Here is a 60948-nt window from a genome sequence, read left to right as displayed (position 1 = left end):
GGGGCTCGGATACTAGGGGGCAGTTAGCCCCTTCGACCAACTTCTTTGCCCCTCTAAGAGCTGGTAGATAGCCACTATAGTCGAAGGGTTAAGGCTATGCTCACTCGGTTCGAGGTTGTTGAAGCACTTAGAGGCTTATGGTACACGTGGTGGTTGCTTGGAGCTAGTGTGGACCACGAGGAGTTAGTTTATGGTGCTCATTATAGCTCTTTTGTCTCAACTTCGACTTGCAGCTAGTCAAAGGCCTTTCTTTTAGAGTGTCGAGTGCTTGGGCAGTCTTCACCCTTGTCTATTGACCACCTTTCTAGGTCTTAAATGGTAGCACCTTCAAATCCCACAACCATCAAGGTTATCCTTTCTCCAGCAGACAAACAACAGGTGTAGCATGCAGTCCAATCACGTCAGGACAAGGCAGTTGTGGGAAGAATAGTGGGCCTCACTCCCATAAGGAGACAAGATCTAGGTGAGCTTGACATTAGAAAGAGACCACATCCAGGAGGTCACCATCTACGAAAGAGACATCTTCTTCATCCAGCTGAGCTCTCTTGCTACCGCCTTGACACTTGTGGAGCAGAGCCCCATCCTCCTTGGCTTGCATCTGGTGTACCTTTTCCCTTGGTACCACGGCTTCACAGTGGAGGACATGGACGCAACACACCATGTTCCTAGATTCTTGATGACGCTCGTGGAAGCTTCCAAAGGAACATAAAGCCATCCTTCCCTCCATTGGTAGAGCATTTGGCACGGTGCTGGAGTCCTAGCCAAATTCGATAGCTTCAGTGGTAGCAGACAATGGGGTCCCCAAGATCATATTAGTGGTTGAGAGCCCAGAGTCCCTCCTAGAGTTGATCCTCCTCGAGACCCTCGAGGGGGGTACACTTCGCCATAGAGTGGAGATTTCCAGTTTACTAGGAAAGTGTCTTCGTTGTTGCAGACAGATGGGCCATCTAGCCTGAAACTACCCTCATAGTCAGGGACGGCGGACTCTTGCCTCCTCAGCCTCAAACTGTCTATATTCCTATTCAAAGAGCATGTGTATGTAATCCTTAAAATCAAGATGCCTATGTACAATAAGAGAGAGAGTATTGTACCTTGTTCAATGTTTCACCAAGCTATATCCACTACTATAAATGGTGTTCCCATATGTTATACTTCCACAATGACCCTAAGGGTCCCCTCATCATTAGTGATCGCATTCCAACAATACCATGTGTATGAATGATAAATACCTTGGTATGGGGTGAGAGTTATTTGTGTATGAGATATTATAAGGTTTTTAGAAAACAAGACGAGTGAGTCATATAAAGAGGTGGGTTCATGTCCATGTGTTCCAATAATATAAGAGAGGCCACATGCCAAGCATGTGGAAGGCATGTGGAGGAGTGTGGAGTCAAGAGGAATCCTTCTAGAATTCCTATGTGGAATAAGCAGGATGTGGACATATGGAAAAGAGAGGGTCCCTATGGGCTCCATGTGGGGAGACTCTTGACTTTCTCAATATTTTAAGAGTCTTGAGCATCTTTTGATGACACATGGCAAAAGTAGCCAAAAAGGACATGGATGGTGACATATGGGCTCATTTGATTGATGGGAAAGGAATCTACAGGCAACAATTGTAAATGGGTGAAGGAGGGTGACAAAATCTCTATTTGACTTACTCATGACTAAGAAGCTCTACTAGCATTGACTATATACTATGTAGTGTCAATATACTCATCGTTTTGAGATGGTTTTCAAAATTTGAGGGATGGGAGTTGGAGGGCCAATCTATTCTATGCCAAATCTTCTCATTGATGTTCCAATCTTCTCATTAATGATCCCATTCCTCGATAGTGTCAAGTCTTCCAAATATGCGCTCTCAATTCAAAAGATTTCAAAAATGTATAGGGAAGGGGTTCTTGAGTGGTGGTAAAGGACAAGGGGGTAAAAGAGTAGAAAAATGAGACACCTTAAAGAAGGTGCCGCCTCCCCTCTTACTTATGAGGGAAGAATTTCAAACCGCTTTACTATGATTTATTCACGCCTCATGTAGCCCATATAGCCTAATGGTGATTACGAGTGCGTAAAAGTTATCTCGACTTCAATTCGCCTTTTTGCATGAAAAATTGAAACCTTTGACCTCATGTGTCCTAGTGGAAAGACATTATGAGTCGGTAAAATTGTCTCTAGTTTAAATCCCCTCCTAGCACAAATCACCACCAAAATAAAACCCAATTGACAAAGGAAGATAAAAACTTGAACCCTTTAACCTTGGCTTAAATTGACTATCACCTAAGAAACTATTTGATGTCACTTAGGTCAAGTAATATGTATGGAATTTGTTGACATTAGTGTCCTTTGCAATAGGTAGATGGGAATGTAACTGATGAGGAATTATGTGAGAGCCATTAGGGGGTATTATGATAAAAGAGTGAGTTTGGAGAAATTTTAAATACCCAAGGCTAAATAAAGCTAGATGCAATTGGAATTAGATTCCTATTGACTTTTTTCCTCTCAAAAAATGCATTCATGTAAATTTTTATGATCATAATTAACTTGTCAATTTTGTTACATGTTCCCAATTCTCATATAATTATAATTATATCTCATTCCTCACAAAATGCCTACATGTAAATTTTTATAATCATCATTAACTTGTCAATTTTGTTACTTATTCCCAATTCTCATATGCCTTGGTAGACAGTCACACAAATTGGAATGGGAAGCCTTGAGATTAGATGTTCCATATAATACCTACGATTGGGGCAATTTAACACAAAGCTAGTATCTACTTTATGACAACAAACTAGGTGAGAAAATTGGCAACTACTCATATGACACTAAACAATAGTGCAATACGCCTTCTTATTTAACTTATATATCTCATTTCTCATCACATGTGCTTTGCCCTATACCTTGGTAATTAGAGAGTGAATACCTATAGCTAAGACTTTCTACCAAAAACTTGCATTGTACATTAGGAAATATTGATCTCGAGAGCTCATTTTACAAACTCATGTAGTCTGCTTTTCTTCTTAAGTTAACTCTTCTTAATGTTAACTTATAAATGATTGGATGTATTATTCAATACACCCATGCATGTCGAAGGGTACCTTTGAAATTGGCTAGTTTCGTATTCTTGATGACTAGGGTGCATGGTAAACTACTTGCTCAACTGATGCTTATGATTTATACTATTTCTCAATTTCCCATGACAAATATAGTGTGGGACAAGGTCACATTGTTTTAGCTCTCCAATTAATGTTATTCTCATCTATGCATTCCTGCGCCCGTGCCCCCCCCTCTCCCACCCCGCATCCCTCCCTCTCATGTATGCATTTCAAAATCATCAAGTCCATTGAGTTGCAAGTATTTTAGTGGTACATTCTATAGGATTCATTCTCAAGTTATTGGCCCCTTGAATCTACAAGAACTCATTACTACCTGTGAATTTCCATAAGTTCTATTTCAAATTGCCATTCATCTTACAAAAATCGCATTTTGATAGCCCGACTCTCTTTAAAATATTGTTTGCTTTCTCTTTTGCATCCAGCTCTTGCTTTACCACGAGGCAATGTCCACTATCCATGCGCACTTGTGCACTCTTGTTTTAACTCTTTGGGGTTCCAAAATATGTTTCAACAATGAAGGTTGGTTGACCATTTAAAATTTTAGAATGAAGTGATCTCGCTATTGTTTATGGCCAAAGGGTGTCCCAAGAGTGTGGGTGCCCAAAAAAGTCATGGGCAGTCACCCAGGAGTGGTTTTGTAATTTGGAACACACAAGCGATTGGCAGATTTGAAGGGTGTCCATGGGGGGGGGAGTCAAGCTTGGTTGCAGACGGAAGGGCTTTCCAAGGGCAAGACATGGAGTCCATGAAAGAATGGAAAGGTATTTGATCATGGGCGGGGTGTGTGCAACGAGGTGGCCGCCCATTGCTTGCCGATCGTGTAAGATGGCCTCCCGGCGTCGCAGCTAAGGCTGGGGAGGCCACTCACATAGGAGGCTACTCATCAAGCTCACCCTGTTTCGGCTGGCTGACCTTGCTACACGAATTCCCCTGGCTGTACCTGTGGAACCTGCTTTGCAGGTCTCCACCATTCCTCCAATGAAGGCACTACACCTTCCGTCATCGGCAGTTTCAGCAATCATGCTTATTTCTATATGTTGAACCAGTCCAGCCAGCAGCGAAATGCTGGGTTGGAATTGGAGAAATCCAAGCACCCAGCTAGCGGGAAAAAGTCCATCCTTCAGCATTTGGCAACCATGGGGCTGCAAAAACATGCTGCTACTGCTAGTGAGGCTCCCCGCCCCCACTGGCTGGCGTGGGGAGGTGCTCTAAACAGCCTAAGATTTGAGAAAGCTGCAAGCTCCACACATCTAAAATGCTGGTGGTTCCTATGCACGTTGCCTCTGAAGTTACGTAATTCTATGGAGACAAGAATGCAATACAACAGCAGGGAACGTAGTTTTACCATAACCCACTTGGTGAAAACAGTCAGAGGCTTCTTTCTGTAGTCCTAAGACTGCTTCCAACCTTCTATCCGACGCTATGCTCTGCTATGAAGCCACATGTGACCCAACATTGCTAGATCGACTCTAGCTTTCTGGATTGGCGTGTTATGATTGATAGAGCTCTAGGCTGATGCGAGTAGACCATCGTCATCTCAGATTCTGCAGTGCATTACTTGGCCGAGCACTTCTGCTTGAGTTCATTTATTACGGACTATTTTGCCGAATGTTATGTGCATCGTTGCCTTAGCCAGCCCTCTTTGTGTGCGTGCTGAGTTAAGGGACGTCTTAACTTTTCCTTTCTGCTCTGAACTTGTGCGTTGACCCCAGCACTTGCACTTCGGTATATGCTTTGAAACAACATCAATATTGTTTAATACGTACTGATGCACGAGAGAACGTACCAAAACGAGCATAGCATGGACTTATACTGACACCTAGAAAGGAGATTAAAAAGGGGGCATCTCGACTTGACAGCAGAGAAACGGCTGCTATTGCGTACTTGGGAGTACTTTTTTATCGACCATGGATACAAATTTTATCTTTATTGAGTATGCATGTAGCAAGGTTGTGCCAATGTATGTGTGAGAACAACAATGGGGACATGGTCAAGTGAAGGACTCACAAATGCTTATGGTACATGCACAGGTTCAAGTCAACTTGTGTAACACAGTTTATGCAAAAGAGGGGAATTATGGACTTTGCACCAGTCTAAGCTTTTGGCAGGATATGAAAACGACAGGTGAATCCTATGTAAAAATCACTAAGGTTTACTTCTTTTACATGTAAATAATCTAGAGTCATTACCAAAAGTGTCTGAACTGTGATACTTTGATGAATGTACATAATATGACAGTTTATGATTTGTTACAAACTCCCAACGCTTGTTTGTTTGGGAATAAAATTAATTGCAGCAGTGGTTTGGTCAGATCAAGAAATCAAGAGCGGCTGAATTTTGCACAGGGACAGAGGCTCAGAAGAAATCCTGACCGTCTTGGACTCTCCTGAAGTTGCTTAATCTGATGAGGAATGGCCACATTACAAAAACAACCTTTGGTGAGTGTTCTCCAGGATTGAAACATTTGATTGTTTCTTTCCTTTTGCTTTGCTTTTTTAAAACTTATATGTATCAATAAAAACACACAAGATATCACAATCAAAACCTTACTTACCTTTTCATGTCCTCGTTCTGTATCTTTCCAGCACAAGAGCCCCCCTGACCTGGACTCCAACTTCCTGCAATGGAATAGTGAGATTGTTAAGGATGTGAAGCTGTTCTTATTGATGATGCCAAGATAATTTTTCTTATACACATATAAGGGAATACTCTTTCCAAAAAGCGTGTGTTCATATTGAATGTCTCATCGAAGTTTTAATATTTCATCATAATTGAGGTCTTTATACTTACAAATTTTCTTCTTCGATATCTGCAGCCATTGCTGAATGTCCTTCCTGAGCAGCTGGAAATACAAGCTCAGGGTCTCTGTGTCTAAGATGCTTTTGTTTTGTTCTCTCATTTACACGATCAAATATCAAATCCTCGCTATATCCTTCAGCACTTTCCTTAGCCTCCTGCATTACAAAGTCAAGGCTTACTCTTCTCTGTCCAGTACCATGCAATTTGGAGCCTTCATGCTCGAGATGTTTGTGTATTTTGTAAGAACTTGTAAAGTCAGGATGACCAAGCTTTTCTTCATAAAAACAATTGTTACTGCTGGTTGGCAGACTGCCAGCAATCTCAGTCTCAAGTGCAACTATTTGGATCTTTCTATTCACACTTTCAGGTTTTATTGTTTGCGTAAGGACCGTATGAGATACCTCGTGAGGCTGAGGTATTCCTTGATGCATGCCTCTCCGTCTCATACCTCTATGCTCATGCTCAGCAGGTGCATCTTTATCTGTGTGGTTTAAATGAGTTTTTTTATTGCCAGAAACCAATGCAGTTTGCCAAATATTATTATTGGAGCTACTTGGGTGTCCTCCAGAGATTGTGTGTCTTGTTGGCTGTTCCTCTGCTTTTGATGCAATGTGCACCTTTATTTCTACATGATAACCAAGTGTCACTTGAAATGCATGTGCTATGCTTGCTCTTGATCGTGTAGCTCTTGTTGCATGTTCCAGCTGACGGAATTCCAATAGAGCTATTGCAAAACCTGGAGATTGAACGAAACACCTCTTTGAGCACAAGATCAGAAGAAGACTTCTTGTTTAGAAAAAGAAAAGATGATGTCACCTTCATGACTTTGGCAGATGAATTCCACGAAGTAATTATGTATTACTGTTCAAGCTAATGCAAAGACATTTTCCAATATATTTTTTTCATGACAAAAGTCTTATCTGCCTACTTCGACCAGAGTAACAAAGAAAGCAGATCACAGGGTTCTGAACAAGTGATAAATCTACGTTTCTTTCTGAACATCTTCAAAAAACGTCATTTCCTCAATGCAAGGAATGTGTTAAATGAAGCAGCATTGTTAGCAGACCAGATCTCTTAGTCAATACAAAATTGATTGCACTTGAGAATTAATGTATTTCAAGAACAATGGCTACCGAAGTTCATAAACAAAGAAGCATGACAATTGAGCAAATAACTACATATTGACAGAAAGCAAGGCAACAATAAAACTATTATAACACCATAAAACATTATGCAAGATGAGCATTTTGGTAGCTTGCTCTCATTCCAAGCAGCTTTTGGACAGGGACCATCTCAGCTAAAAGGCCAAAACGAATGCTGCTGTGAGTAAATGTCAAAGCATTAAGACCAGATTTTCCCACTTTTCACTTCAGCTCAGTTTTGAAAACGAAGTCCACATTTAAGACTCAAGTTCATTTTCCATGCTTTTTGTAAGAAAATATAGCTTTAAAAAACCACCACAGCAAACCATCCTCACCTTTACGAAGTGAAAGAGAGAGCAGTTTTCCACTGGTTTGTAAAAATGTTCTTAGGCTGGTAGAATGGACTGCTTCCAAAACTCTTTGCCACACCTCCTCCAGTTCAGTATCGTTTCCAAGACTTGTTTGTCTAGTATTTGTTTCATCTTTGGTTAATGAGACTGCTGTACTGCGACCATTTCCAGACGTGACTCCTGAATCCATTGACCTCTGGTTTTTTTGTGGTGACGGAGAAGAGGTGAAAGGGCACAGTCTTGGTCCTGAAACAGACATTACATTTGACATCTTGGTGGCCGTGCCTTCATTTGCAGTGACAGGTTCAGTTTCTGAGTACCTGACACACTGTTGTCCAGGCTTACACTGCTTCTGAGAGGAAGAATTCAAGTCTGGTGTGTCACTTCTCAAGTCATGTACTCCTTTGGGGCTCTGAGTTACACTTGTATCAGCAGAACAGCTTGGGATAAGATAAGATTGATCTGGAGCAAACTGCAAAAGTGCAGCAGTTAACCAGGTCATCCTATCAGATGAACCTCTCAGTTGCTTTTCTGTGTCAGAAAGAGTCTTCAATGCTTGCCGTAATCTTTCCATGTCTTCTTTTGCCACTGCAGTCACAAATTAGAGAATTCAGATCTTTCAATGTGCAGCAAAAATGTGCAAGCTTGGAATTACTTTCACATGAGTTTTGTAGTGAGTTATTTGATGACCATTGCAAACTTCCAAGCCTTATCCAAGTAGTAAGGGTCATATTCTTAGATCACCAGAGGATAGCGGAAAGACATCTAACTTAGCCTCGCTGTGTTTTTCTTGCATTGATTTCCTGCTTGTACAGTAATACAGCAAAGATGCTTGCCGAGAGTCGGCAAGCTGATGTGAAAGCCAAGGAAGCTCTGATACCAATTTAAGGAAGAGGGGAAATAGAAAGGAAAAGGAAAGAGGGAGTACCTGAAGGGGGGGGGGGGGGGGGAGAGAGAGAGGTTGAGACTGGAAGAGCGAGATGTAGATTGAGGATGAACAGTCAAATCAATGCATACCTGGAAATGAGTGCACGTGGGGCTTTCTTTACAGTCCCTTAAATCTGCCTAATCAGAGCCCTCTAGCTAATTTTCTCCCTAGTGCTAATCCTACTAACCTAGCATGATTTGCCCCTTCATTACAGCCATCACTTCTCATTAAAAATTGCCCTCAAAGTTGCATGTGCTGGCTGTCCAAAAATAGCATCTATGATCAATGAATGTCCAAAACAAATCATGGTGTGGAGATGAAGGAACTAACGTGCCCCCTGCTGCTCCCTCCTGCAAGCACCCTCCCCCCCTCTGTTTCTGCTTGCTCACCCATCAAAGTTACATGTGCTGGCTGTCCAAAAATAGCATCTATGATCAATGAATGTCCAAAACAAAACATGCTGTGGGGATGAAGGAACTAGCATGCTCCCTACTGCTAGCACGCTCCCCTCCCTCTGTTTCTGCTTGCCCCCCCCCCCAATTTTGCTCCCTCAGTGACCACTCCCTGCCAGCACTCTGCTTCCCCCCTGCCCGTCGTGTGTCTGAGCGTGCCTCCACCCTGCCCCTTGTTTCTCACAGTTCTATTGGTCTGGAGACAATGGCTCTCATTGCACCTCCCTCGATTCCCACAGCCATTCGGGTTACTCTTTCCCAAGTGGAAACAAACACCAAGTGAAGATTGCAGTTCTGAATTTCAAGGATCTGCTGCCTATGTTCTGCTGTTCATACTCAGCAAGGAGACACGACTGAATTACATTTACTGATGCATTTATGAAGTGTGAATTTTCTATTTTTAAGCTACTGTCGAGCATGTATCTAGTATAGCTCCATGTCTTCCAATTCCATTCCTGAAGTTATGCTTCTGAAGGCTGAAATCAGCATTCTTTCTTGATAGTCTGAGGTCTCCTTTGTGCCTTTTTTTTTTTGAGTAAACATTGTAAGGGATTTAGACACTGGCTGTAATAACAGCTAAGACCTTCCCACCAATGGATAGCATAAAAATCTCCTCGTTCATCGAGAAATTCTCAGGGAGCAATTTCCCAACTTGGCAGATGAAACTCTGCGGCTTCTTCTTATGCGAGAAGGCATATGGAATATCACCAATGGCAAGGAGCCAAAACCCAAAAGTGATGATGCTAGAATCAGTTGGTGGGAGAACCAAAATGATAAAGCAATGGCTATCATTGGCCTAGCTTTAGCTGACAACCTTATCCACCATGTGGATTTTGATAAGACTACAAATGACGTTTGGGAAAAATTAGACAATTTGTTTGAAAATAAGATCAATAATTCCAAAGTCTTTCTCAAACAAAAACTCTTCAAGCTCAAGATGAAGGAAACTGAAACCCTCAATGAACACTTGAGCAATCTTGGGTCAATTCTTCAACAATTATCTGCCATCCGAGCCATTGTTGAAGATGATGATCAAGTTGTTGTACTTCTCTCAAGTATTGAAGACATTTCCAAGTACAGTGAAATCCTTGCTGTCCTAAGAGTCAGCCACAATATGAGCTTTAAGGATATGGTAGCTCATCTCATTGATGAGGACCGTAGGCTTATAGAGAAAGCAGAATCTTCCTTTGAACCTGACAAAGCATTCTTTCTCAAGAATAAGCCCAAGAAGAAAGGAAAACCTCTTAAATGTAATTACTGTCAGAAGCTTGGCCATACAGAGAATCGTTGCTTCAAGAAGATGACAAAGGTACAAGCCAAAGAACATGCCAATCTGGTTGCAGAGCAGAGCGAGGACGAAGACGATGAAGCTACACCTTCTGGACCTAAGGAACAAGCCTGCACTGTTGCTGTTTCTGGTCTATCCCTCCATGAGGTGATAGATGAAGAGTGGGCTTTCTAGAGTCGTGTGTGTGTTAGGTACTCTGCCTTGGGTAGTCCCCCTAAAATGATGAAATAATTTGTCATTTTGTGTGCCTTGTCCTATAAAAGGCTCCACTTATTTCCATGTACCCAGTTAGGAGACAGGGGGGTTGTTATGTCTTTCCTTTATCAGGCCTGGCCGAGTTCCAGGATGTTGGTGTACTCCCTAGACCTATGAGTTGGTCATGCATCCATGCTTAGATTTGAGTCTTTGATCACGTTGACACCTAAGCCATGAGAGTGCTTGGTTCAACCTCTGAATTATGCTCAGCTATTAGCCTCTGAGATTGCCTGGGATGCACAGTCTGGATGATGTCATAGTTTCTCACCCTAGCTCCGAAGGGGGGTTTGTTGGAACTATCGGAGTCCTAGTGTGTGTGGTCCTAGAGTCCTAGGAGTGTCCTACAGTTGTGTGAGTGTGAAGAAGTCTTGAGGCCACTTGTGCCACCTCATGTGGTAGGTGTGATTCCTCCCCTAGATTATATGATCTAGATTCTCTTGTGTGTGACCTCATCTATGAGTTGTCAGTGTGGGAAGATAAGGCTTGCCCAGCCTATAAATGAGGCCATGTACTTGCTATGATTTAACCATCTATCAACATCAGCTATTGTGCCTCAGCTCTTGTCTCCAATCATGTGATGAGTGTCTCTCACCCTCTCCCCATTTTCAACAACACCTAGTGAGGGCTTGCCCTCGGGACTGTAGATTAGGCCCCACCCAACTGCAGCCTCGCTCGGGTCAACAACATGAGAATTGAGAGGATAGATGGGGCAAGTATTGATAGAAATTGGAGTTTAGTCTTAGTGCCTAGAGACGGATTGCTATGACAGTTAGGCCTAGATATAGATTGCTATGGCCAGATGTTGGACTGTTCTGGCAAACGGAAGAAGATGGTACGGTGACTTTGTCCAGATTTCATGGCATGGAATGGCTGAATGCGTTCGCTTTCTAGAGTGCATGCCTTGTGCACCATACAAACAATCAAGACTGCAAGAAGCCACTAGTATGCCTTTACTTAAGTGGCAATCAAGTGCTTCTGTGCACGAACAACTATCATAAAGTAAGATCTACAGTTGCATATGAGTTGTAGTGGTTGCATGCAAGTGTGCATGTTGGAGTGCTAGTGTGCATGTGTTCATGCAAGGCTGCATGTATGTGCAGGCATGCACAAGTACACCCACTAGTGCTAGTACCTTTGTCCTTCTTTCGTAATAGCTGACCTTTGTCCCCAAAGTTCTTGTTGTGAATCCGCACAAATGCAACTTAGACTCGTGGCTTGCAAGCCAAGCTATGCATGCATGGGCCAGTGGTAATTAGCCACACATGCGACCTATGCATGCACACTGCTTTTGCCCTCACTTCATCAACTTCTGAAACTATTGACCACCCATTCCTCAATGTGCTCGCCCACTCTGCCAGCTCTTGGTCTATTCTCTTTGTGTTGCACACACATGGAATCGGATTACTTTACTTTCTGATTCATGATTTTTTCTTTCTAATTCTCTTTGGGCTTCATGCATAAAGCTATTACTATCTCTATCTTGGAGTTTCTCTGTTTATGATTGTGAATTCATACATATATTCTTTCGAAATTGTGTCTTTTAAGTAATATTCATAAAATATCATTATGAATCCAAATTCAAGTCAGGGAGCTCAGCCCTTTGTTGCTCCTAGACACCTATTGTGCAAATTGTCAATATCAGCGCTTAGGTGCTGCAAAATTTATCCGCGCAACAAGTTCTCATGTTGCAGTGTCTTCACAATGCGACGCCTTCCTTTTCTCCCAAGTGTATTCAGGGTGATTATGTGCACTCTTGGCTTAGTAGATGAGAGGTAATTCTGCCATCACCAACTATCTTGACAATATTCTAGCTACTCTTATTGAGATGCATCTCTGAGGAAAGCCTTTTCATCGTGTGGCGAGATCTTGGGATGAATTCTGTGAGGCTTTCATGAAAGAGTTCCTTCTAGAGCTAGATGAAATCGACAATTTTTGGAAGTTGCAAATCCTTAATAAGGGTGGGAAGCCCTTGGATTCCTTTTTCAAGAGTTCACCGAAGATAACGGCTAAATTCCTAGTGTTTAGCCAACAGACTCTTTGCCTTTTCTTTGTTAGTATCCTTCAAAAGACTACCAAAACATGATAGGAGAAACAAACTTGAGAGCTTGATAAGGCGATTCATTTTGCAAAGGTCTATGATAGTACTTTGGCACACAAATAACCTTCAATGTCAAGTAAAACTAAGAACAAAACCAAATGTAAGAATTGCTGAGCTCGAAATACAAAATCTAAAAGGCCAATTCAATAATGCAAACTTCACGGCCTCTTGCGAATTGATTCTTAAATGTAGGCTGCTGCTCAAGCAAAAGGACTTGCCTGGTCATTTGTCAAATGCGTGCCCTTTAAACCGTGGTAAGGGCAAAGCAACTTTCACTTAGTAGAGTCTAGCATGGTAATCCTCTTCACATTGCTAGAAGTTAATGTCTTTCTTCTGGTATTAGTCATAAGCATTGCCGTTTCAATAAATATGTTTGGAACCAATGACTTGATCCGCATGGTGGGTTGATTTAATAGTCACTCTAGTTATGTTTTATTGATAATGATAGTACTTATAATTTTATTTATGCTTCTCTTGCGCAGAGACTATGGAATTTTGTGGTTCCCAACAGCCACTGCTATGTTGTCAATCTCACACATGGTGCTTCAGAGTCTTGCGAGGAGATGGTTCCGAGTCTTTACATGGAGATTGTTGGGCAAACTGATGTATTAGGGGTGAATGCTAAGAGCCTATGATTGCTTAGATGCAAGTAGGATGTGTGTGACTTAGTTTGATGAGTAGGGTTGTATGGAAGGAGGGAGCAGAAATGAGAAGCAAGCAAGCAAGAACTGAAGTGTATTGCTACAAAAGTGAAGTAGCAGTGAAAGTATAGGCTTCATAAGGCTAGCCCTAAACCTTACCTTGGTCAACTCATGGGGCAACTTTATGGTCTAACAGTTGACTTTTATTAATATTAACTAATAGTACTTGAACACTAACTCGCACTAGTCTACAAGGCCATACCAAGGGCTAAACTAACAAACCACTCTCCATGGTATGGGTGAAGTATTCAAGGAACATCTTTAGAAATACCTGGAACTAATGCCATGGTTGCCAATGTTCATCCGAAAGGATATAGCAACCTATGGAAGTATAGGAATGGGAGAATCACATAACAAATGGAATCAAGTGTAAAGCTTGCCAAAAAGCCTCAAACTTAGGTGGAGGAAGCGCCTTGGTGAAAATATTTGCCAAATTGCCTTGTGTCAAAACATAAGATAAGTGAATATTCCTTGTTGATAGTCTCTCTTACATAGTGATAATGAGCCTCAATGTGCTTAGGACGTGCATGAAACACTGGATTTTGCACAATGGCTAAAGCACTCTGCCTATCAAAGTAGATAGTGGTGAGAGATGTCAGACCAACAACTAGATCTACGAGTCGTCTCTGTAGCTAGATACATTCGATCGTGGTTGTAAAAGATGCCCTGTGCTTTGCTTCACAACAATATTAAAATAAGTATGCATGTGTAAGAATATTCCTCAAGGTTTGTGATGGCAATACCTATGGAGGCCACGATGTGTCTAAATGCTTGCTCTTGCTCTTGGAATCCTTGCCGAGTGACCTCCAGAGGGCGAGGCTAAGCTAGTAGAAGTGTCATAATTCCAAAACTGAAGCCGAGAACTCCACTGCCTAAGAATCTAGGTTGGCTCACTACTTAAAGGCGAACAAACATTAGGAGAAAGAATTGGACTCGCAGGTCAAGAGTCCCAAGCTAATGAAGCACAGAGAGCAAGAAGGGATCCTAGAGAAGGATCAAGAGGTGGAAAAGAATAAGGAAACCAGGGGAGGAAAAGGTGAGGAAGCCATGAGAAGGGAAGCAATAGGATGGGGTGGGTTTAAGACTGTACAGCAAGGGAGCAAATAAATGTGGACGAACCGTTTGAGGATAAAAAATAGGAGGGGGATAAGGAGGGGGAGATCGGACCACTAGGGCAAGACGATCTATAAACAGTGGACTAGGCACAAAATAGCAAAAGGAGAAGGGCAGAGTTAGGTGCATTGGCTGGAAGGAGGGGCTAGGGCTTTTGAGTTGAAGATGATGGAGATGAGGAGGACATGTCCATGGGAGAGGCCTCAAGGTGTAGGCTTGTAGGACCCAAAGACTCCAATATTTCCTTGCCCTGAATTGGTTTGCCTTATAGGCTTGTGTTTGGCCTTGCAACATCCATTCCTGTTTGTGTACTTCCCCTTAATTCATTTTTGTAACTTGTGTCCATCCTAAATCGTGCCCAAACTCATCATCAGACTCATCGACAAGAAGGGAATCAGAGCTGGACTGTAGGTTGGAAGGAGGGGCTGGGGCTTTTGAGTTGGAGATGAGGACATGTCCATGGGAGAGGCCTCAAGGTGTAGGCTTGTAGGACCCAAAGACTCCAATATTTCCTTGCCCTGATTTGGTTTGCCTTATAGGCCTGTGTTTGGCCTCGCAACATGCATTCTTGTTTGTGTACTTCCCCTTATTCATTTTTGTAACTTGTGTCCATCCTGAATCGTGCCCAATGTCGTCATCGGACTCATCGACAAGAAGGGAGTCAGAGTTGGGGACTGGTTGCCTACTATCCCTATCCTTAAAACTTGGATACAAGGGCTTTCCTGGTAAGCCAGCCAGCTCCCTCTTCTAGCAGAGCCCTCACCCGAATGGTTTCCAATATGAGCTCAAACAGGAGAGGGAGTCAAAGCTGGACTGGTCTCCCTATTCCCATCCATGTGAAGCGGGGGGAAAACTCAAAATCAGAGACAATCATTTTCTTGGTAAGCTAACCACCTCCCCCTTTTGGCAGTCAAATCCCTCCCCAACAAAGGGTTTCCAAGCTGAACTAAAGGGGATGAGGGTCATAAATCCTCATCTGGGAGGGGGGGGGATAAAGTGAAGCTGCAAAGAGAGCTAGGCACAAGCCCAGTGTGAGAGGGGAGGACTTGCAGGAGAGCAGCATGGGGGAAAAGGAGGGCAGAGATGGCTCATGCAGAGGGGCCACGAGGGCAGAACTGAGGAGAAAGTCAAAGAGCTTTATTCATCTAATATCGTTTAAGTAAATGACTCGCTTATACCTAGATGAATCCAGGAACATTCCCAAACTCGTCCTCTAAAAAACACAACATAGTGCATTTTCAATCTCATGATAGTCTCTCATAAGATTGAAAACCTTAAACTCCATCACGCATAGTAGGGACTAGCTACTATGACATCCCCACTAACATATGAGCGCCCAACAGTGGGTGTTGACCATAGTATAAAAGTATGCTCTCACACATACAAATCCACACATCCACACATGCTTGAGCATCCTTTTATACAAAGTCTTCGTACTGAGCTTCTGTTGGCACTCCAGAGGCGAAGGGCAGACTCAGCCATGACAAAGGCTAGCACTAAAGGAGAAGGCTAATAAAAAAGTAGTTCAAAATCTCTTCATTCAAGCTACAACTGCTTGTGAAGTCTAGTCTCTCCCAAACGAGCATCTAAATCTAGCTGATAGGGCAACACACCATTTAAGATAGAAAGAATTATCACAATACCAGCAGGCTGCAACTTGGACGAAACTTCACAAGGTGAAATTTGCATGTCTGCTAATACGGTAGAAGCATATACCTAGATGAATCCAGGAACATTCCCAAACTCATCCTCTAAAAACACAACATGACTCGCTTATGTGTACTCTGCCTTAGATTGTTTGTGATGTCATGTCTAGATCTCTTTATTTTTGTGAAAGTGTCCTAGTAGCTAAAGGGTTGAAAGTAATGGGATACGAGGAACTGTACCCAGTACATCGTTGAAAGTGATGGTGCAATTGTACCCACTACACGGTTGAAATTAATGGGTGTACTAGGCAACTGTATCCACATCTAAAGAGAGCCCTGCCCACTGTGTGTGAGACTGTTCTTAATTAATTAAATCTTATCAGAAGAATACACATAATCAGAACTAAGGTTGGTGCACAGCTGATAAGCTCACAGGAAATTATTCACATTTGCTCCACTATTACACTTTTTAACAAGAGATGTTAAGGTATAATGCTTGCTCCCAACACTAGATAGATATAGATCCTGAAACACATATCCATACTTCCAATCCTACTTGAAACAACCTAAATGAATCCACGGGCACAAGGGATTCCATACAATGGATATGTTTAAAAGGAATAGGTGTTCGTATGACAATGCATATATGAAGAAAATTAATGATTTAAGGAATTTATATGTCCGTATTAACTATTTACTGACGTTTCAATGAAAAGTTAAAAGAAAACATAAAAATACTTACACTCCTTTTTCTGGAAGAATTTCCTCTTCAGTCTCTCTTTGGGGGCTTGATAGCCACCTCCAAGTATACTTGTAATCAAGGAAGCCAATTGTGACATGAGATTGATTGGCTCAACTCCAGACTCAACTAGCTCCCTCAAGCTTCGGACAGTATTTACAGTATCAGCAGACAAGGCAAAATCCAATAATTCTACCAGTTTGTCGTTGGAAATAAGCCCCATCTGCAAGATCGCATGCTGATCAGTTAAAATTTCTCTATAGTAGAACTGGAAAAGGTGAAATAGAACATACACCATAGTTGTATCTAATAAACAAAAGTGCACAACTTGTTTCTTCTAAGCTGCACATGCTTGCATCTTTCATCTTCCAGCTTCCATTTGTATTTTCTATTCACTTTGCAAAAAATAGATCCTACATCCTAGCTTGGGTTACTATTATGCAACACATGCCATAGATACCACATGAACTGTTCATATAACTCTTAGGTGTTGACCTTAGCACCAAAACCGTGGACAATATCAATGTGGTATTTGCATCAATAATTTTCAAATGGCGAGCTTAGCCAGTGGATTACATTCTATGATAGTCGAGTCGTGCATTGGCACTTGCAGTACATCCAAATCTCGTAAAGATTTGTCTATCCTAAGCATTCAGACGTTCAATATTCAGATATAAAACATCATCTAGACTCTTGTATCATCTTTGGTGGTGAACATACATTCTTCTGTGACAACAGTTGGCAATCGAGAGGAAAGACACTAATGCAATCCTTACAATTCGCATAATAAACATATTACATAGACAAACGTTTGCGACTTTCACTTTTGAGAGTCCATCACAAAGCTACAAACCAAGGATTATGCCATGCATACTATGAATCACATGCTAACCCATGTCCTGAGCAGGAAAATTAGAAACAGCTGAAAGGCACCTATATATTACGTTTAATATGTAAACACATTATTCAATTCAAACATGCATAGCACCACAGAGTGTAGCCAATTCAATACAATCGTTAAAACCTATTCAACCCTAGCCAATCTGTTAAGCTGAAACTTCATCCTTGAATCGTTATCACAAAGCTTAAGTTTAGAGTAAGGCCATGGTTGAAAGCAAATGCAATCTTGAGAATACAAAAAAGCAACTAACCCAACTTAGACACAAGACCCAAGATGTGTTTCCTCAAAAGATCTAATCCTTAAAATATTGACCACCATAAAATATATAGTATCATTCACAAGGTTGCACTACAAAATTTGAAAACATAAGTAGACAATGTGCTAACATAATCAAAACGTAGCAAATCGTGCCGGGAAACGTTGATGGGAATGTTAGGTTGTGATTTTGAATAAAATAAAGTCACATTATAATTGTGCTATATATAAAGTTATGAGTGATCAATTACGCAAGGAGCATCTTCTGGGTTCAAGCATGGTAAAGATGTTCAAGAGAATATGGCCTGAATTCTCCTTCCACCTTTTGTATTTCTTGAGCCACTCCGTTTGGCCTTTCAATGGATCTTTGACTCTAAGCTTATGCTTCCATCTCTTTCCAGAAGGTGGACATGCCTTGGACAAATGAAACACCCATCATCTCTCAAAAAGAAGTACTAGGACTCGGCAACGAAGTCCACCAGTCATACCACTAAATAGGCTGCAAGAACATGCTGTCTTTTCTTATTGCATCCTTGTAATTGTATTACCACTTTCGTGAAAAGGTTTGCATAGCGGTTGATCGACTTATTAGGCCCTAAGTAATCAATCTCGAACAAGAGCCCATGTATTGTGGTATCTCTCGAGTTGCATAATAGTGATCGATGTGCCACTTGTGCCATCATTTGACTGCACAAGTGCATGGAAGGTTGATTGCACCTTGAAAATTAGTTCTTGGCCGACCCACCCGTCGGCTGGTTGGCTGGGCTGGTCGGGCTGTTTGCCCAGCCCTACGGGCCGACAAGGAGGGGGTTGAGGCTGCCTATAAAAGGCGCCTCCCCCAGCCCACTTTTTATGCCCTTTTGAGGCCCAAATCGTGCCAAATCTGCTTAGGGAGCTGCGATTGGCTGACAAGGGAGCCAGTTGTCACTGCCACCTGGGCTTGACCCTGGTGCATGTGACAGTAACCTATCAAGCCATTCACGATGCATTCACTTTTCTCAAGCTATGTAGGACCTTCCTAAGCTCTATGTACTCTTCCACTTTTTAGTATTCCATTCAAAGTTAACTAATAGAACGATATCCTTAGAGAGTAATATTGATCGCAAGCTGATCCCCCACCTTCTAGCCACCCTACGTCCAAGGATATCGTTGAATGCTGCCTAGTGTCATAAGGAGTGTTGAGTGCGGGGGTTCCAATCCCCTGTCTCCTAGCCACCCTACCTCTATAGACTCGCAAAAAATCTCGGGAGGGAGATCTCTGGAGGGTCTTCAAGGTTCTATATAGTCAAGGGTGTCCCCAAAGCAAACGTGCTTACGGGTGTCAAAAGCGTGCGGCCATTTGGACCAATACCGCATACACGAGGGGTGAAGGGCACCAGCTCCAACAGCCCCCTGTGGACGAACACCAAAGCACCAATGACACGCACTGACCAAATCAAAAGCCAGCACAACAACCAAGGTAACATGAGACAAACCGAACAGGGGTCAACAAACCAAAGTCGCCCCTAAAGTCCTCGCCAACCAATCGCAGACAGCCATCTCCTGGTGCAACAGCCGCTGCCCCCTAGTAAAGTTGCACTTAATGCCACTGTGAATCACAACACCTCCTGCAGCACACACAAGTCATGTCCGGAAGCAGCTGCCGCCATGTGTTGGCCATGCAACAGCCGCCTAAAGCAGGCTCTGATACCACTATAGGTTTAGCCACCCATCTAGAACTAAGTCACATTCATGATCCCTCACAGGTCTCCCAGTTAAGCCTCCTAGAAAGTCTAGCGTGGCATTTATCTGCCCTGCAACGTAGTAGACTAGCTGACTACCCAATCTAACTTTTCTTGCTATCTATAAAAACTCAACGATTGGAAAGAAGAATAAATTCTGATAACAGCAGGCTACAAAATGAAAGAATCTAACAAAGCATCATAATGCCAACCAGTTAAAGAATCTAACAAAGCAGCATAATGACAACCAGTGAAAAGTTAGCTTAGAAGACTCACCATATCCTGAACCACAGAAGATGTAATTTTCTGCCCCAGAAGACTTAGTTGATCCAGCATCATTTCAGCATCCCGAAGTGATCCATCACATGCCGATGCAACGAGTTTTAAAGCCTCTGCATCGGCATCCAGACCCTCGTGTTCTGCAATAGTTTCTAATCTGTTTATGACCTCGTTTTCTTTGATCTTGGAAAAAACGAACTTCTGACACCTTGAAACAACTGTGTGAGGCAGCTGTCCTAAGCTGCTTGTAGTAAGGATGAACACAACATTTTTGGGAACTTCTTCCATGACTTTCAGGAAAGCATTCCAAGCCTGATGTGAGAGAGCATGGCATTCATCAAGAATGTACACCTTATAGTGAGAGGAGGATGGCAATAAAATACCATGCATTAGTGCCTTGATGTCTCTTGCTCCAACATTCCCTCCGGCGTGAATCTCCTTAATGTTCGAAGTCTTCCCAAAGCTGTGCACTAAACATTCGCTGCAAGAACCACACGGCCTCTGTTCCCCTGAAGAAAGGCAGTTCAAAGCTGCTGCGAATATTTTTGCACATGATGTTTTCCCTGTTCCTTGAGGACCATAAAAAATGTACATAGGTGCAACTCTCCCTCTTGATAACGCATTAGAGAGAACTTGGGTAACCAGATGCTGTCCTGCAAGGTCAGCAAAAGATTTTGGCATATGTTTCTGACTTAAGCTACGATGCCTATCCTCACTGCATGCTAATATTATTCCCTTTGAAAACTCTCTCTCTCTGTCTAAAGAATATATCCCAGAAGATTTTATTTCATGTTGCCCATGTTCTTCTGCTAAGCCCCTTTCCCATTTACTAGCATTGTTCATTGAGGGGCTGGGATCAAGCAAGGGAAGACTTTCTGAATCTGTGTTGAAGGAAGTGTCAGAGAATTCTGACTTTGCAGCAAGTGTGGCATCTCCAGAAATACTTCCACATCCTCGGGATTTTTTGCCAGTATTAGGACCTGAAGCTCCACATGAGATACTCTTACCTGCCATGTCCAAAATATTCCTTCCTCTGCTATGAATTCTGGACCAATTCCAAGGAATCCCACATCTGTTGTGTGGGAGATCTGAGATTCCAAGCTCGTCATTCCCGCCAGATGCAATCACACCTACTCTGTCCACAGTTGCTAGGGGTGGTTTCCAATTTTGACCAGTAGTGTATAGAAGTTCTTCCATTTTATTTGTGTGGATGTGAGATGCTTTCAGGTCAGATGTTCTATTCCTCTGTTTCTTCCTCTTCTTATGTGCACCAATTTTTCTGCTTGATTTATACGTGGAGTCTGAACCAAAGGGTGCCATATTTCCCTTGCTGTCAAGAGCTTCCCCTCCGGCCCCCTCATCTTTGCTATGGATGGCCTCCTCTCTTGGTTTCCTATGACTGCCAGACAGCTCCTGACTGCGCCTTCTCTGGCTCTCAGGACCCTCCGTCCTGGATGCATGTAGCTTTTTTGATGGCCCTGCTACTTTGTCATTGGTGTACAAAGCATCCCCTTTTACTGTCGATGCAATCTGTGTATCCAGGTCTCTTAACTTGTTTTGGATTGCATGATCCCGCATATTGTAGCGAGACCCCTCCCTCAAGGGGTAGTTGTTCCTACCAATCATCTTCTTTTTCTTGTTACCTCCACGCCTGATTTCCCTTTTACGCAGAACACCTCCCTTCTGATCTGCACTAGCATTACTTTTGCTCTGTCTGGCTGCATTTCTGGTAAGGATGCCTGCTTTTGACGTCACTTTTAAAGCTTTAGATTCATTCTTTCCAACTAGAAATGTAGGCTCAACCTTCCCAGTTTCTGTGTTAGACTTCCTCAATACACAAGGAGACTTCTGTGGAGGGCTGGTGGAGGGATCTCTTAAAGAAGGACTTTTCTGGAGAGCAGATAGCTCCTTAATTATATAAAACTCACGAGGACGTCCAAATTCGACCCTCATTTTAGTCTTCTGCTTATGGAGGTGATGCTTCAAATGTATGCAATTAGTCAAATGAACGTGCTTTCTCAAGTGAGCCTGAGCAATGCTCTCCCTTCTGTTCCGAAACTGAGGAGCCTTTCCAGTTTTCCTTATCATGACCATAGAAACAAGATAAACGGCATTTGTGGAGGCAGCAATGTGAAATACTAGGTGAACAGTAACAAGATCTGACAAGACAACAAAGGAGATTGACATGTAGCAGATGTAGGCAAAGGAGATAAATACAGTGCCATAGTGCTGCATTGGTTAACTTGAAAAGGATCGACCCCTCCAAATGTAGAAACCTGATCCGAAGCTGAAAGCATACACAAGGATGAAACTGAGTGTGGCGCAATTGACAACAATCCCACACACACGCTTTATTTGATTCCAGACCCATACGCACCTGGTCTGCGAAATGATAACCCAGTTGAAATGCACATCTATTCTTCTTGTATTGTAAGTGAAACTTAAACATATGTCTGCTGCAGCTACAAACAGAGATTGTACAACAACTGAAATCTTCCACCGAGTACAACTTGTGCCTGTATTATTTATGGATCAAAAGCTTTGCCTTTGCAACTCTGCGATAAGGCAACGGCATCTCTTCCAGTACCTATATCAGGCACCTATATTCACCTAGGTGCAGATTGATGTACACGCAACTACAATCCTGCAGGTCTTTCGACGTGCAGCTTCACCTTCAGAAGGTTCTGCAACGCACCGCATGCTTTTTTATTACAGTCAGCAGACGAAAGTGGATATCTCGCACGACTTGGGAAAAGCACTCAAAAGAATTCGCTCGTCTTCACTTCTCTAGCAAAGCAAGATGCGTGCTGCGGTAGTAACCAATCTTTCATATAAGTAAGAAGTCTCCCTTTGATCAAAGTGTTTCGCAAAGCCATAACGCTTTCATCTATACGGTTAAAACCAAGTTGTCTTTCACGTAACCAAACGTCAGACTGGCAACCGATGCATTGCGTTGCAGCACATGTCTACACTCGCCAATCAGGGATCATTGAGATAACGGCAGATGTTTGGATGGCCTTCAATGAGAGGAAGAAGTAAGCTTGCATCAAATGAGAACGGCAGTAGTATAGCATGCTCTGAGGAACTCTCAAAAAATATCATTGGAGCGGGGATTGGGAAGCATTGAACAATCCGAACTGTCGGGCCACCCAGCGACCTTTGAGTGACATCCCTTTCCTGTCGGCGACAGTCCAAACACTTGCGCACCCAGAATTTTCAAGTAAGGAGCTGACGATGAGAGAGAGGCAAGGAGACAAAAGGAGAAACGAGGCCAATCGTGGGCGGGACGTGCAAGAATCAGGAAAAGCGCAGCCAGTGAGAGAGAGGACGGGATTGAAGCGCAGCTGAGAGAGGTGCATAAAGGCATATGAGATGGCTCTTCCTTCGTTTTAGCCACCTTTTGCGGAGCAAAATTTGCGTCACAAAGCTAGGCAAGACCCAATTGTGGAAACCTTACGTTCAGGAATCCATCTCCGTCCATTCTACAGTACTCGGCTTTCCTCGTAACGTACTATGATGCCGAATCTGCCGAGGGCTTTTACGACCCCTGGATGCTTCTGCTATTATAACTGCGCAGTGCCCACATCGCAACGGCTTGCCAAGTTGCCATCTTCATTATGATTTCGGGCAAATGATTTGAAAACTGTGTTGTGGGTTTCGCGACTTTTGGATGAACAAGCGCCAGGAGCAATCTAGACACAGAATCTACGACACCTGCCACAATCAAGGCTGGCATTTAAAATTCATTTACTTATCCCCGCTGCTGCCAGGAGCAATCGCCCCGCCCCCCCCCAATTTTATTTTAACGTAAGAAATGGCAATTGGACAAGTTGTCTGTAGGCCAAATCTCCTCTTTCTCCTTCTTCTTCTTCTTCATCCATATTATTCCAATCTCTGGGACTGTGACTAGCCTATAGTACTATACCTTTGGATTCCTAAATTGGCATCCAACACGGAAGCCTCGACATTTATGTCAGAAACCGTCTGAAAACGGCCACACACAGCTCGGGCCTTTTGCCCTGGGATAGCGAGCCTCGTGCGCCGGAATTCACGCCGTTCGACTTTGCGGATCCCGGACCCTGTGGAGTTCGACGCTTGGGGCACCGGGAAAGTGTGATCCCGAGTCTCCTAGAGCTTTTAGCTACCAATCCGCGGGCTGCAGGAATGTCCAGTCGACACGGCACGCGGGACGCGCACGGAAGCGTCATTCGCCGCTAAAGCTAGCGGTGATGACGTGGATTCCCTAGTTTGGCAGGCTGGAATTCTGATGGGCCGCTAAGTTAGCGGTGATGACGTGGATTTCTTAGATTGGAAATTTGACGAAGAGTTGTTGAGGTACGTGGACCGATATTGGTTCTTAGGATACGTCCACGTGCACAGGGCATCCAAGTAGGACTGCAAATCGGGATGACGTGGCGCGGGAGAGTACGTGGACCCCACTCGTTTCTCTTAGGATACGTCCACGTGCAGAGGGGATCTGGTCGTCCGCGTCAGCGCTAGCTGTGTTGTGTTGAGTGCGGGCGCCTCGTAAAAGGGCATTCTGGGAACTCACACACAAATGAAAGCCGTTGTAGGTGCGCCAGGTGGCAGGCTACGTGGAGGGGAGCTACTCGCGAGGAAAACGTGGCGGAAAGCAAGGAGTCCACGTAGGAAAAGCAAGGGGCGGGGGAGCACTTTCTGCCAGGGGAAGGAGGCCCGCGTGAGAAGGACGACACGTCAGGCGAGGCATCATCAACATAAGACAGTTGATCCACCGTCCGGGGTTCTCAGGAAGGCTTTATTTGTTTAGTCGTGTTTGTCCTGCTGTATCGTGTTTACACACAATACAGAGACAGTCACGTCTTAGCCGTGCTGCCGTAAAAGGCCCATTTGCGTAAATGGCCTCGGGCACCCCCCCAAATCCCGTTTCCTCTTCCCCCTCGTTCCCCACACGAAAGTTCCATCATCCCCCCCACTTTTTGCCTCGCTCCCTTTCATTTTGTTAACGCTTTTTCCATCTAAAGCTGTGCCCATTCCTCTCTAATCACACCGCTAACCAACCCTCTAATTGACACTTGTCACTTGTGCGTTTGGGTTGTTTTCGTTTTGTTTTGAGAGCCTTCTTTTGGGTTGCATCTCTTTCCTCCCTAAAAGTAATCCATATAGTCTTAGGACATCACCAAACGCTTCATACACAAGTGCGTTTACATTACTTTTTTGCCTTTTCCCCTTTCTTCTTAAGATAGAAAAGCATTTCTTTCCTCTCCAAATAGCTTCCCAAGTAATCTCAGTTTTTTCAGTATTATGACACAACAAAGCACTTCATAAACAAGGGCACACGTGGTGCTCGAATCCCTGCCCTTTTCCCTTTTCTCTTTTCCTTTGAAGAGAGAGAGAAGCATTTCTTTCCTCTCCAAATAGCTTCCCAAGTAATCCGGTTTTTTAGTATCAGGACGTAACAAAGCGCTTCATAAACAAGGGCACATGTGGCACTCGAAGCCTTGCTCTTTTCCCTTTTCCCCCGAAGAGAAAAGAGAAGCTAGCTAGGCACATAATAAAAAAAAGTAGAGGCGTGCATTGCAACATATAAAGCAATCACCAAAAGTACCCATGTCAGATTAGAAATACTCAAAACTTTTCCATTACAACTAGGGAAGATAAAGGTGCTCACCTAAACATTCATGAAAAGGTCGGATTAGTGCCAAATGTGTATTTTTCCAACTTCACATTAGTTTAAGCTATTTAGACTTTTCCAAGTCACCCTTGCTAGTGCATGAAGCATAACTTTCGAAATTTTCATTCAATTCGTAGATTCCCCCATCTCAATCTTACTATCGCTTTTCCTTTATTCGAAGCACTCTTTGCAATGTGTCAATACCTGCATTTGAATGCTTTAAAGTCTTGTTATTTTATTGAAAAGGTCCCATTTTTTGCATTGTTCACTCACTCCCTTCATTACGTTTTCATTCTCATTTATTTTGTGGCACATTGGATATTGAAATTTATGATTAAACATCATCCAGCTTTAAAGTCTCTACGTTCATTTCGATGTGTAAAGGGACTATTTTAGTGAAATTGTTCTTTATTACTCACCCACTCCCTTTATACGGTTATACTTTTCATTTTGTTTATGGTAGATTGGATATTGAAATTTACGATAAACATTTACTCAAACTTCAATAGCATACCCACACACATTAAAGCAAGATGCTTTTGCATTGTGACCATTAAATGTGAATTGTTCAATCATATCAAGCACACATCTCTTCATACAAAAAATGCATAGCTTTTCGAGTTACCAACAAATGTCTTTGTGGGTGGCCTATATGCAAATAACCAAGCAAGGAGTAGGAAGATTAAATAGAAGAAGATAGAAATTGTGAGAAATATACAAGATATAAATATAGCTTTGGGAGGAATTCATTTATACTTGTAATTTGAGACGTCACTATTGGTCAATGATTTGTATAGTCATCCTTGACATCACAAGTCTATGCTTGCTTCTTAAGGTGATAATGGAGTGGTGTGCAATGGAAATACAAAGGGGGAGTAGTAGCAAGGAATTTAGAGTGATAAAGTGGTATATATAGTCATATAAGACATTACATATGATGATGGTTTTGCATCGTTAACCTTGACAACACAAGTCTATGCTTGTGGAGTGGTGTGCAATGGGAAATACAAAGGGGGATTTGTAACAAGGAATAAGAGTGATAAAGTGGTTTATATAGTGATGATTGCCTACATATGATGATGGCTTTGCAGCCATCAGAAGTCTATGCTTACTTCTTAAGGATATAAAGAGTGGTGTGCAATGGGAGAGACAGATGGGGATTTGTAGCAAGGAATTAAGACTGATAAATTGGTTTATAAAGTGAAGATATCCTATTCTCACAGACCTTAGAAGACACAAAGGTAGTAGGTAAAATCCATGGCATGGCCATAGTTAAATAGACATACACATCTCATACAACGAAAGATCCTTGCAAGAGTGAAACCTTGTAGTAGCTTGCTATAGCCTCTACCAAGCTTATGGTGGCCAACGTCTAGTATATAGTTACTAATTAGTGTGCCATGTCCCGTATCTACATGCTATTATATATCCTCATGGTCGGCTAAAGAGATGTGAAATTAGTTGTCTTTTATGATATTCTATTATGAATTTCAATATGCAAACAGCCATTAATTTATGGGAAATGTGAGTGTAATGAAGGGAGTGGGTATCCACTAAAGAATGAAGAACATGGCATCAAATCAATAACATGATGAGAAAGAGAAGGAAGGTAATCAAGAAGACAAATGAAATACATTAACAAACCACTACAAAAGCCATTAGCCCAAATTGCCAAACATGCCACCAAAATTCCAGTACCATTCCCTCCATTCAGCGCCACAATTAGTTACCACTTAGATCAACGATCATTGAAATTGGCACCACCACTTTTCATTCAAGATCACCATACATGTGTTTGGTGGCCCACGTCCCTAAACCTCGATAGTCAAGTAAGTGATCAATGGCACTTTCTTGATCGAGAAGCAATGAAAAAAGGAGCTTGCATATACTAGCCACTTACTGGATTCGCATCACTTCCCTCTCAAGAAACTGGCCCAAAGCAATTGCCCTCCTAGAGCACTTTTTCCCCATCCATAATTGCAAGGTTCGAGTAAAAGGGGTCACGTAATTTTAAAAATTCAATATCTTCATGACCGATTCAAAATGACATGCAATCTTTGGAATGAGCATTCTAATTTTGCCCTCTGATCATTCTGCTACTTCAAGTTTAGATTCAATAAAAAATTAAAGAGACATTTGCAAAAATCATTTAAAAAAAAGGAGTCTTTTATTCTAGCATAAGCTATTCCATATTTATGAGCATATAGCATCTCGACCAGAGGCCCTTCAAAATATCATCACTTTCGGCTACAACCAAAGATTTCATTAAAAACATCATTCGCTTTTCACGCAATATGTATCCCATTCTTGTATTTTTGTCACCAAGGGAAGACAGTCAGGTACTGCCACATTGTTGCTACTCGTGTCGGAACCATCTGCTTCTACAACAGGCTCTTTACTTGGATGGTGCATCAAAGGTGCAGTTGCATCACTCTCAGCATTCAAGGGATTTCCTAGCACAGTAGCAGGTCCTCAAAAGCATTATCAATCGGACCACCTGTCCCCACATCAATCAAGCCATCAGTTCGAGTAGTTAGCATTAGAGAACAAGGAGGTTCGAAGTTGAAATATTTGGGAGCCTGCACGTCGAGCACTCCCTTGATGTGTTTGTCAAATTGAGGCTGCACTGATCAGGACTTGTAGGAGAAGATGATGGTACCAATATCTGGAGAGATCATTGCCTTCCACAATGACTACGCTTTGTTTGCTTTCATTCCTTTACTTGCATACGAAATCACCCAGGTGGCAGCGAGGTAATACTGACCGGTTCATAGCATTTTTAGCAAAGAACCTGCTAAATGTCATGTCGATTCTGTGTACTTCCAAAACATAAACAAATGGTCAAAGATATTTGTGCTACTCAAACATACTTGATTTTTATCTCGTCAGCACCATACCTTACATACAGCTCAATACCAACTTTCAAGTCATCAGAGTTGATGTTCTTGGACATGCTTTTGAAGTGAGGCTGCCCATAGTCCTTCAAGCAGTAGCCCAACATACCGTGAAATGTGTGCATGTTGTGCTATTTCAACCCACGGCACATGATGATGGCTCCTACCAGTTTACTAACATCCCAACCAATATATTTCTTTATCACTCTATTCACTGAGATTATGTTGTGAGTGTAGATATGAATAACCATCCAAAGATGCAAATGGGACAAGGCCCCTCCTCTTCCACAGTGCAGAAGCCCCAGACCCATGCTTCTTTAAACAAAAGCCTCGACTTTCGTCAATACACCTAGATCGATATCGCTACCTCCCACACCCACCATGATGCTCAGCTCAAACAGTCTAGGACTGGATGGCTTTCCCTTCACCTTCGGAGGCCTTCCTCTCCCACACTTTATCCTAAAACATGCATGCAAATGTTTACTCTTCACCTTCACAACCCTTTCTCTCTCGTGCTATGCACACAACAAAACAAGGAGACACTTATGGAGGCATGTCGTCAACAATCTCCTGCACGTCATCTTGTAGATCATCGTTAGTGTCAGCCTCGCACTCCTCTGCTCCACCACATACCTAGCCATCCTTTTGCCTTTCATGCATAACCTCCACATCAAGCTCCTCTGCAACATGTGCTTTAAACTCCACCTCGCAGCCAGCGAAATCATGGGAGGTTGTAGAAATCATCAGGAGGGAGGTCGATCAAATGATCACCTCTTTTACTGGCTCATCCTCTTTAGTTAGGGAGGAAGCCTCCAAAAACCTTGTGGCCAGTCATGTAAATTGGTTAGCATGTGTCAACAGGCCATGCAAACTATTAAAACCCTATGCCACCCCAAACACCACGCACCCCCCAAACTAATCGAAATTTCTACTAATTGGGGGGACCGATTGGTTTTATAATAAAATTTTTTCTTATATCAGATGTACAAGCTTAGGGCTATGTGTACAAGTTTAAGGCTATGTAATTTAATCCTAGCAACACCATCATAGTACATCATAAAAGACAAATGTATACCATTTGAAATGAAATGCTCACCCACTCCCTTTATATGATTATACTTTTCGTTTTGTTTGTGGTAGACTGGACATTGAACTTTATATTAAACATTTACTGAAACTTTGATACATACCCGCACATATTAAAGCGAGATGCACTTGCATTAAGACTATTAAATTTGAAGTGTTCAATCATCTCAAGCACATATCTATGTATAGCTTTTAAAATTACCATTATATTCGATCTGAGAAACATATCAACAAATATAGTTGAGGGAGGCCTAAGCGCAAGGAGTAGGAAGATTAAGTAGCACAAGGTAGACATTATGACGAGTACACATGACACAAATATAGCTTTGGGAGGAATTAATTTACACTTGTAATTTGGGACATCACTTTTGGTCAATGATTTGTACAGTGATCCTTGTGTAGAATCCCATAGGATAGAATAGATGCATCTTGAAAGAGGTGTGAGAGCACAATGAAACAAAATGTAGTTCTCTATTATGGATTGTGAGAGAGAGGACTCTCTCTTATAGAAAGGGGGAGAAGGTAATACCTTCCCTACATAAGTGGCAATCAGACCCTACATCAGTGGGAATCAGTCCCTACATCAGTGGGACTGGCCTAAATCAAAGGAACCTCCCATGGGGGGGCCTTTCGCTTACATCATCACTTAGGTCGTACACTAGACACATCATAGCACTTGATGTGCCTTTACAACACACACAAACACACATGTGACTCCCCTGGATGCACACATGCACCATAGAGCAAGCCCTTGATCATACTTATCCCAACATACCCCCCCTCAAGGGGTTGCCTCTTGCAGTGTCAAGGATACATCTAGTCTCATAGTTTCTCATGCCATCTCATGGTGGTCAAGGATAAATCTATGGCTAGGATCTCATGCTAGCAAGGGTTCCCAAGGGTGTGAGGCTCATAGAAATGGGATAGTCAAAACACATATCACATGGTCTACATCATATGGTGACCGGAGGTGATTTACATGACATATTATATTCTTTTTAGAGTACTACTCCAGGTCAAGAACCTCAAAATTTGACCAAGTGATGATAAACAAAAATTCAAAAGACAAAGTGCTTAAAAAGCATAGTCTTTATTTTTTTCATTTGCTGATGGAGTTCTTCCTTCAGGCATATTTGCTTTGTTGTTGAAGTAGTCCTTCTTCATAAGAAATGCTTGATTCTCTTTGTTGTTCTTTATGGAATAACACATTCCCTTTTCCAATTGTAGGTAAAGGAGCAAGATATATTTGAAGGGGGGAAATCTTTTGGCGAGCTTTTTAATGTGAGCTTTTTTACCATTTCCTTTGTTTTTGTGAGCTTTTTTTAGAAATCCATACATGTTTTTGTTATAAGAAAGATGGGGAGGTTAGAAAGAGGGGGAGAGAATATAGGATATATTCATTTTCATAGCATGTGGGAGGGGTGGAAGAGTGTATACTATGCACAAGGGGGGGGAGGATATGAGTGGCAGTAGGAGGCAAAAAATTATGAAAGATATGTCCATATTCAAAGTAGAAGGGAGGAACTATGGGAGATATGTACATTTTAAAAGTATATAATTTGAAACTTTTGACCTCATATTTGGATTCCTCGTCGAATTCCGGTCATTTTGAGTACCAACATGACCATATTCTGATAAAAATTGGAAAAATGGTGTTTTTGTCATTTTGGCCTGTTTGGGGCCTGTTTTGAGTCTGCGCTAGACTCAAAACAGGCCCTGTTAGCGCAGACTCAAAACAGGCCCCAAACAGGCCAAAATGACAAAAACACCATTTTTCCAATTTTTATCAGAATATAGTCATGTTGGTACTCAAAATGACCGGAATTCGACGAGGAATCCAAATATGAGGTCAAATTTGTCAAATTATACACTTTGAAAATAAACAAATTTCCCACATGCTCTCCCTTCCCCTTTACATTTAGTAGATGAACATAACTTTCACATTCCTCATCCTCTCTCTCCTCCTTGCACTCCTCTTTGCATACCTTATAAGTTCCCCCTCTACGTTCTCCACTATGATAATGAATATATGTTCTAACTCCCCTCCCCTCCCTTCTCCATGCCACCTTACCCATGCGCCCATCCCTCCCCCTTTCCTTTATCTCCCCTCCCCCCCCTCTCTCCTCTTAACTGCAACCACAACCCAAACTTTCAACCCACCCCACTCCATGACCCCCCCCCCTCTCTCTCTCTCAGGTGAATGAAAAGCTCGCAATATTCATGAAAATTGAAAAAAAGCTCATGACAAAAAGCTCACAAAAAAATCACATCCTATTTAAAGCATTTTCCTTGTGCACCAAATACTGAGAGAAGATGATCCCAAGATTCATGTGAAGTTTCAAAGCCATCAATGATAGTAAGAGCCTTCTTGTCTTTGATCAACCAATTAGCTTTTTCTTTTGTAGACTTCTTTCCATTCACAACATTCCATATCTTCTTTTTCATAAGCATAAACTTAGCTTTTCTTTGCCAAGTATGGAAACTAGTTCCATCGAACTTCTCAGAAAAGGTCTTAGCTTCCATGGCAAGGTCTTACCCGAGGGTAGTGTCTAGTGCCTTACAAGTGAAATATGAGCAATAAAAAATAATCCTTCAAAGTACAAGCATTTAGTGTAGCAACCAAATTCCATACTACAAATCATAATGGAAATGATGCTTCAACTTGTATGCTTCATAGAGGTGGCTAAATGAAAGTATTCCAAGCAAATCTAGGTATAGCAATTTAAAGGAAAGTTGTAGCCACAATTGTACTAATGCTATTCAACACTTTAAAACATCGGAAATGCTAAAGTAGCATCTAATGTAGCATCAAACTCACAACATTGTCAAAACTTTCCAAAACAGAGGCTTGAACTTGGAGGGTGCAATTCTCATAGCTCATAGCTCTATTCAAGGGGATTTTTATGCAGAAAGAACACTAGTAGACCAGACCAGGGCTACCAGCAAGAAGAGGCACAATGTTGCACCAGGTCGCCATGTAGGTGCTTGAGAAAATCAACTGGTTTTTTCACAATTTCTCCTCCAATTCTTGACCAAAGGAGCTCAGATTTCAACAGCAGCTTGCTTGTAGTGTCGTGCAGCTCGAGCTTAGAGGGATTTGTAGATAGGTAAGCACAGAGGCGGCATTGCATGATTTATCAACGAGCAGTCTTCGTGTTGGTTCTGCGTGTACAAAGGAGAACTTTCTAATTGCTTGCAGCTGGAAGGTCGCCCGTACATGAGGAGTCTAGAGCTCAAAGGGATTGAGCAATGGTCACTTGTAGGTAGAGAACAGAGCTCTCACAGATTTGGGGAAGAAGGAGGAAAATGGAGAAGATGAAGAAGCTTTGAAAAACTAGTAGCTTATGCTAGAGAAAGAATCTAATGCTAACATATGTGACTCCCCTAGATGCACACATGCACCATAGAGCAAGCCCTTGATCATACCTATCCAACACCTTGACATCACAAGTCTATGCTTATTAAGGAGTAATCAAGTCGTGTGCAATGGGAAATAGAAGGGGGAGCTATATCAAGGAGTTTAGAGTGATATGTTTATTTTTATATTGAAGATTGCCTATTCTCAAAAATTACATACAGTTTGTATGGTCAGCCTTGACATTAAAGTCTATGCTTGCTTCTTAAGGAGATAATGGAGTGGTGTGTAATGGGAAATATGAAGGGGGATTTTTAGTAAGGAATTGAGAGTGATAAAGTGGGTTTGTATGGTAAAATGAGTGAAGGCAAGTGACCACTACAAGATTGAGGAGGAATCCACTTTGTTTAAAAAAAAGAGGAATGACACAATTTCAATCTTGGGTTCGATCTTGATGGTGTCTCCATCAACCAAATATTGAGATGACAAAATAGAAAGCACCATTAAGAACTCACCATCCAACCTTAGATTTCTCATCTTCAAACACACAAAGGTCACCAGTAAGATCCATGGCATGGCTATTGTTGAATAGGCATACACATCACATACAATGAAATATCCCTACATGAGAGAAACCTTATAGTAGCATGCTATAGCCTTTGCCAAGCTTATTTCCAAGATCTAGTATATAGGTAGTAAGTATTATGCCATATCCCATACCCTCATGTTCTATATAGCCTCATGCTCGGTTAAATAGATGTGAAATTTGTTGTCTCTTATGACATCTTTTTCAAATGGCATTATTTTGAATTTGTTGTCCAATTTAGTAAGGCCAATGGATTCAACCTAGTGCATCATCTTCCATATTTTTTGAAATAATCTAGTAACAATGTCCATGAAGTTTCTCCCCTCCTATATGAGACGATTTTAGTTTATTATGATGGTGTTGCGAGCAATAACTTACATAGTCCTAAACTTGTACATCTAAAATAAGAAAAATTAGTATTCTAAAACCATTTTGATATATATTACTTGAACCTTCCCATTATGGATGCGACAAAAGGGCTATTAGGAGGGGAATTGCTTTGGGAGCACTTTCTCAAGAGAAAAGTGATGCGAATGTAATGAGTAGCTAGTAGACTAGGAGTTGCTCTTTTCATTGCTTTTCGATCAAGAAAGTCTTTTTGTACATCTCGATGCTTCAAAGGAACTATAGTATTTAAAATGTTTTAATTGCTCACCCACTCCCTTTACATGATTACTTTTCATTTTATTCATGTTAAACTGGATATTGAAATGTATGATAAGGCATGCTTTTGCATTAAGGCCATTGAATGTGAATTCTTCATTCATATCAAGCATACATCTCTTCATTAAGAAGCTATGCATAGCTTTTAAAGTTGGCATTATATTCAATCTGAGGAGGGCGACCTTTGCACAATCGCCTAGTAGGGAGTAGGAAGATGAAATAGAACAAGATAGAAACTACGAAAAGTATACATGATGTAAATATATTTTTAGAGGGATTCATTTATACTTGTAATTTGGGATGTCCGACTCACTGTTGGTCAAGTATTTGTATATTCAGCCTTGACATCACAAGTCTATGATTACTTCTTAAGGAGGAAATGGAGTGGTGTGCAATGAGAAATACAAATGGAGAATTGCAGCAAAGAATTAAGAGTGTAAAGTGGTTTATATTGTAAAGATTGCCTATTCCAAAACTTTCATATGATGCTAGGTTTGTACAGTCATCCTTGACATCACAAGTTTATGCTTGTTTCTTAAGGGGATAATGGAGTTGTGTGCAATACAAAATACAAAGGGGAATTTGCAGCAGGGAATAAGAGAGATAAAGCGGTTTATATAGTGAAGATTGTGTATTCTCAAAAATTTTAAGTGATGGTAGGTTTGTATGGTAAAATGAGCCAAGGAAGTGACCATTAGAGCACCATTTAAAACTCACCAACATAGAGATCTCACATTCAAACAAATAAATGTCATAAGTAAGATACATGGCATGGCCATAGTTAAAAAGAAATGCATAGCCAGGATCCCTACATGATTAAAACCTTATAGCATTTTGATTTAGCCTCTACCAAGCTTATGGCCAAGATCTAGTATACACATACTAATTAGTGTGCCATGTTCCAAACCTTGCTACTATATAGCCTCATGGTTGGCTAAATAAATATGGATTTTTTGGTCTTTTAGACATGGGTGTATTATTTCTTCCTCTCCCTTACCCTCTGGCGGCCACATGGTATAGTGGCACCAAAAGTGAGGTTTGGGACATTACTATTTTGAACTTGTAAGTTGAAAACCACTAAACCTTAGAAATATTAAAAAATTTGAAGAATGTGCTCCCATTCTCATGAAACCATTCGTGTTGTAACTGTCTCTGCTAGCTTGTCTCTATCACGACTCTCTCTTTCTCTCTCTCTCTCTCTCTCTCTCTCTCTCTCTCTCCCCCCCTCTCCCTCAACCTCTCTCTTTCTTGATCTAGTAGAGGCTTGTGTTTTGCTTATGACAGAGACAAGTGTACATGCATTGATAGAGATGACTCCGTGTTGCATGAAGCGAGAAGATTCATGGAGTGCAATTGACATTGGGTTCTTGCATACATTTTTCAACAAGTTGAGCTTCACAAAAACAGAGGGCATTGAAAACTAGAGTTTTTGGCAAAGATTACTCCTCTCATAAATTAGATTTAGTGCAGAAAGGGAGACCTGAACTATGTTTGCGACGATGTTCTAGTGCTAATGCAACAAATCAATGATCAACTATTGTCATTCTTCTTGCTTGCTGCTCGTTTGGGCACCAAAGCTACCCAAGGTAAATCGCACATAGGGTAGCACTGGACCAACGATGCATGTGTAACCTTAGTAACACTTTCCATCTAAGCAACAACCTTGGCCTTCTTATTGAGGTAGGAGAAATCCTCTGGATGAACATTGGATAACAAGCTTAGTCCTGACCAGTTTTGTTAATAGAATTGTGATACCAAAGCGAACTAATTCTGCCAATAGCAAGATGCTTGCGAAGTAGATATCCATGAACTACAAGGAGGAGATAAAGCCCCCGAGCACCACTGTCGAGGCCGAAGAGAGAGCGCAAAGCCTCAAAAATCATTTGAGATTCAATAATTGTTATTGCATAACCATGTGGGTTAGCAACAGTGAATCTGAGGGGTGTGTGAGGGTAGGTTAGCCGCAAGAATTGGCGGTTCAGATCTCTAAACGGTTGAGTCTTCAACGGCCGCTTTCCTAACTATCAGATGGTTCTGTACGCATGCTATTACTAGCATTCCGATGTTATTCTATAAACAATTGTTGTGCGAGCTCTTGCTCCGGAATACATTGATCTTCGGTGTTCTATCTCTATTGTATTATCTGTATTCTGTTTTCATAGATATTGCACGTGTCGTTTATCTCTGTTTCCCGTAGCGTCTGCGTGTAGTTATGATGTTACACATTGGCAATCATGATGCACATTCTTACCATCACACAAGGGATTCGTGATCTGGTGATTGATTGGCTTCCAACAAGGTGTTTTGGGTGCGCTCATGTCATCTACTCCTTGCCCCATCATTGCGGAGGCACTTCACATGGAGGATTGCATGCAATTGCACTCACTCCGGCGAAGATTCGGGAGGAAATTGCTACGGTAAGGAGGCACATCCGTGGATTTCTAGATGAACTCCATCGGATGCAATTTGATCCCTAGCACCCCGCTTATGATCGAGCGAGTGCAAAAATCTCAGTGAAGAACCTCATCCGGTATTGTGGTAGCGAATTTTGTGGTTGTTATCTTCCCAGTAGGCATGCATGCGCACATGCTCGCAAGGACCTCCTGATCCCTTGACAACAACGAGGTGGCTACTATGGCATAACAATGATCCTGAGCATGGAGACGTCATTCCGCAAGGAGCTCCAAGAGGAGTCGATTCGCATCAGAGTCCGCTTGCTCAGTCAGTTTCATTGCCAAGGCTATGGGTGCAGGTCTCGCTTGATGGGACGATGGGTGCTGAGTGCATCTTAGTCTCCAACAGCGATTTCGACAGCTTCTCGTAATCTCTTCAGTCAAGGAAGGCTATCTCGAGGAGGAGGAGCACCAAACGTTGGAGGCGTTGTGATGGCGGCGGGCCAAGTCAAGTATGCCAAGTTTCCGAGGCAAAAGTCGGATGACCCTGATGCTCATGTCTGACAATTTGAGAAGGTGTATGTGGTCAACAATCTGGCACCTGTGGCATCACTCCAACAAGAGGTGGTTGTTGGGTCAACTTTAGTGAGCAAGGCTGCATGTGTGACGAGAGTGGGAGAGAGGTAAGTAGTCTCACTTGCAGCTTTCTCACATACACAATGGGGGAATACACACAAAGGTGGAGGCTAAAAACAGTTTTCCTCTTCTTAGTTGTGAAAGCCAATAGAACTCTCTCTCTGAGTACAAAAGGAATAGATGAACCCTATATGTGGGTCTCAAACCAAACTTAGCTAACCTAGGTGGCATACTAAATGAGCCACTAACTAGAGTACATAAAGATAGCTGTCATGCAAGTATTATTCATGGGCGGTGTACCAACCGCATCTGCAGCTAACAAGTCGGTGACATAAATGCACAATGGTCACCGTGGCATATCACGAGTGGAGCTCCATATCTCAACACTCCCCCTTGAGCTCAATCCCAATTCCTGCACACAAAGCAGGTCTTTGAACTTGCACAACTTCTCTGCACCCAATGCCTTCGTGAATATGTCAGCTACCTGATCCTCTGTGCTGACATAAACGAGATCAATAAGACCTACTAGAACCTTCTCCCACACATAGTGATAATGCACCTCAATGTGCTTTGTTCTAGCATGATAGATTGGGTTATTTGCCAAGTGTATACTGCTCATGTTGTCACAATAAATGAAAACTGGCCCATGATGCATATCATAAAGTAGCTTATGCAACCAAGCTGCCTCACATGCAGCCATTGATGTACCCATGTATTCAGCCTCTGTGCTTGACAAGGCAACTCTAGGCTATTTCTTGTTGCTCCAAGTGACTGCAGCACTCCCAAAAGAAAACACATATCCACTGATAGATCGTCTATAAGAAATACTTCCAGCCCAATCAACATCAGTGTATCCATGCAACTGTATCGGAACCCCAGTCTCATAAAATAGTCCATACTGCAATGTGGACTTCACATACCTCAGTATGCGTCTAGCCGCATCCAAATGCAGTTTCCTTGGAGCCTGCATAAACTGACTTACCAACCCAATAGCATAGCTCAAATCTGGCCTGGTAATAGTCATATAAATCAAACTTCCTACTATGCATCTGTACATAGTTAGTCTTCCAGAAGCTCACCTGCATCCGCGCTCAGCTTCACATTCTATTCCAAAGGAACTAAAATAGGCTTACAGCCTGTCATTCCATATTTGGATAGCATGTCCAATCCATACTGCCTCTGCAAGAGCCATATCCCACTTGTGGATCTAATCACCTCAATGCCCAAGAAATAACGCAGCTCTCCCAAATACTTCATCTTAAACTTCTGCTTCAATAGCATTTTCACATGAAGGATATCTTCATCACTATCACCTATGATGATCAAATCATCAACATAAATGACAAGCCGCATAATACCTTTCTCTATTTTTCTCACATAAAGTGAGAAATCTGCCGTGGAAATTTGAAAGCTAATAGTGACAAGATACTGTCCTATCTTGTCATACCATGCTTTGGGTGCTTGTTGCTTCAAGCCATATAAGGCTTTCTTCAATCTGCAAACAAACTTAGGATGAACAACATGCACATAACCTAGTGGCTACTCCATATAGACCTCTTCTTGCAAATCACCATGCAAGAAGGAATTCTTTACATTTATCTGATGTAAAGACCATCCCTTTGATGTAGCCATAGCAATGACTGCTCTTACAGTTGCCATCCTTGCAACCGGACTGAATGTTTCTTCATAATCAATGCCATATGTCTGTGCATACCCCTTGACAACTAATCTTGCCTTGTATCTGCTCACAGAACCATCTACATTGTGCTTCACCGTATAGACCCACTTGCAGCCAATTGTATTCTTTTCTTTAGGCAAAGGCACCAATTCCCATGTAGCGTTTGCTTCCAAGGCATCCATTTCTTCATCCATGGCTTTCTCCCATTTTTCTTTTCCCATGGCTCGCTCAAAAGAAGTGGGTTCTGGTTCATGTATCACTTTAACCATATAGGCATAGTGACTGGCTGTAAATCCATCATATTTCAGCCTATCCATAGGATACTTAACTCTGGTAGACCTGCGCAAAATAGGCTCACTACCAGGTGCTCTCAAAGCATCCCTTATCTTCCTTACTCCAGGTGTAACAACAGAAGGAATACCCAACTCATCATCAAGGCTCTGTTCTGAGCCATTGGATTCACCATCCACATAAGAGACTTGCATTCACATCAATCATGGGCTGATCTACTTTCTCTTTTCCCTTTCGTGATACTTGTATACCACTATCTGCATTGCTTTGAGGAGATTCTCCTGATCTCAATCTGCCTGTCCATGGTAAAGTATGTGAACCACTGCTGGAGGACACTATAGTTACATTTGGCAAAGAACCCAGTCTTTCATGCCAGAACAAAGCACATTGAGGTGCATTATCACTATGTGCGGGAGAAGGTTTTACTAGGTCTTATTGATCTAGTTTATGTCAGCACAGAGGATCAGGTAGCTGACATCTTCACGAAAGCATTGGGCGCAAAGAAGCTGCGCAAGTTCAGAGACCTGCTTGGTGTGCAGGAATTGGGATTGAGCTCGAGGGGGAGTGTTGAGATATCGAGCTCCACTCGCGATATGCCAGGGTGACCGTTGTGTATTTATGTCACCGACTTGTTAGCTGGAGATGCGGTTGGTACACCGCTCACGAATAATAGCTGGATGATAGCTATCCTTATCTACACTAGTTCGTGGCTCAGTTAGTATGCCACCTTAGTTAGTTGAGTTTGGTTTGAGACCCACATATAGGGTTCTTCTATTTCTTTGTACTAGAGTTCTTTTGGCTTTTACAACTAAGAAGAGGAAAACTGTTTTCAGCCTCCACCTTTGTGTGTATTCCCCCATTTGTGCATGTGAGAAAGCCGCAAGTGAGACTCCTTCCCTCTCTCCCACTATCTTCACATCATCGACTAAAGAAGAACAAAATTACCTAAAGAAGAAAAAATCTTTAAGCAAATCTTCTAAGTAAAAGATTTATAGGGCCAGAGAAAAGATTCATAGGGCCACGTGTGTAAGGATAACCTAATAGAAAGGAGAATTCATGGACGAGGGCATGTAGGGGGAGCATGCTCAAGGAATCACAATAGTTCAAAAGAGCCTTAGCGATCAAGATAGAAGTACAAAGAGTAGGAGCATATGTTTAAAGAATGAGGTAAGGGAGGCGTTACAAGAGATTCCGGGTAATAAGTCAAATGAAAAACACTTTAAAACTGAAAGTTTACTACAATAAAGGCCTGGGGAAACAAAAAAAGGGGAGGGGGGGAAAGGGGAGGGGGGGGGAAGCCTAAAAATAAATCATTAAGAAAATCTTTTAAGTAACCTAAAACTCTCAAGGGCATCATCAACTAAAGAAGAACAAAATTACCTAAAGAAGAAAAAAATCTTTAAGCAAATCTTCTAAGTAAGCCCCCAACAAGTTGAGAGTACTCTACTCTGAAAATACTGAGGCCTTCATCAACATCTAGGGGGAACCCATACAGCACAACCATAAAGAGGCCCTCTATGAGCATGCCATCTAAGGTGGTGACATGCAGATGTGTGGGGAATCGACTGTGGGAATGAAGGGTCTCCACTAGTGCTAGCATTTCTACTCTAGGTGAGTGCAATGCAATCACCTTATATAAGAAGTCAGATAACATTGGGATCACAGAGCATCGAGGGGGGGGGGTGGTAGTAGGCATGCTGAAGATGAGTAGGTGAGCAGCAGATGAGCAGGGGGGCAGATGAGTGACGAGAGTTGGAGGAGGGACCGTGGAGCAAGTAGAGCAGGGCCAGAAAAGAGCTAGAGGAGGGGTGTGGAGCAAAGTAGCAGAGAATGGATGGATCAGAGGGGGGTTTCCATTTTTCGAGCAAAAATCTCCGAGCGACAAGCGGACAAAAGGTGGGAGGTGTCAAAATATATAGGCTCAAGTCATTTTTGGGAAGCACAAAATTCCAAATTATTTCAAGGAATATGTTAGTAAATCTGAAATATTTATGAATAGAGATAGATATAAATAAATCTTTATATAATATTCATATATAATGTCCAAATGGTGACTTATTTTATGACTTTCAAATATTTTTTCTTTTTCTTTCACCATTGGTTGGATCATAAAATTTTGACCAAATATACTCTTTACAGCTCCTCAGGATGAGCTAAGAAAATATATAATGTCTTTTTAATAGACCCTCCAAGTGTATTTTGCTAGAGGAACATAGTTTGAAGAGCTTGCCCCAACACTATTCCACTGGTGGAATACCCTTGGAGAGCCTACAAAGAATGGGTCATAACTTTTGCTCCTTGGCTCAGATTGAAGAGGTATAAAAAGGAAAATTATTCAAATTTTCATGATCTATGCAATGGTAGGCTTAAAATTATAAAATTTATAGGTATAAAAGAGATAAATTGGCAAGGACCCATGGAGAGAGCCAAAGTTCAGTAGGATCCCTGGCAACCTTTTCTTCTCATTCGGCTAGTGGCAACATGAAGGATTGCTTGAGAGGCTGGATTGCTTCTACATCGAGGACTAGGCGATACATAGATGCGGCTCTACAAGGATTCTAGCAAGTAGTTGAGCTTTTCCTTGTTTTGTTCGATGACAGAGACTCCGTATTGACTTGTAGAGGCAACTATTGCTTGCTTTTGGTGTCCACTTCACTTCACGAGCTTGGAAACACCTTCATTCTTGAATCTGGGATCATTTCATTGGATTTTTGACTCACTGTGTCAATTCCTACGTTTTTCTGCCCGGGTGTTGGAACTCAAGTTTGGAGTAACCATTTGCAAATCTGTCAGTTCCAGTGGACTCAAAGGTCCTAAAACTTCTATGTTGCTCATCATTTGCACTCCGGTGGAGTTTACAAACAGCTCTGTTTCCAAAAACGTTTTTTAGTCCGTGTGTTGGACCCAGTGATTGAGACCACAGTTTCCAGCAAAGGAGGGCTTCTGCTCACATAGTCAATATGACCTTGATAGCTGAGATTATTGTAGAAGTAAAGGAGCCTGCGAGTTTGGAGGAAGCACTTGTAGATCGAGATTGGAAAAACGCTATGCAAGTGGAATATGATAGCATCATGAAGAATGAAACTTGGGAGCTAGTAGATCGACCACCTAACAGAAAGGTTATTGGCACCAAGTGGGTTTAGAAGGTAAAGTACAAGGCCAATGGGACTTTGGAAAAGTATAAAGAAAGATTGGTTGCACAAGGATTTTTGCAAGTTGAAGGGTTTGATTTTCAAGAATCTTTTGGTCCGACTGCTAGAATGACTACTATTTGCACAGTACTATCGGTGGCTACTGTGATGCCAAAATTTGATATTTTTTAATTTTGGCATCGATATTGTTTTCTTCTATGTTTGATAAGAGTTTGAGTATCAAGTGATAGCCTAGCGGCTCTCTTATTTCTATTTTCTAAGATATTGTATGGGATTGAGAGGATGAGTGGAATTGATCATTGTAAATACCATGTGTATGAATGATAAATACCTTGGTATGGGGTGAGAGATATTTGTGTATGAGATATTATAAGGTTTTTAGAAAACAGGAAGAGTGAGTCATATAAAGAGGTGGGCTCATGTCTATGTGTTCCAATAATATAAGAGAGGCCACATGCCAAGCATGTGGAAGGCATGTGGAGGAGTGTGGAGTCAAGAGGAATCCTTCTAGAATTCCTATGTGGAATAAGCAGGATGTGGACATATGGAAAAGAGAGGGTCTCTATGGGCTCCATGTGGGGAGACTCTTGACTTTCTCAATATTTTAAGAGTCTTGAGCATCTTTTGATGAGATACATGGCAAGAGTAGCCAAAAAGGACATGGATGGTGACATATGGGCTTATGTGATTGATGGGGAAAGGAATCTACAGGCAACAATTGTAAATGGGTGAAGGAGGGTGACAAAATCTCTATAAAAGGAGCCCTCCTCTCCCTTGTTCATCATCTCTTCCACCATTAGGCCTCATGTTGATGTAGCTCTAGTCTCCTTAATCCTCTTCCATGAGCCTTCTCTCCCTCTTGTAGATATTCTCTTATGTAGACTCTTGAGTCCATCTCTCTCTAGTTTATTCTCTCTCTATGATAGTCTTGGAGCTTTCGCTCCCTCTTGTACATATGAAACCTCTTCTTCTCCCTTGTGTTTCTAGTATTTTGAGTTGCATTAGAGTGGAGTCTCACTCTATTGGTAATGAAGGTCACTTCAGGTTCTCTCTCTTGAATGTCTCTTCCCTTTTTTCCATTGCTTTCTTTTCCAAAGTGCTCAAAAGTGTTGTCTATTTGGCTGCTCATTGTGCATACATGGTTTATCTATTTCCCAAGCCACAAAAGGGGCTCTTTCTTCCCTCCTAGGTGACCTTATTGGACTTGGATCGTTGATGAAGTCTAAGCATGGAGGTAGTATTTTTCCAAGTCGGCACCAGTAGAAGGAGTAGGTGTTTTTCATGACAGTTTGAACCCCTATCAGTATTTTGCTCATAACTTTTCACTCGGTGGTCCGATTTGGACAAAACTTATATCAGCGTGAAGTCTCTTTAGGGAGCATCATCTTTGTATTCAGTTATTGTATTGGATGTCAAACCAAAAATCTATGACTCTCTGTGTGTGATTGTTTTTTTTTCAGACAATTTTTACCCCCATCCAGTAAACTACCCATATCTTTCCGACCGCTTCTTTGTTTCTTACAAAACTTATATCAGAGCGAAGCCATTTAAAGGCACATCTCAATATGTGTTTGAATATTTGCTTGAGTACATCACTTGGGATGTTACCATCTTCATTCTCATATAAGGGAGGATAGTATGGTGTGGTCTTTTGGTATAAAATCTTCTTTTAAATGTCCCTTTCCCAGTGATGAATATCTCTATCACTCAGTTTGAAAGTAACAAGAAGTGAAGAGGTGCGTGAATTTTATTACCCCCAACTTCATGTCACATCTTTTTGGTGGAGACACTGGGTACATTTGGTATTGGATTCATCCCACCTGCAAACCAGCTGACCCCCAGGCCCCAACAATAATAAGGGGCTCCCACACAATCACCTTTCTACCATCAGTGGTCTCATTGATAAACCTCATCTAACATGCAAGTCAGGATCCATGTAGTGTCTCAGGCTCACGAATGGCGTCTCCTCATATGGGGGCCTTACGAATTGAGCACCTTGGACCACTGCTAGTTACTAGGAGGGTGGGCATTGAGCATATCTAGCACCCCCGCTCAATGTCCACCCCTAAGTGAACTACCTTCTCAGCCCAATGCTGAGTCTCTGAAGATGACTATGAAGCTAATCCTTCCCGAGTGCTTTGGTGAAGATATCTGCTCCATTTTGCTCTGTTGGATAGTAGAACAATTCCACTATCCCATCCTTGATCAAATCATGCACATAGTGATATTGAATCTCTATATGTTTTATGCGTACATGAAACACTGGATTTTTAGCAATGGCCATGCAACTTTGATTGTCGCACCTTAGCACATTTTCCTCATCCTCTTGCACTCCCATGTGCCATAAGATCCTCCTCAGCCACACTGCTTCACAAGTAGCAAAACATGCTGCCTTGTACTCAATCTCAGTAGAAGACAATGTCACTGTTGGTTTACTGATCCAAGAGAAGATACCTGAACCTAAAGAGAAACAATATCTAGAAACTGATTTCCTGGAATCAACATCTCTAGCCCAATCTGAGTCACAATGATTGGCCAAGGAAGTTCTCGTATCATAGGTGATGCCAGAATCAAGAGTGCCCTTCACATACCTGAGCACCTGCATCCCTGCATTCCAATGATTCTCCTGGGGCTTATTAGAGAACCTACTCAAAACGCCAATAGAAAAATTGATGTTTGGTCTGGTGTTGCATAGATAGATGAGACTACCAACCAACTTCCTGTACCTCCCGATGTCTGCTGGTGGTGAGGCATCCTCCATAGACAACCTTGCATTTACCTCCATAGGTGTAGCTATCTCCTTGCACTCAGACATACCAAATGCCTTCAAGATCTCCCTTGCATATTCTGCTGAGAGATGAAGATTTTGCGTGGCTCTTGCCAAACTTCAATTCCCAAATAGTAGTGCATAAAGCCTAAGTCTGTCATCTCAAATTCAATGCTCAACACCTTTCTTGTCTATTAGATCATATCTTCATAGTCACCTATAATAAGGAGATCATCCACATATAGAACAATAATAGCAGATTTTCCACCTTTCCTGTACACATGTACACATACAAGTTAGCCTTTGAGGCACATCTTTTGAAGTTTAAGTTATGAAAAAATTTGTCTATACGTTGATACCATGCTCTTGGGGCCTGTTTCAGCCCGTACAGAGCCTTCTTCAGCTTACATACCTTGTTCTCAGAATGGGGGGCCTCAAACCTTGGTGGCTGAGCCACGTACACCTCCTCCTTGAGGTCACCATTCAAGAATGCTAATTTAACATCCATTTGATAAGCTGGCCACTTCTTATGAGCAGTGTGACATGAAGTTTGGTTCGGGGCGGAAGCCCCCGAGGCGATGGTATAGGGAATATTCCTTGAATCTTCCATGGATGACTAGTCGATTCCGCCCCCGAGGCGATGGTATAGGAAATATTCCTTGAATCTTCCATGGATGACTAGTCGATTCCACCGACTAGGTTGACTAGTTGGCTCCACTGACTAGGTTGAGTGGTCGGTTTTACCAACTACATTGATCCGACTACCGCCCTCATTGCTATAAAGAGGCAAACTCCCCAATCCATTGTATCAGATCAATTCAGATCAGATCAGATCTTCTAGCTAATAGCTCTTCACCTAGTATCTATCTAGATTGCCATCTAAGCTCCACTGTGGGAGCGCACGGGTGGACGAAGCCATCATCTGTACTAAATCAGTATTGAAGGAAAATTTTGTTCCTCTCCAGTATGCTGTGTACTCTCTATTCCTTATTCAGTTTCTTTTCCACTGCGCCGTGTAATTTAACAAAAGGATGTGTGATGATAAGTGATCAGGCGATGTTGGCCAGAGACTATGCTACACGAAGCACTGCAGAGATGTCGTGTGTCGAGCTATGTGGTGTTTAGAACAAATAGATTGCATCTCATTATTACACCAATGTGCCTTCATGACATTGAGAAAATTTCCCTCGAGAGCGTGGGTCCGTGCAAACTTCAAATATTCACCCTAGAGTGCATCGCGTCGCGACCCCAAATGTGTTGAGATATCGAGCTCCACTCATGATATGCCAAGGTGACCATTGTGCATTTATGTCACCGACTTGTTAGCTGCAGATGCGGTTGGTACACTGCCCATGAATAATAGCTAGATGACAGCTATCTTTATGTACTCTAGTTAGTGGCTCAGTTAGTATGCCACCTCGGTTAGCTGAGTTTGGTTTGAGACCCACATATAGGGTTCATCTATTCCTTTTGTACTTGAGAGAGAGTTTTTTGGCTTTCACAACTAAGAAGAGGAAAACTATTTTCAACCTCCACCTTCCCCCATTGTGTATGTGAGAAAGCTACAAGTGAGACTCCTTACCTCTCTCCTACTCTCCACATGGTATCAGAGCTCGATTCATGTGGTAAGGAGCTCAAGGAAGCAAACCAAGTTCGCAGTGTCTTAGTAAGAGGATTAGTGTTGCTTTCCTTTTTTGAGTTTGGGAGCAAATCTCTATAGGTAACACAGCCAAAAAGAGCAAGAGTGCACTGTCTCAAATTGAGACACCTTTTGCGGTGTGGCGAGAGGGTAGTATATGCTATGGGATAGGGCCAAGCCCTAGGTGACATTATATTTCTTGATTTGAGGCCGTTTCAGGGCCCATTTTGGTGGCAGAAGTTTTATGCAGGCACTCAAAAAAGTGGTCCATTTTGGCTGTGTGACCATTGTTCTGCAAGTCTGTGAAAAGTTGCGACAGAAATTGCATCGTATGCCTATGTGCAAAGATATTGGGAGTGACAGTATCATTATTATTGCCTGTTGATGAAAAATCGTCACTAAGAAGTGACTGTGTCGTCAAATACCACTTTCATCAGTTTTGCAGATTTGCCTTGTGAGGCAGAAGTTGTGTTTTTCTGCAATGATAGAATATTTTACAGTGTTCAACTTCCAAGCATGGAAGTTCAGAATGACGAATTTCCTTATGGGAAAAGGCTATTGGGAGTTCATTATAGGACATGAAGAAGAACCAGTTCTTCCTAATGTTCCCAATCAACAGGAAATGCAGGCATTTAAAGGCTGGCATGAGAGAGCCAAAAAAGTTATGTACTGGCTGTCTATCAGTATTTCAGATTTTATGATTATGCATATTCAAGATGCAAGCATGCCAAAGGAGGCGTGGGATACTTTGGCAAAAATGTACAGTACAAATACGCAAGCCAGGAAAATCCAGCTCAAGCAGGAGTTGCACAATGTGCAGAGAGAAAATATGAGCATCAATGACTACCACATGAAGGTGAAGAAAATTGCAGATGCACTTGCTTCCATTGGGTTGCCAGTGGAAGATGATGATTTAGTTTCTGTGACCTTGAATGGTCTAGGAAAGGATTATGCACAGTTCCGGACATCCATTTCCATCCGTGAAAAATTTCTTGATTTTGAGGAGTTGATTGCTCTTCTAATTTCTAAAGAGCAGAGAAATGGTGGTGCATCTTCTTCAGGAAGAACTTCAAAAGAAACTGTCTTCTACTCAAATCATGGAAGAGGTAGAGGTAGAGGTAGAGCAATCCGATCCGGAGGCCGTGGCAGAAATCAGAATATGCAGCAAATTCAAGAAAACCAGTCCTATGGAGGAGGACATGGTAACCTTAGAGGCAGGGGGAGCCAAAGAGGTCGTGGTGGATGGCAGAGAGGCCAAAATGCAAACAGCAATGTTGAATGCTACTATTGTGGTAAAATGGGTCATATGGCTAAAGACTGCTACAACAAGCAGAATGACATTATGAATGAAAAATTGCAGCAAGGCAATTATGCATCCTCTAGTAGACAGGGTGATGATAGAAATGAGCATTTGTTTATGGTGCAACACATGACCAATTTTGTGACAAGTGCAAAAGAAAGCAACGATGTGTGGTATGTTGACTCAGGTGCATCAAACCACATGACAGGTCATGCAGAATGGATGTAGGATGCAAGGAAAATGGAAAAACCAGGATTTGTGGAGACTGGTGATGATACTGCACATCCTATTGTGCAGATTGGTAAAATTCCTTTGTCTATGGAGGATGGGAAAAAGAAATACCTGTCTGATGTATTTCATGTTCCGAACATCTCCAAGAACTGGGTTTCTGTTGATCAAATGGTTGAGCAGGGCTTGCAGGTCAGATTTAGTCCTCATGGATGCTTTGTTGAGGATATGAAAAATAAAGGTCGCTTGATAGCAAAAGGGAAGAAGAAGGGCAGGATGTTTACATTGGATGTGGACATGCGTGAATTGAGTGCAGCAATGTTTGCACATGGGACCGGTGTAGTTGCAAATATTGATATCTAGCATAAACGCATTGGTCATGTTAATGTACAGCGACTTAAATTAATGCAGGCCCAAAATATTGTTGCAGGATTGCCCAAGTTCAAGGTTGCAGAAATGCATAAGATATGTGAAGCCTATCAATTTGGAAAACAGGCGATTTAGGTTATAGGGATTAGGATTTAGGGTATAGGAATTAGGGTTTAGGCTATAAGGATCAAGGGTATAGGGTTTAGGGAAGGAAAGTAAGGAGAGGGGTGGGAGGGAAGGAAAAAGGTAAGGGAGGGGAGGAGAGGGGAGGAGGGGGGGGGATATAGGGTTTATGGCATACTGTGTAGAATTTAGGTTGTAAAAATTAAGCATGGTAAAGGTATTTGCAAAGTTTCATGACCATGCCTTACATAATCCACAAAAGGGGTTGGAAAGGAAGATCAACTATAATTTGTGTCCACAAAAGGATTTGTTAATTTCCTTCAAAATAAAATTTCTTATGGTTGTGGGAGAGTCAAGGTAATCTTTAAGGGGGATACACGATTATGGGAATATAGGTCATTGGGCAAATCTTTCCTAGGGTAGAGTTACAAATATTAGCCATACTACCATTTTTAAGGCTTCAATGTGTTTAAGTATAATTAAACTTCATTCATAGGTTTTTAATAAGTTGGAATTTGAAAATTCTAACCATATAGATGACTCTGCACGGCTTATGCGGATTAAGTTGAGTATTTGGAGGGCTGAATTTGGACCTCATACAACAAAGTTACATTAATTTTTGGGTGAATTTATCAAATTTCAAGATTGAAATATTAGCCACACCAGTTTGAAGAAGCTCCTAAATTTGCCTTTGGGCAAATATTTGGCCTTAAAAATTTACCTTGGGGATTTTAGGGAGAAAAGGAAATTAATGGAATAGAGGAAAGGGGAACAAAAGGAAGTGTGGCTGGATTAGCAAGGAAAGTTAGGAGAGGGAGGGAGGGAGGGAAGGGAAGGGAGAGAAGGGGGAACGTAAGGGAGGGGAGGGGGGATGGAAGGGAAGGTGGGGGGAAGGGGGAGGTGGAGGGGGGAGGGAGAAGGGGAGGGGGGAGGAGGAAAGGGGGAAGGGGGGGGAGGGGAAAGGGGAAAGGGGGAAGAGGAAAACGGGAGGGGGGAGGGGGGGGAAGGGGAAAAGGGGGGGGAAGGGAGGGCGGGGAGGGGGAGGGGGGGAGAGGGGAAGGGGAAGGGGAAGGGGAAGGGGGTGGGAGAAGGGGAAGGGGGGACAAGGGGAAGGGGGGAAAGGGGGGGGGTGCAAGGGAGAGAGAGAGAGAGAGAGAGAGAGAGAGAGAGAGAGAGAGAGAGGTGGGGGGAGAGAGGAGGGGCGAGAAATTTAAATTCTAGGGTTTAAATTACTTGATGGCTATATATTGATGGTCACCTCTTCCGTAACTCATTTTCAACAATCATGCCCTCCCTTCTACTCTCACCCCCATCGTGTTCCCCTCCCTTTCTCTCTCGCTCTCCCTCTCCCTCACGTTGTGCTCCCTTTCCCTCTCCCTCTCCCTCTCCTTTCTCCTCCCTCTCCTTTCCCATTCTCCACCCTTCTCCCCCTCTCTCTTCCCCTCCCTCTCTCTCTCTCTCTTCTCCTTCTCCTCTCCTCTCTCCCTCCCTTCCTTCCCACCCCTTTCTTACTCTTCTCCCACACCTCCCCACCCTCATTGCACTCTGCAGTGGCAGTGCAAGGAGCCACGGTGGCCCTTTTTTTTCTTTTTCTTTTTTTTTTTGGTTTTCGCGACAATACAACCCTTTCTTGTGTTAAAGTTCTTGCTTACTGAGGTAGTGCAAGAGACCTCTCCTCCCCTCTCTCCTCCCCTTTTATCTCCCCCATTCCTTTTCTCTCTCTCTCTCTCTCTCTCTCTCTCTCTATATATATATATATATATATATATATATTCCCTTCCCCTCCCCCCCTCTCTCTCTCTCTCTCCCTCCTTCCATCTCCCGTCCTCTCTCTATCTTCCCTTCCCCCCCCCCCCCTCTCTCTCTCTCTCTCTCTCTCTCTCTCTCTCTCTCTATCTATCTCCCCTCCTCTCTCTATATTCCCTTCCCCCCCCTCTCTCTCTCTCCCTTTTTTAAATTTCTTGTTGCCGTGGCAGTGTGAGAGCTACCCTACCCTCCCTCCCTCTCCTCTCCCTCTCCCCGTCCCCTCCCCTATCTCCCCCCCCCTCTTTCTCTCTCTCTCTCTCTCTCTCTCTCTCTCTCTCTCTCTCTCTCTCTCCTCTCCTCTCTGTTCCCCTCACCTTCTATCCTTCCCCAAGCCCTCCCCCTCTCTTTCCCCCTCCATTTCATCTCTCTCCTCCTTCCCCTCCCTTTTCCTTCTTCCCTCTCTTTCCCCCTCCATCAAGATGTGTCATGTGAAGGTGTGTGCTTCACTCGGTGCAAGCACATCTTTAAAAACCTTTGTAACTATTGCAAGGTGTTTATTGGCACCATTATAAAGTTCTTTGAGATTATAACATTGTTGCTTTTGGAAACTCTGAAAGGTGTTAATTAACACTGTTTAAGTCTTGGATATTTTAGAGGACTTTCATAGTAAATTATTCTCATGCATGGACCTTAACTATATATATATGTATGTATGTATGTATGTATGTATGTATGTATGTATGTATGTATGTATGTATGTATGTAGGTATGTATGTATGTACACACACACACACACACACACATATATATAGTTTGTCCATGGATTTAAATTATTTTTGTTTATTTAAGTTATTAACAAGTTGAGGAAAAGTTAAACTTTTAAATGAGGATTCTTAAAAATAAAAATTTATACTAGGATTTTTGTAATATAGAGTAATGTAAGAATTATGATTCTTAGTTTTTGCATTATTAGTACAAAATGATAGTGTAAGAATATAAAAATTTTATTCCAAAAGGGTAGTGCCACCTTTTGGTTTGGGAAGGATATTTTCATAAAGTAGATTTTTTGAATAGAAATTTAAGTACAAAATTCAATTGGGACCGCACACCAGTCTATGTAAGATGTTATGTTAAATTTCATAATTTGAATTTTATTTCTTTAAAAAACTCTCAAATTTGGCTTAATTTTTCATTTTAATTTATTTTTCCAATAGTGGGCTTTTTATAAAATTTTGTCCAAAAGTACTTATGAAATGAATTTGGACATTGCGGAGTCCAAAAGTAATGAAATATATGTTTTTGGTTGAAAATAAGTCAAGTAGAACACTTAAATGCCTACGGACTGACAATGGTGGAGATTATCTCTCTCATGACTTTTAGCATTCCTGTGATACGTGGGATCAAGAGGGAGCTCACGTCCTTGCGTACTCTAGAGCAAAATCTAGTTGCAAAAAAGATGAACCACACCATTTAGGAAAGGTTGCAATGTATGCTTTCCAATGCAAGTCTTTTTGGTCATTTTTTGGCTGAGGCAATAAAAAATGCAGTGCATGTGATAATAGATCACCTAGTAAGAGTTTGGATGGTGGTATTCCTGAAGAGGCATGGAGTGGCAAGAGGCCCTCTTACTCTCATTTGCATATATATATTTTTTATTAGGCAAACAAATATTTGATTATATTATAATCATATGATTTGTAAAATAAAGTCCCAAGTGAACAAAATGCTCTCTTCTAAAGAGGAAGATCTAATATGCATACAAAAAATCCACTGCTTAGAGGAGAGAAACAAAAGATCTAGTATACTCAAAGGAAAGGAACAAAAGCTCAGATTCACTGATCTGATCAGTAGTGCTTTGATATCAACCTCTGTTCCATTTGTTGATAGGAAAGATTGCTTGCATCCCTCATCCTGAGACCACGATTTCTCCTTGTCAAAGTAGAAAAAACAATAAAATCTACTATTGTTGACCTGGTAATAGAGGAACAGTGTGACATAGGAACACGGTGGCTCTTTAAACTATGGGTTCTTCTTTAATTGGGAACAAAGATGGTAGGAGCTCTGCTTGCAGGTCAACGCTGGAGTTGGTGCATCTCCTTGCCTCCCTGATGTGGTCTTCAAGTTCTACCTGCAGTTGTGAAACCTGATCATTATAGTTATGGAAATCTTGGTCCAACAAGAATTTGTCCTGGACCACAGCAAGTAGTGTTCAGTTAGTAGGAAAACATCTTTCATACCAATTTAAAAAGACCTGATCAGCATGCATGACCTCTTCATTGAATTGATAAGCATTTTTGGAAATCCAAATAAACCATAATGCATGTGACCTGATGTATACCGGTGTGGCATAAGGAAGTTTGAGTGCATCTCCCAATAGAATAGACCTCCGATTGATTGGTTTCCCTATCCTTAACTGAACAACTTTCCAAACCTTTATTGCTCTGGGACAAGCTAGAAACAAATATAAAATGTCCTCCTTGATACCAAAACAACATTTGCATGTACCATCTCCCTTACCAATCCTGAGGCTTGTGCAATTAATCTAGACAGCCTTGTGTAGAATTAGCCATAACAAAGTGGACATTTTCTCTGGGATTCTTCTATCCCAAATCAGTGCAAATCTGTTACCCCATTTCCTTTCAGCATCAGCATTGTTCCATCTGGCACTGAGTTTGGTCACAACCTCTTCAATGCCTTTAGTAGGAGTGGGGATAGGTAGGAGGGTTGAACTGCCTACCCAACCAAACTCTCTATTGAATTTTAGGACCCTGCCTCCTTTCCTTTTGTCCCACACATCTCCCCAACATGTTAACCCCTTCTCCTAGGGCACCAACTCCCTTTAGTAAGAAAACCTATCAAAATATTGAGTATGAGATAAATTTAACAATTTGCCATGAGTAGAAATTATTCAAATTAACATGGTTGTGTTCTACACTAAACGAGCTTCAAATATGTCTTTACACCTTGAAATTTGGGTAGAATACAGCATCAACTGACCACTTACATTAATTTGAAAGGAGATGGGTTTTAATATTTTAGTGTATTTTTTGTTTTACCCCCCCAATCCAAAAGATCCCCCCCCTTGGGCCTTGCATACTATCATACTATGAAAAATATGTACAAATCTTAAAATCTTACATATTTTTCAAGGTATATATATTATATTCTATGGGAGGGGGGACATGAATATCATATTTTTCCCTTGCATATTTGAAAATTTCTAAGGAAATCCATGCATATTATATGTGGACCTTGTCCTACCCCTTTCCATCTGTCTAAGGTATTTCATAGGTCTACACTGTAGATTCATTTATAAACAGAAGCAAACATGACTCCAAGAAAAAAACTAGATATCAAGTCTTTCAAGAAAGCCTGAGATTAGAAAAACTAGAAAAAAGCCTCATATCCTCTCTCCAATAAATAAATCTACAGAAAAAGTAAAGGGGAAGGGCAAGTCCATTCAAATCCTTTCAGTTTTGACTAGGGTAAAACTGAGCTAGAAGTTTTTCCTTATAGCTAGGCTAGGCTATGAAGCACTAGATGCAAGACACCTGGGGCAAGGCAAGACATTATGTCTACCACATTTGTGGCTTCAAGTAAGAATTTTTTCATATACAATAGGATATACCAGTCCAAAATAGTCATGAACGACGAGGTGGCACTACATTGGCCTGAGCATATGTTGCATCCACTCACAGCACTGAGGTGATGTTGCAACCACTCATAGCACTGAGGTGGATTGGGATTATTTTTCCCACCATCAAAAAACAAATCTAGGAGTGGTAGTCAAGACAACACCTATATCAAACATAAACATGTTGCAAAAACCCCATTGGAAGCTATTAAAAGGGAACACTTGTGAAGGCAAACTTGAGTAGTACATTATTGGAGACCTTGATTGTGGAGAAGCAAACTATGATATCTGATTGGAAGAGAAAGGTGGAGAGGATAAAATGAAATTGATGTCAAAATTAGAGGGGGCAATTTCACAGGTGAGTCTGAAGGCTCCTCGAAGGCTCTAAATAGGTTAACTCTATTAAGCATACCATTGATGCATAACATTTACTTAACAATGCCACTAGCACCACTACTGGGATAAGAGAATAAGAGCTGGTGCAATGGATCTAGACAACTTGGATGAGACTTGGACATGGAGCTAGAATCTGCTAAAAAATGTTTGAATGGACTAGAACGTACTGTGTCTAGATCCCAAAGTAGTTACAGGCAAGATCAGGGTTCAATAGCCACATGCAATGCTTGATGAAGGAGTTGACAAAATGTGGACTGCAGGATCCTTGTAGTGGTACACCATCCAACACACTCTGTGAGTATTCTAGCATAGATTGAATAGTCAATTAGACATTATGTTAACATAATTTGTGTTTTTGTCTTAGGCCTAGGTTCTCTCTAGAAAAGGGAGCTTCATGACTCTAGATTCAATTTGGTTGTGTGTCTTCTTTACCAAACATCAGTTAAGTGATGAGGACTTTCTGAAAGCATGGCATCTTTCAAAAAAGGGGTATGGGGTGCCAACTCAATATGTAATATGTTACTAACCTCATCCAAATTGAAAAAAAGAAAGAGAGAGAGAGAGAGAGAGAGAGAGAGAGAGAGAGAGAGAGAGAGGGAGGGAGGAAGAGAGAGAGAGTCTCACACACTCAACTCTTTTGTATTGAATCCCTTTTGGCGATGTGCACTCTTTGGCTGATGTGTGCTTCTTCTTTTGATACAAAAACTAACATGCATTCTGTACCAAAAAGCTTGAACAAAAGCTTCAATGGAAGCTGAAACAAAATATAGAATGGAAGTGCAGGCCCTACTAGAAAGGATAGCTTGAACTACCTTAAAAATTTTCTAACCCAAAAGGAAAGCTTGAATGAAAGCAAAAAAAAAGATTGAAGGATGTGTGCTCTCTACCAAAAGGAAAGTTCCCATCAGAAGTTTAGAGCCTGTGCTGTAGTTTAGAATCCTTCACAAAAATGTTTGGATTCTCGTATCGAAGTTCAGACCTCGTAACCAATTTGGATTTAAAAGTATTTGATGATGATGTCTCATCCATGATAATCTATGCATGCATTGACTCTATGTATAAATGAAGAATACTAATAGCATAGTCTTACATTCTTGCTAATAGTACATACACCGTAGTGTGCTTAGACCCTTATGAAAACATCATGTTAAGAACAATGTAACTTAATCTTTTAGCTTTAATTTAGATAGACATTTATAGATCAAATGCTCAGAGTGGGCTTTGTGCTTTCCATAGTACTAGAGAAAAATGGGTGTGAAAGCCTCATCTACCTATTCACTGACATGGCTTGCCCATGTGCACTCATTACTCTTGAAATGTAGAGAATCTGACAGAGGGTAGGAATAACTTTAATGAAATAATAAGGGGTCATATCAATTTCTTTGATCAAAAGGGCCATAGGATCATCCTTGGACAATTGTGGGAAATTGCATTTAATCCAAGACATATATGGGCCACTTCACTTTAAATATTCCTTAGGGCTAGGTAAACACATAAAGGACGTGGCCATGGCTAGTGTCAATTCTCAACCTATATGTGCAGCATGTCGAAGTGGGCCTCACCAAATCAAAGTGATATGCTAGGTATTCTCACCAATGGTGCTTTCACATGATGGTGATTGTGAGTAGCTTGCATGGCTAGCACTGAAGATGTTATTATACTAGGCTATTTTCAAGAGAGTGCCTTGAGAATGATTGTAAGAAGTAGACAAGGGTTGTTTCTTTTGGTTAAGATGAGAGCGGCCTATATTACAATTTTTAAAGATGAGAGCTTATGTTAATTTTTTATAAAGGGAATGCAATAAGTTTTTTGAATTAATGAGATCTATTGTAACTAATAGAGCGATGCACATCTCTTACATTGTGGCCCTATCATGAACTTGTATAGAAAATATATATCTCTTTTGTTAACATTTTGGGAGAGTACCCGTAACTTAGTACAACCTTGCCATAATGGTTAGGGTGTTACACCATGGCATGGCCAAAATAGACCAGTGTCATGCATAGAAGTGTATGGAGGTAAACATGTCAATTTGTCCTTTAGAAATTCGAAAGCATTTAAGCATTGGTAGTTATATGCAAAGCACATACGAATGGTCATGGACATGTTCAATAGCATAATCAATTGTGGGCATTTGCCTTGCTCAATGCTTTTCCTCCGCTCCATATCAAACACCATAGCCACCATCCTCTTTTGGCACAAGAACACACCATCCTCCATATCAAGCACCAAAGCCTCCTTTGGCACAGGAACACACATATACAGGCGAGGATGCACACCCCAAATAATAAGAACAACGTGCGCATGTGGCTGGAGACCTGTCCACATTGGTGCACACACAAGATATTAAGAAAGTAAGTCAAAAGGAAAGGAGGAGTGGCCCTAAAGATAAAGATACAAAACCCAATTACCATCCGTATAGAAAAGGGAAGGCTAAAAGCATCCTGCGTTTTTCTATACGATAACTTAAGGGCAAGGGACAAAGGATTGGGAATGGGCATATGCTTCATGGCAAGTTTGAGATGCAAAGGATATACCTCCATCTTCCTCATGAAGCCCTCTCGTTAACACAATGAGGAGCCATAGGCAAAACCCCCCCCCAAACCCACAAACACACACGCATCATGAAGTTCGAAAAACGCCTCCATCGTCAGATCCAGGATTGCCTCCCTTCTTGGCGCGACAAATATCTCTCCTACAAACACCTTAAGCAGCACCTCAAACGTCTCAGCTCCAACAACCGCTCCGATGATCGCCAACCAGTCGATGCTGATCAGTCCCTCCTACCCGCAGAATACCGTGGCATCCCCTTAGACCAGGCTTGCTTCCTTCGGCTTCTCAACGTCGAGCTCGACAAGTTGAACTCCTTCTTTTTGGAAAAGGAGGAAGAATACGTCATTCGCTTGCAGGTATTCGTCGTTATTAGCGGTGTGTGTCTTCATGCTCACTTTGCTCACTCAGGGTCATGCACAAGTTGTTGAGTACCGAAAAGTTTTTGAATTCGTCGTTACTAGTGGTGTGTCTTCATGGTCATTTTGCTCACTGAGGGTCATGAAGACGTTTTTAAAGACCGAAAAATTTGAGGATTCCCCCTATCTGTAATAAGGATACAGAGGCATTTAATTGTATTCCTATATGACGCTAGCACAGACATGCAGGATTGCGACCACGCAAGGCAAACATTCTTACAATTCTCTGTTGGGTTGCCACCATAGGAAATCCAAGGCAAGCTTGGAAAAGGCAGACCAACTGTAGGATCAGAATTTCCGGCACTTTCACACAATGACCTGAACAAGGTCCTCATCGACATGGTGAACATCCACGGAGAAATTGTCCTTCTGAAGCAGTATAGCACCCTCAATTACATGGGTACGAAATATCATGTAGTAACTAGTTTACAAACTACTGTTGAAACTATGAATTTCGCTCTATGTCTCTCTTTTGCATCGAGCTTGGCGAACTCTGTTATCTGACAGTTGCACTTTCGGTTTATTTGATGCTCAAGGTCTCGTTAAGATTTTGAAGAAACACGACAGGCGTACCGGCGTCCTGTTGCAGTGGCCCTTCATCAAGAACGCCCTTCACGAGCCATTCTGCACTACGGATATACTTACGCAACTAGTACGGGATTGTGAGGATACTTTGCAATTCCTTTTTCCATACTCCGAAAGGTGGAATCAGAGCGAAAAGAATAGTTCGGCCCAAGGATCTGCGTCTTTTCTAGGTGATGAAATCGAGAACATATGCAGAAGTACATTAGCGGCCTTAAAAACGTTGAAGGAGCTTCGGAAAGGCAGTTCGACCTATAACGTGTTCTCCCTGCCGCCGCCCTTGAAACAAAATGATGGTGAACAACCTTTCACAAAGGAGTAGAAATAACCGAGTTGCAGCTTAGCTTTTAATTTCTCAAAACTAAAACTACATCAATGGTTCCTTAAGGTATATCCTTTCACTTCTCTTCAATATTATTTCTGAACAATTATTTATTGTGGACAATTATGTGGTCCACATTGTTTGTAAACTTTACAGCCTCTTGGCTACGTAGTCAATTATTATATACTCTAGTCAATTGTGTGGTTAATATTATATCTACACTATTGAAAGTTATACATGCAACATGTCTTTGGAAGTTGTATGACAACTCATCATTTAAATATGTAAGAAAGGCTCTCCATTATCATTTTTGTAATGCCACAAGACTAAGCATTGTTTTTCATTCAGTGCATATCTCGTGCATATGAGAATGAGAATGAATGTGAGAGAGAGAGAGAGAGAGACAGAGACAGAGACCCAATAAAATTTTATAGACATAACTAGAACATAAGTTGGATCAATTGGATTAATACTCCTAACCTAACCTCCAACGTGATAATATTTCAAGGGGTATGCTAAATGAACTCCTACCTTTCTTATTTGATGATTTCATGGAAGGTGGTTTTGGCACATACTAAATGGAATTCCTCTTATTAAAGCTTGCAATTGAATTCTATGGCCTAGATGAACTCTTCGTGACCTCGACTTTTGGAGTTGACGTTTGACAAATTGGAAGAGAGACCAAAATTCAATTGAATGGTTCACTACTACCATTAGCTCCTTTTATGATGCTTTTTATATCACTTAGTTTTTTGGCCAAGAAGTGTTCTGTCGATATTATAGCCAAAAAGTCATAACGTCCATATTATCATTGATATTAGCGTTATCTGGTGGAGTTAGCATTGATATTTCAATCAAAAAAGCCTATTTGAAAACACATTGTCAAAAAAAGCATCAATAGTCATCCTTGCTAAACTTTGCAAAATTCAAATCAAATTGGAATGTTTTCACATTGCAACATATATTAGATCAATGTTGTTCTCCATTTCTTAACCCATTTAGAATCTTCATTGTGAGATTGATGTGCATCCTCTCGATCATAGATGGCCAAGTCTTGCACATCTTTAGCATGTAGATTGAGGTCTCCCAAATCAGTATCAGAGAAACCCTCTAAGGAGCTCAAACTATCTTCACTTTCCAAAACTTTAATAGAAAGGGTACTAGAAGCCTGGGACACCAACTCCCTTTAGTAAGATTGTCTATCAAAATCTTAAGTATGAGATGAATTTAACAATATGCCATGAGTAGAAATTAGTCAAATTATCATGGTTGTGTTCTACAACAAAAGAGCCTCAAATATGTCTTTACACCTTGAAATTTAGGTGAGACATGAAAAAGTTACATTAATTTGAAAGGAGATTGGTTTTCATGTTTTAGTGTATTTTTTGTTTTACCCCCCCCTCATCCAAAACACCCCCCCGGGGCCCTTGGGCCTCACATATTATGAAAAATATGTACAAATCTTAAAATCTTACATATTTTTCAAGGTATATAACTTGTATTTTGTGGGAGGGGGGACATGATATTTTCATATTTTTCCCTTGCATATTTGAAAAATTTAAAGGAAATCCATGCATATTGTATATGGACCTTGTCCCCCCATACCTTGGATTTTGGACGAGGGTAGTAGCATAATACATATTGAGTTGGCACCCTAGGATTGGAAGTGCTAGCTTCCAACCCATCTATTTCTTGCTCTTCCATTTCATTATCTACTACCACATCTTGAAATACATAACAGTTTCTAGGTGCAACTTGAACCACAAACCACCACTGGTTGTCCACTCTGCCAGGTTGAAATACCACCTAAAACAAAAATCCATGATATGTTCATACAATCTTTGATGAAGTTGAACAGTAAATGATATCCATACAAGAAGTGCTTACTTTCTTATAGTGTGTGGGTAGCACAAATGTGTCACTAAGGTCATCCTAGATATTTGTTGAGTCAATGGCAAAAAATCCACTTGGATCCTTCCTAACTGCCGTAGCTTGATCACCTCTATAAATGTCTTTGAACCATTTAAATATAAATACTTCAAATTTCCTAAAGTTCACTTGCAAAATATGTTGTATGGTTCCAACATAATCCATGTCACCTACTACGATGAGATTCGTATCCCTCGCACTAGCTCTACTCTCTTATGAAAAATTGGCCGTTGTGCCCATGTGGCACCAGCTCAATACGTATTATGTTACTACCCTCATCCAAAATCTAGGGTACATGGAGGGACAAGGTCCATATATAATATGCATGGATTTCCTACAAAACATTTAAATATGCAAGGGGAAAATTTGATAATCTCTAGTCCCTACCAGAATGCGTAAGATTTATCGTTCACAAAATATGAAAGATTTTTAGATTTGTACGTATTTTTCATAATAAGTGAGACCCAAGGGGGGCATCTTTTGGATGAGAGGGTTTAAAACAAAAAATACACCAAAGTATAAAAACCCAACTCCTTTCAAAATCATATAACTTTTTCATGTGTTACCTAAATTTCGAGGTGTAAAGACATATTTGAAGCTCTTTTGTTGTTGAACACAATCGTGCTAATTTCACTACATGTTTATCATGACAGATTGTTAAATTCATCTCATACTCAAAATTTTCATAGTTATTCTTTACTAAAAAGAGTTTTCACTCCAGGGTTGCACGTTACATGAATTTTCTCTACTTGGTAATGATTACCATACACTCACATTGCA

General features: G+C 41.6%; 1 protein-coding gene, 1 long non-coding RNA gene and 1 pseudogene across 4 annotated transcripts; 2 read left to right on the top strand and 1 right to left on the bottom strand.

Annotated features, from left to right (window-relative positions):
- Positions 1 to 5114: 5114 nt before the first annotated feature.
- Positions 5115 to 23193, bottom strand: LOC147900224 (protein STICHEL-like 4). Of its 3 annotated transcripts, none has more exons than XM_087376798.1 (8): positions 22155 to 23193; positions 19775 to 22064; positions 16625 to 16844; positions 7387 to 7989; positions 5901 to 6645; positions 5665 to 5728; positions 5422 to 5511; positions 5115 to 5235 (listed from the first exon to the last, which is right to left on the bottom strand). In XM_087376798.1, exons 2-7 carry the CDS (start codon positions 22010 to 22012, stop codon positions 5431 to 5433), a joined length of 3951 nt encoding a protein of 1316 aa, XP_087232924.1. In that variant the 5' UTR covers positions 22013 to 22064; positions 22155 to 23193; the 3' UTR covers positions 5115 to 5235; positions 5422 to 5430. The 3 variants fall into 3 exon arrangements, with proteins under 3 accessions (XP_087232924.1, XP_087232925.1, XP_087232923.1); XM_087376799.1 differs by lacking the exon at positions 5115 to 5235 and having other exon boundaries at positions 5274 to 5511; positions 5901 to 6064; positions 6311 to 6645; XM_087376797.1 differs by lacking the exon at positions 5115 to 5235 and having other exon boundaries at positions 5274 to 5511.
- On the top strand, positions 5142 to 6783 carry LOC147900225 (uncharacterized). The gene is made up of 5 exons (XR_015541296.1): positions 5142 to 5234; positions 5456 to 5548; positions 5926 to 6148; positions 6277 to 6378; positions 6614 to 6783. It is a non-coding gene; the product is annotated as an uncharacterized LOC147900225 (long non-coding RNA).
- A 33797-nt stretch (positions 23194 to 56990) lies between the features above and the next one.
- On the top strand, positions 56991 to 58239 carry LOC147900223 (SPX domain-containing protein 1 pseudogene; annotated as a pseudogene).
- The last annotated feature ends 2709 nt before the right edge of the window (positions 58240 to 60948 follow it).

Source organism: Dipteris shenzhenensis, chromosome 7 (genome assembly GCF_047967505.1).
Source record: "Dipteris shenzhenensis isolate YYH24624 ecotype China chromosome 7, Dip_SZ_1.0, whole genome shotgun sequence".
NCBI classification, from domain to species: Eukaryota; Viridiplantae; Streptophyta; class Polypodiopsida; order Gleicheniales; family Dipteridaceae; genus Dipteris; species Dipteris shenzhenensis.
The sequence above is the reverse complement of the archived record's forward strand: the minus strand, read 5'-3'. Positions and strand labels throughout refer to the sequence as shown.

Coding starts and splice junctions, on each gene's coding strand:
- LOC147900224 (XM_087376798.1), bottom strand. CDS start 22,012: ATGCAGCACTATGGCACTGTATTTATCTCCTTTGCCTACATCTGCTAC. Junction 16,845..19,774: donor CTTCTGTGGTTCAGGATATG/GTGAGTCTTCTA, acceptor GCGATCTTGCAG/ATGGGGCTTATTTCCAACGA. Junction 7,990..16,624: donor ATTCTTCCAGAAAAAGGAGT/GTAAGTATTTTT, acceptor TTGTGACTGCAG/TGGCAAAAGAAGACATGGAA.